The 70430-nt window shown below is 36.7% G+C and overlaps 8 protein-coding genes across 13 annotated transcripts; 1 reads left to right on the top strand and 7 right to left on the bottom strand.

Moving 5' to 3' along the window:
- The first annotated feature begins 12708 nt into the window (after positions 1-12708).
- On the top strand, positions 12709-16131 carry LOC141642229 (protein SINE1-like). Its single transcript, XM_074450954.1, has 3 exons — positions 12709-12963; positions 13658-15019; positions 15452-16131. Exons 2-3 carry the CDS (start codon positions 13667-13669, stop codon positions 15869-15871), a joined length of 1773 nt encoding a protein of 590 aa, XP_074307055.1. The 5' UTR covers positions 12709-12963; positions 13658-13666; the 3' UTR covers positions 15872-16131.
- A 284-nt stretch (positions 16132-16415) lies between these two features.
- On the bottom strand, positions 16416-18355 carry LOC141642230 (photosynthetic NDH subunit of subcomplex B 2, chloroplastic). The gene is made up of 3 exons (XM_074450955.1): positions 17883-18355; positions 16866-17306; positions 16416-16734 (listed from the first exon to the last, which is right to left on the bottom strand). Exons 1-3 carry the CDS (start codon positions 18306-18308, stop codon positions 16537-16539), a joined length of 1065 nt encoding a protein of 354 aa, XP_074307056.1. The 5' UTR covers positions 18309-18355; the 3' UTR covers positions 16416-16536.
- Positions 18356-19337: 982 nt separating this feature from the next.
- LOC141642228 (YTH domain-containing protein ECT4-like) lies at positions 19338-24487 on the bottom strand. 2 transcript variants are annotated; one of them, XM_074450953.1, is made up of 9 exons: positions 24282-24487; positions 23196-23252; positions 22723-22799; positions 22463-22595; positions 22039-22106; positions 20580-21155; positions 20261-20473; positions 19991-20137; positions 19338-19878 (listed from the first exon to the last, which is right to left on the bottom strand). In XM_074450953.1, the coding sequence occupies exons 2-9, from the start codon at positions 23221-23223 to the stop codon at positions 19663-19665; spliced, it is 1458 nt and encodes a 485-aa protein (XP_074307054.1). In that variant the 5' UTR covers positions 23224-23252; positions 24282-24487; the 3' UTR covers positions 19338-19662. The 2 variants fall into 2 exon arrangements, with proteins under 2 accessions (XP_074307054.1, XP_074307053.1); XM_074450952.1 differs by having other exon boundaries at positions 20580-21158; positions 24282-24426.
- A 2959-nt stretch (positions 24488-27446) lies between these two features.
- Positions 27447-30219, bottom strand: LOC141628315 (uncharacterized). The gene is made up of 2 exons (XM_074441474.1): positions 29100-30219; positions 27447-28908 (listed from the first exon to the last, which is right to left on the bottom strand). The coding sequence occupies exons 1-2, from the start codon at positions 30211-30213 to the stop codon at positions 27548-27550; spliced, it is 2475 nt and encodes an 824-aa protein (XP_074297575.1). The 5' UTR covers positions 30214-30219; the 3' UTR covers positions 27447-27547.
- A 6566-nt stretch (positions 30220-36785) lies between these two features.
- LOC141633546 (serine/threonine-protein phosphatase 7 long form homolog) lies at positions 36786-38427 on the bottom strand. The gene is made up of 3 exons (XM_074446003.1): positions 38010-38427; positions 37527-37926; positions 36786-37329 (listed from the first exon to the last, which is right to left on the bottom strand). Exons 1-3 carry the CDS (start codon positions 38425-38427, stop codon positions 36786-36788), a joined length of 1362 nt encoding a protein of 453 aa, XP_074302104.1.
- Positions 38428-40305: 1878 nt separating this feature from the next.
- LOC141642227 (glutamate dehydrogenase) lies at positions 40306-46234 on the bottom strand. Of its 3 annotated transcripts, none has more exons than XM_074450949.1 (10): positions 45982-46234; positions 44162-44291; positions 43277-43390; positions 42287-42508; positions 42110-42184; positions 41865-41981; positions 41254-41504; positions 41096-41171; positions 40924-41010; positions 40306-40766 (listed from the first exon to the last, which is right to left on the bottom strand). In XM_074450949.1, the coding sequence occupies exons 2-10, from the start codon at positions 44267-44269 to the stop codon at positions 40581-40583; spliced, it is 1236 nt and encodes a 411-aa protein (XP_074307050.1). In that variant the 5' UTR covers positions 44270-44291; positions 45982-46234; the 3' UTR covers positions 40306-40580. The 3 variants fall into 3 exon arrangements, with proteins under 3 accessions (XP_074307050.1, XP_074307052.1, XP_074307051.1); XM_074450951.1 differs by having other exon boundaries at positions 43277-43957; positions 44016-44291; positions 45982-46137; XM_074450950.1 differs by lacking the exon at positions 45982-46234 and adding an exon at positions 44856-44960.
- An 8555-nt stretch (positions 46235-54789) lies between these two features.
- On the bottom strand, positions 54790-61479 carry LOC141642226 (adenylyl-sulfate kinase 3). 3 transcript variants are annotated; one of them, XM_074450947.1, is made up of 8 exons: positions 61241-61369; positions 60755-60815; positions 59047-59194; positions 58116-58265; positions 57102-57220; positions 56937-57021; positions 56751-56797; positions 54790-55301 (listed from the first exon to the last, which is right to left on the bottom strand). In XM_074450947.1, the coding sequence occupies exons 3-8, from the start codon at positions 59180-59182 to the stop codon at positions 55200-55202; spliced, it is 639 nt and encodes a 212-aa protein (XP_074307048.1). In that variant the 5' UTR covers positions 59183-59194; positions 60755-60815; positions 61241-61369; the 3' UTR covers positions 54790-55199. The 3 variants fall into 3 exon arrangements, with proteins under 3 accessions (XP_074307048.1, XP_074307049.1, XP_074307047.1); XM_074450948.1 differs by lacking the exons at positions 60755-60815; positions 61241-61369 and adding an exon at positions 61411-61479; XM_074450946.1 differs by lacking the exon at positions 60755-60815 and having other exon boundaries at positions 61241-61434.
- Positions 61480-68230: 6751 nt separating this feature from the next.
- Positions 68231-69241, bottom strand: LOC141642225 (uncharacterized). Its single transcript, XM_074450945.1, has 2 exons — positions 68829-69241; positions 68231-68568 (listed from the first exon to the last, which is right to left on the bottom strand). The coding sequence occupies exons 1-2, from the start codon at positions 69006-69008 to the stop codon at positions 68458-68460; spliced, it is 291 nt and encodes a 96-aa protein (XP_074307046.1). The 5' UTR covers positions 69009-69241; the 3' UTR covers positions 68231-68457.
- Positions 69242-70430: the final 1189 nt, after the last annotated feature.

The following is a 70430-nucleotide window of genomic DNA, read 5'->3' as shown; positions in this document are numbered from 1 at the left end:
TCTCGGGTCGGGTTCGGGTCTAGGCGGACCCTACCCAGACCCTACCCATTGCCATCCCTACTCATATCACTCAATGAACACGGGTGAGTATATGTAAAAGATAGAAAGAAGTAATATTGTAATGACTCTCACCTAACTACGACCTATAAGAACATGTCTGCAATCTAATATGAAAATGATCTCTACAACCGTACATATGCATTCCAACCAAACAAATGACCATGACACATGCCGAGGTAAATATGGATATGTGAGGCTATGGGTAAGAAGGGCTAAGATAAATTTGTATATGAGGAGTTAAAGCCAAGCTAGTAACAACTAAACCAAATTATAACAACATCCACTTCCTTACTCAAAATTAAATCGATGAAACGGTGCTATAACTAGCACTAAACTCACAACCCAACAACAAGTCAACTCCCCAACAATTAGAAATAATACATGGGAGTACAAAATCACCAACTCATAACAATTGCAACATGTGATTTTTTCGAATTTCCTTTTTCTGCTGCAGTACTCAGTCGATCGACCAATGTAGCCGGTCGATAGACTGATCTTTTTTTTTTCGAATCTCTTTTTTTTTTCGTATTCTGTGTTTTTTTTTTTCTTTCTTTTCTCTTTCTTTCCTTCCCCTTCACCATTTCACCAACATCTCAATAAAGAGTAAAATAACCAAACCGCAATAAACACATTCCCAAAAACTAGGACTACTAGCTTGACAAAGGCAGGTTAAATATAGGATGTAGTTAAGGGACAAAAGGCTAAATTTGGCTATGAGGGGTTTATGGGTAAAATGAATAAAGGGAAACCTCTACCACATGTGTCAACAAACCACGAACCGAATGCATACAGGTATTAAGCAGATTTCGTTCATATTTATGCAAATTAATGTAACATGTCTCATAAGGAGTACTACTCACAATCCTAGATAAACTGGTCATGAATGACACCAGTTATAAGCTCTAAATCTCAGAAAATGATGTAGTTTGCCATAAATCCAAGTCAAGTCTAAAGTTCAGCAAGAAATTTAACGAAAACTCGTAGACTATGCATATATGATTCTACTAATAACATGTCAATTTAGCACGGCTTAGGCATAAATAGATGAAAATGCAATGTAATCATTGAAATACTACCGTTCCGACTCGACCTAAATGCTAAAATAAACGTGCAATTTTTTGGATTTTTCAATTTTTCAATTTTTTGAATTTTGATTTTTGTATATATAGGAGATAAAATAAACAATACAAACTGAAATGCAATAAACGTGAAACAGAAATGCAATAAAATATGTGAATCAATGCAAAACCCTTCCCCAAACCAAATCACACAATGTCCCCATTGTGCAAAATCATATAGTGAAATAAAAGGGAAACGGGAATTTGCGTTAAATTAACTAAATAAGACATGAAGTTAAACTCGGAAACTCACAAGACTTTAAGCGCAGCAAAAGGAAACCTCCCCAAACCAGCGTGAGCTAGGAGGTTTCAGTAGCCAGCAGTGCTACCATAAGTACCTGAAAAGACAGAATATACCGCGCATTATCCGATAAAACAAAAATGAAGCGGTAAATTACGTGCAAAGAATTAAATTGAAGAAAGAAGTACAGCAGCTACAGTGGTCGATCGACCGATGGTCCTCTGGTCGATCGACCAGTTAACGATGATCAGAGGGTACTCAGATCTTGAGGGGGCGATCGATCGACCGCCTAGGTCGGTCGATCGATCGACCTACCCGATTTAAAAGACTTCTTTCTCTTAATTAACTCAATGAATTGAGTTAACTTGGTCTAATAACCTGTAAATGCACATAAAAACGCGCCCAAAATTGCACTAAACCCAATTGTAACAGTCTAAAGACGAAAATTAAACTAAGCACACACTAAGAGTTTTTATTTTATTTTTTTTAAACAACTACGAATTTTATTCGCAAAACTAAACAAATCAGATCCGGGTTGCCTCCCGGCTAGCGCTGGTTTCAGACCGGTCCCGCTCGACCTCTTTTTCTTCAGCAGCTTACTCTAATGGAGCCCGATCAAAACAACTCAAGGCTCTCAAAGAACCTATCATACATCGCACATGTGCTACACAAAAAACGTAAGTAGCACCATAAGATAGAAATAACATAGGAAATCAAAATGTAAAAACATTTAAGCCTAACAAATTTCCTATGGTAGCTCCTAAAATCATCCACAAAATAATTCTGCCCTCCAGCTAAGGGCGGAATATAAAAGCTCAAATTATCCGCAGGTGGAAAATTAGAGAGCTCAGGAGCAATTGACTCAAAAATAACGCGAGTAGAATTAAGATGCTCAGACGGGTATGAACTGTGAGGTGGAGAAGTCTGGTCATCTAAAGGAGAAGGTGGATAATCATCCCAAATGCAAGGGGCGGTAAAGTCAAATGGGACAATCGGGTCCTCTATAATAGGTTCATCTATAATATCGTCATACACATCCCAATTAACCTCAAGACTGTCAAAATTTTACTTCTCACTCTCCTTATCGCTAGACTCGTCAAGTTGGAGGTTCTCAAAGAGATCCTCCAAATCGACCTCACTATCAGTGCAAGAATCATAAAGGTGTTCTAAACTATCCTCATAAAAAGGATTGTCAACCACGCTAATGGTCTCCTCTATGTCTCCGTCAGCATTTCCTAGATCGGTTTCTAAGGTCTCACCCACCCCCTCATCTGAGTCAACATGAAGAGAAAAGTTGGGTTTAAGAGATTCGGCAGCAAACCAATTCAAGAATTCTAATACCTCATATACGGGGATTCCTGTGAAATCCCACTTCCCAATAGAATTTAGGTATGCTCGCGTAGGATCAGTCATACCCTTGAAGAGAGTCAAGCATATTTGGAATTCAGAGAATGCATCTCGTCTGGGCTCGACTCACTCCAAAAGCCTGGCGAAATAAGTGCCAAAAATTTAGTCCTCTTCCTGTCGAAAAAGAAGAGCGAAAGACATAAGAACGGTCTCAAGGAACCGAAGTTCCTTGAGACAAGAAATAAACTAAACAAAAACAGATAAAACTACGCTGCATCCCCGGCAACGACGCCAAAATTTGATACCGTCGTCGAGTATCAAAAATAAAATTTATAAATTCCTATTTACTACTAACAGAAGTTAGCGGTAAGCAGGGTCGATCCGCAGGGAGGCATAATGAGATTTATCTGTTTCAATTCGGTCTATAGAGGAAGGGGGGTTCGAATTGGACTATATATAAATGCAAATAAACTATAGCTAAAGCAATAAAAAGGTGTAGATAATAATAAAAAGGAAACTAAGACGATCGGTTCACTGCAGCTACGACGGCGGTAATCCTAAGTAAGTCTTATAAAATCACGTAAGATGGGCAAATAAGAGGTCCTCTCGGTCCAACTTAACAAGTAGCGCCTTTCAGCCTATGCTACTGGTCCCTAGGTCTCACTAATACTAGCTCTCGCCCTGAAAAGTGATTTCTAATGCCTAAATTTTACCTATCTTTCAATCTTAGTATAATTTAGTCGTCTCAATTATTAGTCTATTGCCCTTCCCTATCTCTCGATCTTATTGGGTCGGTCAATTCCTAAGCATTTAACAAATATCCTCTCAGTCATTCATTAAATATTGCAGTTAAATCAATTGAAACGAATTTGATTCTTACGCGAAGCAATCGATCGACCAGATAGTCCAGTCGATCGACCACGGGCTCAGTCGGTCGACTATTGACATCAGTCGATCGACCAAGACCCGCAGATGGTATACCTAGTCTATGTCGTCTACGCTGCAGATCCCCTCACATCTTAGCACGGGGTAATTAGCTACTCATATCTAAACTAATAACAATAACGAATTTAACGATAGCAATTAAACAAGACAAAATCTAACTAATTAAACAACAAATTGCATAAAACGAATAAGGCTTGGGTTTCTAAATTAGCAATTCTAACTACGAAGAAAAATAAAGCAATAAACAAACTAAAATTAAGAAGATAAATACCGAAAACAGTAGCAAGAACAAAACCGAATGCAAGGAAAGATTTATTGAGAACTAAAACTAATCAAAAATTGAATTCTGAATTCCCTCTCGGGATATTCAGGTCTATCCCATCCCCTAAACTGAATGCCAAAGTCTTACTTAAATAGAATTCTCACGTAACAAGTTTTCCTAAACCTAATTACAATGGGCTTCTCGGGTTTCTTATTATAAATTTTGCGTCAGAGACTTGTGCAGTCGCGGTGTGGTCAATCGACTACTGGGACCAGTCGATCGACTGCAGGTGTTGTACAGTAATGCAGTCTGACGAATTCTACAGCACGCAACGATCTTAAAACAGCTGGCAATTCTTTGTTACTTGGTCAAATCAGGCGTTCTACGCGGCGTTGGAAAGCTAAGAGGATAAGCTTTCACCTCCAACTGGAATTACTCGATTATCAGCTCTAGAACTCGAGATATTGCCATCTGAAGCAGGCTGCAATATCGTGAAGTGCTTCTTTGCCTGTTAAACTCGTACGCACCCATGCTTTTGCTATCTTTAGGCCTTGAAACGCGCACCAAGCTCATTCCTCAAGTCAATACCTCATGTCAAATCCTATGCTAAATACTCGAGAACGGATTCGGCTCATTTTCCGTTGGATTCTTCACATTTCTGCAATATTACACAAAAACACAAAAGTAGACGGAAATAAGGAGAATAGTAGCATAAACTACATAATTGAGCTCAAAAATGCGTGTAAAATAGGGTGTAAAACATCATATAAATGACACGCATCACCAGGGTCTCAGAATGAAGTTCTATAGAAATCACACATAAAGTTCCTCGGGTAAGATAAAGCGGTCACACAAAATTTGAGGTGAAACGGAGAACATTTGGGGGTGCCGGTATACGATAAACCAGCATTCGTCGAACCTCCGATAATCGTGAAAAATGGATTAATACTCGTTATTTGAGGCTGTAAATCGAATAAGTTCAATCCTGAAATGAACTCGGACACGTGATAGAAGAACCGGGAGAAAAACAAATAGGGTCCGGTACGACCTCCCGAACGGCTCAATTTGTAGTGTATAATACACGGTATTTCGTGATTCCAGGTCTCGAAACTAAATTCTATAGAAATCACACAGATAGTTCCTCGGGTCAGATAAAGCGGCCACACAAAATTTGAGGCGCAACAGAGGACATTTGGTATTGCGGTATGCGATAAACCAGCATTCGTCAAACTAGCAGAAAAACAAACAGGGTCTGGTACGACCTCCAGAACGGCTCAATTTGAAGTGTATATTACACGGTTTTTCGGGATTCCAGGGTCTCAGAACAAAAATTTCTAGAAATCACAAAGAATGTTCTTGGGGTAAGATAAAGCGGTCACACAATATTTGAGGGGAAAAGGAGGACGTTTGGGGGTGCCGGTATGCGATAAACCAGCTTTCGTCGAACCTCCGATAATCGTGAAAAATGGATTAATACTCGTTATTTGATGCTGGAAATCGAATAAGTTCAATCCTGAAATGAACTCGGACACGTGATAAAAAAACCGGGAGAAAAACAAATAGGGTCTGGTACGACCTCCCAAACGGCTAAATTTGAAGTGTATAATGCACGGTATTTCGGGATTCCAGAGTCTCGGAACTAAATTCTCCATAAATCACACAGAAAGTTCCTCGGGTCAGATAAAGCGGCCACACAAAATTTAAGGCGAAACGTAGGATATTTAAGGGTGCCGGTCTACGATAAACCAGCATTCTTCGAACCTCCGATAATCGTGAAAAATGGATTAGTACTCGTTATTTGAGGCTGGTAATCGAATAAGTTCAATCCTAAAATGAACTCGGACACGTGATAGAAAAACCGGGAGAAAAACAAACAGGGTCCGGTACGACCTCCCGAACGACTCAATTTGAAGTGTAATACACGATTTTTCGTGATTCCAGGGTTTCGGAACAAAATTCTCTAGAAATCACAAAGAAAGTTCCACGGGTCAAATAAAGCGGCCACATAAAATTTGAGGTAAAACGGAGGACATTTGGGGGCGCCGGTATGTGATAAACCAGCATTCATCAAATTTCCGATAATCAAGAAAAATGGATTAATACTCGTTATTTCAGGTTGCAAATCGAATAAGTTCAATCCTGACATGTGATAGAAAAACCAGGAGAAAAACAAACAGGGTCCGGTACGACCTCCTGAACGACTCAATTTGAAGTGTATATTACACGGTTTTTCGGGATTCCAGGGTCTCGGAACAAAATTCTCGAGAAATTACACAGAAAGTTCCTCGGGTTAGATAAAGCGGCCACATAAAATTTGAGGCGAAACGGAGGATATTTGGCGATGCCGGTGTGCGATAAACCATCATTCGTCGAACCTCGAATAATCGTGAAAAAAGGATTAATACTCGTTATTTAAGGTTGCAAATCAAATAAGTTACGGTCTGAAATGACATCGGACACCTATTATAAAACCAGGAGAAAAACAAACAGTATCCGTACGACCTCCCGAACGGCTCAATTTGTAGGGGTATAATACACGGTTTTTCGGGATTTCAGGGTCTCGGAACAAAACTCTCCATAACTCACACGGAAAGTTCCTCGGGTCAGATAAAGCGGGTACACAAAATTTGAGGAGAAACGGAAGACATTTGTGGGTGCCGGTATGCGATAAACCAGCATTCGTCGAACCTCCGATAATCGTGAAAAATGGATTAGTACTCGTTATTTAAGGCTGGAAATCGAATAAGTTCAATCCTGAAATGAACTCGGACACGTGATAGAAAAACAGGGACAAAAACAAACAGGGTACGGTACGACCTCCCGAACGCATCAATTTGAAGTGTATAATACACGGTTTTTCGGGATTCAAGGGTCTCGGAACAAAATTCTCTAGAAATCATACAGAACATTCCTCGGGTCAGATAAAGCGGTCACACAAAATTTGAAGGGAAAAGGAGGACGTTTGGCGGTGCTGGTATGCGATAAACCAGCATTCGTCGAACATCCGATAATCGTGAAAATGGATTAATACTCGTTATTTGAAGCTGGAAATCGAATAAGTTAAATCCTGAAATGAACTCGGACACGTGATAGAAAAACCGGGAGAAAAACAAACAGGGTCCGGTACGACCTTCCGAACGGCTCAATTTGAAGTGTATAATACACGGTATTTCGGGATTCCAGGGTCTCAGAACGAAGTTCTATAGAAATCACACATAAAGTTACTCGAGTAAGATAAAGCGGTCACACAAAATTTGAGGTGAAACGGAGGACATTTGGGGGTGTCGGTATACGATAAACCAGCATTCGTCGAACCTCCGATAATCGTGAAAAATGGATTAATACTCGTTATTTGAGGCTGGAAATCGAATAAGTTCAATCCTAAAAAGAACTCGGACACGTGATAGAAAAAACGAGAGAAAAACAAACAGGGTCCGGTACGACTTCCTGAACGACTCAATTTGAAGTGTATAATACACGGTTTTTCGGAATTCCAGGGTTTCGGAACAAAATTCTCTAGAAATCACAAAAAAAGTTCCTCGGGTCAGATAAGGCAGCCACACAAAATTTGAGGTAAAACGGAGGACATTTGGGGGTGCCGGTATGCGATAAACCAGCATTCGTCGAATCTCTGATAATCGTGAAAAGTGGATTAATACTCGTTATTTCAGGTTGGAAATCATATAAGTTCAATCCTGAAATAAACTCGGACACGTGATAGAAAAACCAGGAGAAAAATAAACAGGGTCCGGTACGACCTCCCAAACGACTCAATTTGAAGTGTATATTAAACGGTTTTTCGGGATTCCAGGGTTTCGGAACAAAATTCTCGAGAAATCACATAGAAAGTTCCTCGGGTCAGATAAAGCGGCCACACAAAATTTGAGGCGAAACGGAGGACATTTGGGGGTGCCGCCGGTATGCGATAAAACAACAATTCGTCGAACCTCGGATAATCGTGATAAATGGATTAATACTCAGTATTTTAGGCTGAAAATCGAATACGTTAAATCCTAAAATGACCTGGGACACCTGGTATAAAAACCAGGAGAAAAGAAACATGGCCCGGTACGACCTCCTGAACGGCTCAATTTGAAGTGTATATTATACGGTTTTTCGGGATTCCGGATTTCGAAACAAAATTCTCGAGAAATTACACAGAATGTTCCTCAGGGCCAGATAAAGCGGCCACACAGAATTTGAGGCAAACGGAGCACATTTTGCGGTGCCGGTGTGCGATAAACAAGCATTCGTCGAACCTCGGATAATCGTGAAAAAAGGATTAATACTCGTTATTCGAGACTGGAAATCAAATAAGTTAAAGCCTGAAATGACCTCGGACACCTGATATAAAAACCAGGAGTAAAACAAACAGGGTCCGGTACGACCTCCCGAACGGCTCAATTTGTAGTGTATAATACACGGTTTTTCGGGATTTTAGGGTCTCGGAACAAAATTCTCCACAAATCACACAGAAAGTTCGTAGGATCAGATAAAGCGGCTACACAAAATTTGAGGAGAAACGGAGGACATTTGGGGGTGCCGGTATGCGATAAACCAGTATTCGTCGAACCTCCGATAATCGTGAAAAATGGATTAATACTCGTTATTTGAGGCTAGAAATCGAATAAGTTCAATCCTGAAATGAACACGGACACGTGATAGAAAAACCGGGAGAAAAACAAACAAGGTCCGGTAGGAACTCCCGAACGACTCAATTTGAAGTGTATAATACATGGTTTTTTGGGATTCTAGGGTCTCGGAACGAAATTCTATAGAAATCACACATAAAGTTCCTGGGGTTAGATAAAGCGGTCACACAAAATTGGACGCGAAACGGAGGACATTTGTGGGTGCCGGTATGCGATAAACCAGCATTCGTCGAACCTCGGATAATCGTGAAAAATGCATTAATAATCGTTATTTGAGGCTGGAAATTGAATAAGTTCAGTCTTGAAATGAACTTTGACACGTGATAGAAAAACAAGGAGAAAAACAAACAGGGTCCTGTACGACCTCCCGAACGGCTCAATTTGTAGTGTATATAATACACGGTTTTTCGGGATTTTAGGGTCTCGGAACAAAATTCTCCACAAATCACACAGAAAGTTCGTCGGATCAGATAAAGCGGCTACACAAAATTTGAGGAGAAACGGAGGACATTTGGGGGTGCCGTTATGCGATAAACCAGTATTCGTCGAACCTCCGATAATCGTGAAAAATGGATTAATACTCGTTAATAGAGGCTGGAAATCGAATAAGTTCAATCCTGAAATGAACTCGGACACGTGATAGAAAAACAAGGAGAAAGACAAACAGGGTCCGGTACGACCTATCGAACGGCTCAATTTGAAGTGTATAATACACGGTTTTTCGGGATTCCAGGGTCTCGGAACAAAATTCTCTATAAATCACACAGAAAATTCCTCGGGTCAGATAAAGCGACCACACGGAAGTTGAGGCAAAACGGAGGACATTTCGGGGTGTCGGTATGCGATAAACCAGCATTCGTCGAACGTCGGATAATCGTGAAAAATGGATTAATACTCGTTATTTGAGGCTGGTAATCGAATAAGTTCAGTCCTGAAATGAACTGGACACGTGATAGAAAACCAAGAGAAAAACAAACAGGGTCCGGTACGACCTCCCGAACGGCTCAATTTGAAGTGTATAATACACGGTTTTTCGGGATTCCAGGGTCTCGGAACAAAATTCTCTAGAAATCACACATAAAGTTCCTCGGGTCAGATAAAGCGGCCACACAAAATTTGAGGTGAAACGGAGGACATTTTGGGGTGCCGGTATGCGATAAACCAGCATTCGTCGAACCTCCGATAATCGTGAAAAATGGATTAATACTCGTTATTTGAGGCTGGAAATCAAATATGTTCAATCCTGAAATGAACTCGGACACGTGATAGAAAAACACAAACAAGGACCGGTAGGAACTCCCGAATGGCTCAATTTGAAGTGTATCATTTTCCCAATTACCGTCCTTTTTCCCTTCTTTATAAATAGTACTCCGTATTCTATTATCACTGGTTTTATACCCGTACAAAAAATGTACGGGTCGTATTAGCAGGCGCTATCATTAGATACATGAGTATATAATTTAGCGTGATTAAATGTTCAATATCGTGACAATATAACTAGTCAAATTTGGAGATTCGAATATTTTATAAATCTTAGATTTGAATATCAGATAATATACAACCGTATTTTATTAGAATTATATTTTAGGTATTTGACATAGTAGACCTGTTGAATGTATGTAAATTGCAACATCTTATGTAAATGGTGACATTTTAACTTATGTTTTAACATAAATAGCTAAAATAAGAATAGGAGATAGAAATAGGAGAAATTGAGTTGAAGAGAGAGGCTAAATAAATAGAATATAAAACATGAGGGGACTCACATTGAAACTCAACAACCAACAGGGCCGGCCCATAGAAGTGTTTGTTGGGTCAAGTGACAAGGGCCCAAGTCTACAAAGGGACCATGAAAACGGAATTAGAAATTCGCTATATAGGCTATAGCTTGAGGCCTTTTGTGAAATAAAATTTACTACATATAAAAAGTAGAATAAGAGAAGTGGTCTAGTGGTTTTACATCTTACCAAGTAATAAGAGATTTTGTGCATAGCTACTTTTTGAAAGAATTCCAATTTTTGCAAATTTTTTTACGATTAAAGGGTTGATTGATAGGGTACCTCATTCCAATTCTTCAAATTCAAAATCATTTTTTCTTCTGAATTTTTAAGAGTTTTCAAAAATCAACCTCATATTTTAAATTGGGTGAAAAAAATTAGTGTTCTTCAAAATAAAAAATTGTGTCTGTTATTTCGTTTATTGAATTTTATTAGTACTAGTATTTTAGAAAATCGGGGCCCCATTTTATAATTTTGCCTAGGGCCTCAATATGTTTAGGACCGGCCCTGATAACCAATGAGAAATCTTTAAAATATTCAGCTTTTATACTATGTAGATTATGTGAGACGATTTCAAGACGACATTTGTGTAAAAATGACTTCATGCATGAATAACTTGATGAGCGGTTTTTATCTCGAAAATACCGTCTTACGATGTAAAACCGTCTTATTATAGAATTTGTGATTTACAAAATTATTCAATCTTCAATGTTGACTCTCCACTTATGCGTTTAATTCTCTTCATTTGTAAGTATGAATTTTGCATTCTTTGCCTCCTTCCCTGTGTTTACATTCACTTTTCTAAAGCTTGCATACATGATACGTCAATGGAGTTTTTCTCTAATTTTACCTCTTTTGATCTACATTGACTACATATAATCCTCATAAATAAAAAGTGACAATTAAATTTACATCTTACAACCAGCAATTTACATTAAACTTAGAGCACATTTTGATAAATTTTCTGCTCTTCATACTTAAATAAGCGAAAATTCCGTACAGAATAAATAGATGAAAATAAATAAGAGCAAAAATTTCTACTTAGATTGAATATTTTTTTTCCCCATTATATCTTGCTCTGTGTAATAATATGTGACCAAGAGGAAGGAGCTTGGGTTAGTTGGGTAAAAAAGAAGGAAGAAATGTTAAGAGTTTGGTTAAAAAGTAACACAAATTCTTGTTTGTGACGACACATATCCGTTACTCTTGAGTGACGAATACCATTTTACCTCACAAAGTACCCACTTTTTCTCTCTCTGCAACACTATTCATGTGGTCCCCTTTCTCCACTAACTCATTTTGTTACCATTTTATCTCACAAAATATCCGCCACAAATGGTAACCCGTCACAAGGGAGAGCAATTGAAAAAGTAAAGTGCCAGCTTTTTAAGTGAAAAGGGAAAAGGCGTATTTTCGTTAGACTGCAGTAAAACCAGTCTCCCAAGTATTTTCACCATAATTGAGACAAAGATACTACTCCCTCCAAATAACAATGTTTGCCCCATTTTTCTAATAAATGTGAGAAGTATTTTATTGAAATGGGACAAACATAGGTGTTGGGACTTGGGAGGGAGTATATAATTCGGGTTTTGAAAAATGACGATTTTTGAAATTTGAACACCCATCCAATTTTACTGAGTTCTTGAGTCAATACGAGTACTCAATAATTTTTTTTATTTTTTTTAATTGTCAAGTGTGTGTTTGAACTTTGAAGTTGACGTAACTCAAGTTACTCAATAGTGGAATAGGAGAATGGATCATCCTCATTTCTTTCTCTCCATTTCCCCTCCATTTTCTCTCTTAAATTCATTTAATAATATTTTTCCTCCAAAACCTCATTATCCCTTTATTTTTAGCCATAAATTTTAAACCGTTCAATAATACCCGAATACGATCTGCACCATCGAAAGAAAATGGCCTCCCCATTTAATCAAAAGAAACGGAGAGAAACTCTCCTCGTGGAATACCAAGTGCAAGAGCGCGCAAATGAGGCTTACTTAACAAATTCAAACCACTACACTACAAAACTACTGTATTTGTCTATTTATCGACCGTCACTCTTAAAACGGATATATCGTCGTTAGATTAAAATAAGTCAAATATATATCATTTGCAATTTTGCATAGATAAAAACAAGTCTTTTGCTAATATCTAGATTTTTTATTTTGTCTTATCTATGAAAATAATAACTATTTAACTCGTCTTTTCCGTCTTAAATAAGAATTTTTGTTACCAAAAAAAATACAAATTCAAAATACTCGAGTAATTTTCTATTTGAAGCTCCTACCAATCTACCATACCAAACATTTAATAAAACCCTAAAATTAATAAAACCCTGTTTTTATTTTCTTTTATCCTTCACACTATACCACACCTGCTTCCTCTTCTTATTTTCAACCCAATTTCAAATTTGATTCACTTTCTTTTTTTGCATGGTAGATTTTCCAACATTTATTTTTCATTTTAATCTCTTTTTAAAAGTGAAATAAATAAAGCACAAATTCAAACTTCAATTCTTTTTTTTAAATTCATCTGAATTTGGAGATCTTGGATACCCCAGGTAATTTTTTTATTTTAATTTTATCTTCCATGTTTATTTAATTTTGTTAATTATTAAATCCTCAAAGGTTAAATCTTTTTATTTAAAACGGAGAATAGAAAGTTGGGTTTATATTTTTATGTAAAATAATTAAATGGGCAGCTGAAATTTCATAAATCTGAGTTACATTCACTTCAAAGTTGTGTTCTTGTTCATGTACATTGCTTCAAAGATTCAATTTTTGAATGTTTAATTAGGAAACTAAAACATGGGTTTTGTTGCTAATAATCAAATGTAAACTGGGTTGTTTGTATTTTGTTGGATGAGTTAAATTTATTTTGAATTTGATTTACTAAATGTGTATTTCCTCCGTCTCAATCATTTGTTTATGTTTAATTAAATTGCGATTGACCAAGAATATAAAAGGTAAACAAATGATTGAGACGGAGATATTAGAATTTTAGCCTTGTTTGATGAGTGAAGTTTTTGTTTTTTTTTTATTCTTGACTTTTTGTTTGACTGTTAATTTGAATTAAGCTTACAAATGTGTATTCCCTCCGTCCCAATCATTTGCTTACGTTTGATTTCAATAGCATTCTCAAAGAATGGTAAACAAATAATTGAGACGGAGATAGTAGAATTTAAGCCTTGTAGTGTTGGGAATATGAAGAATGCAAAAGTTCTGATTTTAATTTGGGTTTGAAATTTTGAACAGGTTTAGAAAATGGGTAGGAATTTAAGCCCTGCATTGAGTCAAGAACTAGCAAATCTAGGAAAAGGTGATGAATCTTCCAAGTCTGCAATGAAAGCATTGAAATCGTATGTGAAAGATTTGGATTCGAAAGCGATTCCACTGTTTCTTGCTAAAGTTTCGAAAACTAAGAATGCCGGTTCTTCTTATGGGGAATGCACTATTTCTCTTTATGAAGTTCTTGCTAGAGTACACGGTCCAAATATCGTGTCTCATTTAGATGATATAATGTCTACGATTATTAAGACATTAACGACGAGTGGAGGGTCATTTCCTCTACAACAAGCCTGTTCTAAGGTTGTTCCTGCCATTGCGCGGTATGGGATTGAGCCTACCACACCGGAAGATAAAAAAAGGCGTATTATTCACTCGCTTTGTAAGCCTCTTTCTGACTCACTTTTATGTGCTCAAGAGAGTCTTTCTTGTGGTGCTGCGCTTTGTTTGAAAGCGCTTGTTGATTGTGATAATTGGAGGTTTGCTTCTGATGAAATGGTGAATGAGGTTTGCTTAAAGCTTGCTAGTGCTCTGAAGGATACACCGACTCAAACAAATTCTCATATGGGTTTGGTCATATCGTTGGCTAAGAGAAATAGTTTTGTTGTTGAGCCATATGCGCGGTTGCTTGTTAAAGCTGGACTGCAGATTCTAAACTGTGGTGTGGCCGACAAGAACTCTCAAAAACGTTTGACTGCGATCCAAATGGTGCATTCCTTGATGAAATGCTTGGATATCAGGAGTATTATCTCAGAACTAGAATCGATTGTTGAGGAGATGGAGAAGTGTCAATCTGATCAAATACCATTTGTTAAGGGAGCTGCTTTTGAAGCATTGCAGACTGCTAGAAAGTTCCTAGCAGATAAAAGGTCGGAAATAACTGATTCCGATGTGATATCAGTGACTGGATCAAACTTGAGCCGTAGTCGTATCAGTAATGGCCGGAGGAGAAATTTGTCGAGTTCTGGTTCTCGATCTCCTTTATCTGGGACTGGATCAGCTTCTCCTTTATCAGGGTCACCCGAGTCACAGACACTTGACTCATTTGTTGTGTATGATTCTTACATGGGTTCTCCTATATCGACATGTCAGGCTTCGTGTAATGTGAATCATAGTAAAAAAAATGCCCACAGGAGGCTTTGGAGAGGAAATGGATGCGTGGACGTATCTCTCAAGGATGGACTTTTTTCAGAACTAGCTCGTGAAGGATCAAATTCTCATGCATCCACTGAGCATGATGGAAAATCTGGCACTTATGCTTATCGGTTTCCTGGGTTTGTGCCAGGAAATCAAGCAAATGGAGGACTGAGAAGCCGAACTCCTAGCCCTCAGGTAATATTATAAAATCGTTCTTGCTTATACTCATCATTGACATTTATCTGCAGTATAACGCATTACATTGTGTCGTAGCAGTGGCAGACAACATCCCTTTGCAATGTAGCAATAACATGGTTTGTAAAAAAATCTGTATTATATCTGTGATTGCTGGTTATCAAACAGTTGTATCTATTGCTGTTGAAGATCTCGGCTTATATTGAAGTATGGAATTTTACACGATTGGGTGTGTTCCTTATAAGCGAGATTCTTCATGTCATTCAGAAAGAGTCAACAGTTTATACATAATCGATTTTTTGTTTCGAGTCAAGTCAATACGCATATTTCACATGTGTACTGGAAATCGCGTCTTTGTGTTATAAACAAAGGGGTAAGGCTACTTGTTCTATGTTTGACATTCGCACTTTGACACTACTATGGTGATTTCAGAGAACAAACTCTCAACGAAATGTTGATAACATCAAAATATACACTACTCCAAGGAAGCTATTGCGCTCACTTCAAGACGATGATGAGAATTCCGACTATTTTCATTTTGAGAATGAAATTAGACAGTTTCGGAGCCCTGTAACAAAATACAGTGAATGTGACTCCTTCAACCAAGATGGGCTCAAAGACAGCAGTGATTCTGAATCAGTGTCATCGACAAAAGACGTGACTGTAAGACAGGTCCCTAATCATAAGCTTCAGGGGAATGAAAACCACTCACTTGAGGTTGTCAAGAACTCAGGGTGGAAGATTTCAAAAATGTTCGTTTTCTTGTTCATGTTGCTGGTACTTGCTGCGGCTTTTGGATTAGTCTTGTGGTCTGGTGGTCAAGATAGGAACCAGACTCTGGTCCCTACATAGTGTAACATATGAGTAGCATGATTCCTTATCATGAAAACACAGCCTTAGGGTTTAGTGGTCGGTAAATATACCGGCGGCCAGTCAAGTACTAGTCTGAATTCTGTTAAATTGTACTCTAGTTCGTATTTGTATCTGTCCGTAAATTTTTTCCCTGAACTCTGTTCAGCTCATAATGTATGTCTGTCTGACAGAGAACAATTTAGATTCGCTACTTCAGTTGGCATACATGATATGAAGTCGGAGGTTTATCCTTTTTCTCAGTTCTGCATACAATTAGGGTTGGTATGGTCGCAGACTTGCAGATATATGCAAGGTAAACGCACGGTTTCGTCATGTTTGTACACTGATAGTCTGATACTACCTGGTTTTTCAAAGACACCTACTTATGGCAGCCATTGACAGGTATCAAGAGTCCGATGTATGCAGTCTTACTCTTCTGAGTTATGATCGACAAAAAGACTCTTTCTTGTTAACCCGTAATGAAATTTTGTAAATAATTGCAAGGTTGCTCGTGAATTTGTCGTGTATGTAGCATGTATGTTGATTTCTACAAATGTGCTTAGCTTTGTATATAATATCCCAGATAAAGATTGAAACTGATAAGCTACAATGATATAAGATGGAAGATTTAGACTGTCATCTTTACAGAGACTGGTATTTATGAACTATGTAAGATTATCATGCTCGATAACCTGTGCGCCTCTCCACGTCTCCCCGGGATCTACTATTACTGGAACCAGCATGGAAGCAGGACCAGTGCAAATGAAGTAATCCCTCCCATACTTGTTGGAGTATGATCCTGGGCTTGATACTATGATGTCGTCGTAACCCATTCTTATCACTCTATAAAACAGCTCCTTCCCCTGAAAAACCGAAAACAAAATACAACTGAACAGGCAGAAAAACAATTCACACGAGTATTTGAGACGAACCTCTTGAAATGTTTCAGATAAAGTTTTTAGACAAATTTAAGGACAGTGATGAACTCAATTACCTGATCAATAATCTCATATTTAGAAGGCGGAGTTCTGTAGAATGGCTTGGATCTCTCAGACGGAGGAGCAGTATAAACCCTGCTCATCTTATCCTTCAGAACGGTAATAGGCTCGTCTTGTGTAGTCCATTGACCAGGTTTATTAGGAGGCTCGGAACCCATTGAGAAAAAGCCGGGATCATCAGCTTTCATGGCCTCAGACGGAGAGAGTAACTCGAAGGGCGAAGATAAAGGAGGTTGGGAACAATAAGAACATCCCTTAAGTCCTTGAATTCCTGAGCCTGATCGTCTTGTGAACTTGAAATGGCTAAGTATTGCACTGGTGAGCTTTACTGGTTTTTTCCCGTTGTTCTTTACTATTACCGCTGATGCCATGCTCTCGAGATATAGCGACACAATGTAGGTTATTTCGAGAGCTCCACTCTTGCAACTTAGTTCGACCTGGCAACAAAAAGAGAGGGAGAATGTAAGAAATACTCTCCTATGTATCAGGCAGAACTCAAAACTGGCTTACATTTGCGATATCTAGCTTCAGACGGGCCATTTTGGTTTGAAGCAGTAAATTGGGATTTTGTAACCATTTTACAGCCAAATGTGACCACTATTGAAAAGTAAGTTATCATAAGTTGTAACACTAGCTGTAACCATTGTGGTTTCATTCATAAATTGGTCACATATGCCCGTCTTAAGTTTCAGACGAAAAGAGGCCGTCTGAAACAAGAATTTGCGATAACTGAATACTGATGGTTCAGAATGTTTGCCTTTTACGGTTTTACCGATAGTAAATTTTGTCTATGCTCTGCAGTAATAGCATATTGTGTTTTTCTACTTTGCCTCGATCATTTCTCGTCAACCATTATTGTGTAAACTGTAAAGTCATAAGGACAGTTTTGATACTGACGGCTTTTAAACTCTGGGATATGACTACCAGTCTACCACAATTCACACATTTATTTTTACCAGCTAAGCTAAGCGACATCTACTCATTGCTACTTGGAAATCAAACTAGTATCAAACCTGAACAGCATCAAAAGAATCAGAATCAGCATCTTTGACAAACCATTCACATCCTGAAAGCACAGAGCTTGTCGTCGAAGAAGTAACATCATTAAGAAGCAATGCAACTCCTCCTTTAGAAGGTGCTGCAAGTGTATACAAAACCTCTTCAAAACCATCATCTTTCCAGTAGACTTTCGGCCTATACGAAGTAACATGTGCATTGGGTATTTGCAACTTCAGTGAGCTCCCATTTCTTACACTTAGCTCAACTGCAGGAGTAATTGTGCCTGTATCAGCTGAGTCTAAGAATTTGATGCCTTTTCTTCCGAACTGGTCGTTGAGAGACTCGAGTAGCAAAGACGGTGAAGTGGGTTGTGTTGAGGTTGAAGAGGCTTTGCAGAACGTCGTCGGTTTGAGGAGGGAGAATGGAAGTAGTGAGGCCATAGAGTGATGAATGGGGTGAGGTTCCTCATCCTTTGTTCTGTGTTTGTGACCTGTAACAAGTTTTAGGATGTGGGGCTGTTTCTGTTTTTGTTTTTTACATAAGTTGAAGTTGTGTGATTGTGTCTAGACCTTGCAAACAAGTTATTCAAGCCGGGCCAGTTGCTTCGTTTCATTTTTATTGGTGAGGTCCGATTAGGGGTATTAATGAGACGAGACAACTCGGTCAAAACTCGGCTCGTGCGAGCTTGACTCGGGCTCTGGCTCGACTCAAAAGCTTAACGAGTCAAGTCGAGCGAGCACTGGCTCGACTCGAAAAGCTCGCGAGCGGCTCGAACTTGTGTGATTAGATAAGAAATAGCTCATATGTTATAGTGGCAAATATTTTTAAACATATAACCTTCGGGCATTCTTATCGGAAGAAAAAAAAAATCAAAAACCTGGCCTCATATGTTATAGTGGCAAATATTTTTAAACATATAACCTTCAGGCATTCTTATCGGAAGAAAAAAAAAATCAAAAACCTGGCCATTATATGTAGGCTTGATTTGAGCTCGAGTTTGGCTCGAGCTCGCATTAAAGCTGGCAAGCTTGATAACGAGCACATTTTTTTCAAACTCGGGTAAGCTCGGGCTCAACTCGTTAACAACCCTAGGTCCGAGTCAAGTAATTTATATTAGAGATTTTTGTTTAATGTAATATAAATGCACAGTAATTCCAAATTGGTAATTTCATGTCTAGTGATTCTGAAGTAGTTGGTTAATGTTCATATTTACCGACATTGAATACCCATCAACACTCTAAAGCAATATCCTCCAAAAGAGCAGCACAGATTTCAGACGAAACGAGAGCATCAAGCTTCAAGTTTATCAACCATTCAACAGGAAATGACAATTCAATAATTTCTTTTGAGACGCAGAGAAATGTGAACGGGTATTTGTTAGGATGAGGTCGATTCCCTTTGAAGCGCACAAAAAATAAGACCATGAAAATTATTCAACTTGCCCTTAAATAAACCCCCACCAAGCACAATGAAGAAAACATTAATAGCCTCCGACTAACACAATCTTACGTTTCTCGTACTCAAGTTTACACAACACGATCTCTCAGAACCACAGTCCACAGAACTATAACCCGCAAAATAGAATCTGGGCTGGCAAAACCTAACACATTTATATAAGGGCCAAAATGAGAAAAATAAAAAATAAAAAACGAATCCACACCTAGCAATTGTCCCCAAATGGTAAGTAAACCTAAAGGTATAGCTAGATTAAGGATCAAAACTAGAAACTACACCGGCTCTCACTAAGCCATCAAAAACCTGTCGACTGCAAGCACAGGAACAAGTCTCGAGCAATCAGCAGGCTGAAGCAACTTCATCGGAAACACCACTCTTTTCTGCTTTGGTACCTTCGGTAACCTCAGCAGGAGAATCCACCAGAGTATTGGAGTGACCATTGGGTAGAGGTTCTGGAGCTGATCCCTCGATAAAGGCTGCAGCTGCAGCATCGGCGTCGTGAGATTTCATCATTTTGTCGTCTCCTGCGGCCTTGTCATTTTTCGCGAACTTTGACTGCATCATATAAGCATTGGAGAACTCAGAATAGGACGGAGTGAATAATAGACTCCAATAAACCCATGCATTAGATGGAGGTACATGAGTAACGAAAAAATGAAACTCGTACCTGTTTCTGATATTGCTGTTTTTTAGCCTTCTTCTCTAGCAAGGCTTTTTCTCTTGCCTCATAAAATTCGAAATCATCAAGAACACTAGTCTTGCTCAGATGAGACTTGAAAATTTTGACAACCTGGACTCCCTGCTCAAGCTTAACCTGCAGCACCAATAACAACACATCAGCATTGACTAAAACCACAACAGAAGCGATGTCTTGCCACAAAGTAAGGCCACAATGAAAGAGCGAGAAGCAAAACATATCTAGGGTATTGTGTTTTACCTCTTGTGTGTCTCTGCTATTTGTAACAGGCTTGTTATCATTATTTTCTAGAGTGATATGCTTTAACAAATTGTTCGGTACATCCTTGACTATGTGCCACTTAACAGGAAAGCAGCCGGACCATTTGTCTTGTTGCCAGAATTCCATGCTTTTGTTGAAATCAACAGGGCCAACCATTTCTGCCAAGCCAACAAATTGTCCACTAGCATTTACCTGAAACCATGAGACGAATATATGATGAAGTACCGAATTATTAAAAAAAATTAAAAGCAATGACGAGAGAACTCCCGGATAACCAAATTAAGACTAAAACACATACCGAAAATAGTAAGAACACAGGGCAGTCGTCAGGCTTTCCTTTGGCTTCCTGATATGCAGCATCCAGTTTCTTGTTTCCATTGGGAGTACTGGCCCAAACATTGTACTTGATGCTTTTGTGAATATCATCCTCGCTATAAGATTTAATGACAAAAAATCTTACATCTTTGAAGCTCTCAGGGAAGTCATCTTTGTTATATTGCTCCTTGTCAGGAATCAAAGATGGCTTCTCTTCTTTATTTTCCGTTTTGAGTGACAAATCCTGCCCCTTCACTGCCAATTTAACTGAACCAAAGCCTAACTGAGTCTTTACACCCCTTGCTCTAGGTCCCTTGCTCAATTCGTTTAGGGTGTCCTTGTTCTCATTCCCATAGGTAAAAAATCCATTGTTATAGCCTTTGGAAGGATATTTGTTGTCAACTGTCCTGTAATTGTTCCATGACTTTGGGTTGTAATAGTTTAACCCAAACCCTGAGCCACCCCGATAAGTATTTCCGTACTGAGCATATGTAGGATCAGTAAGCTGTGATCTCCCCATGAACCCGCCAGCTTGATTCATTCCATTGTTTAAATGTCGCTGCTGAAAAAACACGAAATTAGCACTTTAAACTGTGTAACGGCTGTTGCTTAACTACATCATACTTGAGTCCAATTTCAATTAAGTGGGTGCCCTTACAGAAACCAAAAAATATCCAAGACATGACAAAAGAAATAGCATGCAAAGTAACAAGAATCTACCATCTTCAAAAGGGATGAGTTCCCGCCATTTTCCAAGTTTTTGGATCTTTGAAAGGACGGTTAATAAGAGATAATAAAAATGTTCAAGTCTGCACTGACACAGCATTCACAAAGAAAGAATGAAGCACCAAAGCTTGAAACCAGGAACTTCACAAAGAAAGAATGAGGAAACAATCACTCACAATAACATTTATCTTGTGAACCATAGTTACTTATGGAGGAAATTAGCATGAACTTATTTTAGTAACACAGATTTTCTCGAGACAGTCTCAAGATAATACTATTATACGAGACTGAGCTAGATAACGATCAAAATTGAATAATTATCTTTTGATTTAGTTGGTTCATGGGTAACAATGGGATGGTCTGACATAATATTGACACGGGACAATCTGATAAGAGACTACTTGTTGAAGTAAAGAAAGTAATCATAAATGAGGATTAAAACACAATAATGGTATCCACTAAAATTTGCTCCAAAAATTTAAGTTTCTCTTTCACACAAAATAGAAAAAAAATATTCACAAATACAGAGCGACTAAATATCTCAGACACAACACACAAGTTGTACATGCCCCAACAACCAGTAACTGAGAATAAGTTCTAAAAGCAGCACAAGCAAATTTCCAGAGTACATTAGAGACCCAAACAGAAAAATAAACTTACATTGACAGCCTACGAGTTTGTGACTATTCAAACAAAATTAAGTAAGGTTCACTTACTGAGTGCAAATCAACTCCGTCATGATTAAGATATCTATAATCATTCCATAAGCTAAGCTCATCATAACCTGCACCAGAAACAAAGAAAAGGAAAACATAAATCAACCAACCGTGAAAACCACTAACAGATTCGATCCACTAAAAGTTTACAAGAGCTTGTATTTAACAATAACTTGTCATTGTCAATGTTGTCATTTACGTCACATCACTTGTGGTTTGGTTTGTAAACTAGGTAGAAGGGATTAAGAGAGGACAACAATGATGAAGCGGTCCATTAGCCCACTTTTGGGTAAATTAAAATCCCCCAACATAAGATAAAACTGGAAGGAACACTCCCGGTCTCTCGCCACTCCCCTTTTTAGTATCCAAAAAGAAAGTTCAAAACTTTCGGAATTAACAACAGTATTGTCACTGTAGCTCATACCTCCGTAATAGTACGGGTAACCGCCAGCTGGGTAGTACATGCTGAGACTGTTGTAATCCTGGAATGGTATTGCAGACCGCTCATATGGCTTAGCCAAGCTATTTATGGTGTTACGAGAAGCATATGAACCAAACTGCAAGCAGAAGAGTATTCAAGCATATGGAGTCAGTTTATCATCTCAAACCTCGCACGTTACTTTTAGTATAAAAACAATGTCAGAAGCTAGATTCCGACATCAACCAGCATCCATTAACACTCACCTTTTTTGGATTCTCATGTACGTCAAGCGATTTTGTATGTGAATCCAGAGTTAACTTCTGCAACAACTCAGCGGCATCTGTAACATCACAAATTAATTAATTGATTAAGCAGTTGGAAAGAACTTTGTGAGCAAAGAAAAAACAAATTAGAAGAAAAGCGTAAAGTCAAGTCAAGTCACACAGATGACCACTGCCACTCCAACTCTGTCGGAAGTGTTTGACACAAATGTGAAATGCCTGTCCAAGTGTCGCACTCACAGAGTGGACGACATAGTATGAAGAATCATAGTACAGTGATGAATAACAGTATAACACCTAGTTAGTGGAAAACTTAAATACGACAGGTTGACAAACATCGATACGCTGGGACAATTAAACTTTTTTACAGTGAACTCCACAAAGCAAGATGAAGAAAACACAACAAGAAAGGAAGAAAAGAATCGGAAGTGAAGGAAGAAAACAAAGGGCAATACCACTGGAAGGTGTACCCATAGCTGCCATGACGTGCTACCACTTCGCAATATATCAAGCTGTATAGATAAAAATTTAGTCATAAAAATTGTCAGAATTCTCAAGATAATATAATTTCAATACAAATCAAACATGGGAAACACAATCAAAAACACATGTCGAGTTATGACACCATGTTCAACCACCAAACCATGACTATCTAAAAAACATTTTCTTTTTTTTCGAATGGAATCAAACTCAAAAACCACACAATTCATTGTTTTCTCATTTGAATATCAAATAACAAACGAATCTACAAAACTCCAGTAACAACCCGACTAGTTACGACAACTAAGTATTACAAATGATATTTCAAATACATGTAACACAATAAAAACTTGATTTAATTCAAACCGACAAAATATCATCCTAAATTTCACACCAAAACTGCTAAAAACAAACAAATCCAACACAATTAACAGTCTAAAACCATGAAAGACACTTTCTTTCATTGATTAAAGCACAAATTAACAACTTAATTCCTAAATTAAACACCTTTTCATATCAAAATCAATGAAATCGTCTTGAAACAGTAAAAAAATGATGAACATAAGAATCATCAATTAGAAAAAAATCTGATAAATTCGACACAAACATTTAAAACCACAACAAAACTGCTAAAAACAAACAAATCCAAAACAATTAACAGTCTAAAGCCAAGAAAGACACTTTCTTTCATTGATTAAAGGACAAATTAACAACTTAACTCCCTAAATTAAACCTCTTTTCATACCAAAATCAACGAAATCCTATTAAAACAGTAAAAACTGATGAACATAAGAATTATCAATTAGAAAAAAGCTCACGAATTCGACCCAAATAACAAAAACCAAACAAAACCCACAACAAATCTGAAAAAATCCTTCCAAAAGATTAGATCTGAAACGAGTTAACCCTAAACCGAAAATTAAATCTAAACTTAAACCCTAGTTCATAATCATAAACCCTAATAAATTTAAAAAATCAGGGAAAAATAAAGGAAGGAATTAAGAAAATAGATCGGAATTAAGAGAGAAAAGTTGAGGAGGGAATTTGTGAGGAGGAATTACCTGAGGAGGATCTGAGAGTCAAATTAGGGTTTTGGCGGCAGGAAAAATTGGGGAGAACAATTGAAGAGAGAGAAAGGCTTAAAGTGAAGAAGGGAGATTTGTGGAAAAGGAGGCGCCGTGTGGGTTTTGGACCCCAACATATACCTCTTTCCATGGGTTTTGGACCATCCCCTATTTATTATTTTTACAATTAATTTTGAATATTTGAGTTTTAATTTTTACTTTAATTTGATTTTATTCAGTTTAGGTAAGGTTTAGAAATGCGATATTGATTCGTTTAATAGGCATGACTCATGAGTATAGCGGTATAAATTAGGATATCAAATTTTAGGTTAATGTAATTATTTTGACTCTTTTTAATAGGGTTGGTAAAATTGATTTGACCCGACACCTGAATTGGAGATTCGAACTTTACCAGATCCAGTATAATTCGGTTCGAATGTTTATTGTTGCAAGCTGATTATGATCCATAAGTAACTTGATAATAGTTAACCCGAAAAAGACCCCGTACCCGACTAGCTCGAATACTCGAATCCAAATTGACTCGATCCATAAATAACTTGATAATAAACTTGTACATGTAACTACGACACAAACCACTAAAAATTAGCCTAAACTTCATAAATATAGGTGCTGTTTGGCCAAGCTTAAAAAGTGTTTTTACAATTGAAAAAGTAGTAGTTTGGCCAAACACGATAAATTAAAGGGTTTTAAAAGTGCTTTTGAAAAGTCAAAAACTGATTTTTCACCCCCAAAAGGAGAAGTAGATAATTTCTACTTCTACTTTTCACATAAAGAACCAAATAAGCAAACAAAAGTTGTATTAAAGTAGTTAGGCCAAACATATAAATTTTGTGAGAAACCACTTTTACAAAAGTATGGCCAAACAACTAAAACTTTTCCGAAAAGTAACTTATGAATAAACTCCTTTTGAAAAGGAAAAACCATTTTCCATAATCAAGGCCAAACATCACCATAGTTGCGCCTTACAAATACAAGTCGACACTTCTTGTACATTGTACACGACCTCCACACTCTACAAGTTGCGCATGCCTCTTCCGCAGACCATATACGCATACTCTCCTACTTTCCTACGGCGAATTTAAATCAAGGATACAATAAAGATTGCGCCCAAAATTTCTGACATTACAAAAATCAAATGACCCTGTCAATCTGTCATTTTGTATTTCATTTATTTTATGATACAAATTTTGTTGTAATAGCGGTAATTCAATCACAAATTCAATTTCATAACTTGTTTGGAGACGGGCTAACTTTAAACTCGAATTCTTAATGATTTTTGAGAAAAATTCATGTAATTGGAATTGAGCAAGGGTCTCGATCGTTTTCAAACCATTAGACCCAAATCTGACCCGTATTCAACATGTCCAAAAAAGTTAGGATCCATATTCACCCCAATGGTCGGGTTTTCTGGACATGGGTCGGATCTAGGATGCTTTGTCATCCCTATTTGCGTTGTATTCTTGGTAAAGTCGTTTGTTGAGTTCCTTAAATCTGCTACTTTGAGATAAGTTGCTGCGTTTACTGTGATTCAAGTTCAACATAGACACGTTTGCGGTTAATAAGTACATAAACTAAATAAGTGTGAGTGATGTTAATTAAATTAGAAATAGGGTGGTAGTTAGTAGTAGAGGACATATTAGGTGGAAATTTGTAAAATATGAAACATAAATAGATGACAAATAGCAAATTTTTCTGTTTGCTTTTACTTAGATCTATGTGGATAGCTATTAAAATTTCCTTATGATATGCTCGGCTATATGAAAAACTCTTAGTCATACCACGCGAGCTAAATTTATGTACAACTGTATATCATAACCAAATTCTGTTACCTAGATTTTACTTTGTTATTGATTTTAAGTATTGATATTCCAATCATTTTGTTGGTATAGGTGTATGATGACATGGTTGTGTTAAGGATTTCAGAACTATTAAGCCAAAACTAATTCGGAGGCCTACTTATTATTATAACTAGTTAATAACTAGTCAGTACTTATTTTTCTAGCTTTTTGGGATACAAAGTCAATTATTAAGGTTTTGGAGCCTAACATTCTAACATTTAAATCTCCTATAATTAGTGTGCTTAAATGCATTTCATAGTTTTCTCAATTTTTTTTTTGTAATTTCAAATAAGGATTTCGATTTCCTATTTGACTTCTTAGTATAATCTTTAATACTGTATAATGTAGGATCAAAATATTAGAAATTCAAAAGAACTAGAACTAACGAAACAACGAGTAATATAAGTAATATGAAAAAAAAAATCAAGATTTGAAGGAAAAAAGGATGATGGAATGATATAACCTCAAAATACGAAAATATCAACCAGAACTAAGAACTAACCGTAGTTGATTTGATAAATTTCATTATTAATCCATACTCTAGTGTGTTATTCCACAAGGAAAAAAACAAACTCCGTATTTGATAATGGTTTTGGAAGTGTGACTAAGTAGTTTTTAGAAAATGTAAAAAAAAATTATATAACTAGATTATTTTCTTCGGGGACCTAAGTGGAAGATTTTATTCGGGGTCTAAGGAGATTGTCTAAAATGTTTATAGGTTTTTATAACCACGATAATGACATGACACACCCCTCGTGCACCTAAAAAAAATTATTCGTCTACAGTTTGGATAGAATAAAAACTACATTGACGTAATTAGATCAAAGGGACGATGTCTTGGTTTGCAAGGGACTAAGGTCGTGTCCATGTAATCGGATCTAAACAAGTTAGAGAGTGTGGTGCCGTGTACTAGTGCACTTAACTACTTAAGTTAACCATAGTGCGCACCGAGGGAGCTAGCCTTGTCGCAAAGGGACTCGGGGATAAAGCGTGATGCCTCATTAAAGTGGTCATGTGCGACTGCGCGAGGATATACAATCAGGACAATCAGTTTGAACAATCAGCTTAGACCTCATGCTATCTGCAAGTCATAGTACATTATACTCGTTTAGAAGTATCCGACACGAATGCGTGTCCATGTGTCGGACTCGGCTATTTTTTTAAAAAATATGCATTTTTGGGTCTAAAATGAGGTGTCCAAGTGTCATACCCATGTCCGAGTGTCGAGTGTTCGACACGGGTACTCGAGGAAACTAGAAGAGTCGGAGTAACATAGATCACAATTAGTCGACACAGCATCGTTATTAGAACAGGTCTCTCACTAATATTAATGAGAGACCGTTTCTCTTTAAGAATTTGTGATTTACTACACATACATCATAATTCAAAACCATTCTCAAAATCTTAAAATGAAAACCAGCTTTTAGACTTCCTAAGGCTAGACTGTTTTTTAGGAGTAACTTCTTTGAAACTTAAAAACCCAGACATATAAACAGTAGCAAGTACCACCACAAACCCTGCAGGAAATCCTATCTGTGCAGCCATCCAAGAGAACCATTCCTGTGCCTTGTAAACCGGCTGAGGCGGTGGCGGTGGCGATGGTGATGCATCTTCAGGACAGGCCACTTGAATTGAGAACCCACACAACCCTTCATTATTCGCGTAAATTCTTGGATCATTCAAAGTATCTAACTGAGGACTATCAGGGATTTTTCCTGCAAGCCTGTTATTGCTCAAATCTAAATTGTTCAACTCACTTAAATTAGAAAATGTCGCCGGGATTTTACCAGAAAGTGAATTATATGACAAATCTAAAGTTTCCATACTTTCGAGACTCCCTAATGTTGCTGGTATATTACCAATGAGATGATTATGTGACAGATTCAGTAGTTTCAGACTTTTAAGCATGCCTAATGAGCCAGGAATCCGACCTGAAAATTTATTGTTTGACAGGTCGAGTATTGAGTAGAAATCAATATTGTATTTTGATAAACCTTGTTTGGAATTCTTCCAATTTACTGTTAAGTCTTGGAATGGAATATCAAAGCTGAATAATGCTGACGAAAGCGAGGATATGTGAGGAGGATTAATCATACCAGGTAAATTTCCAAGATTTGAAGGGATGTTTCCTACAAGTTTATTTTCTGAAAGATCGAGAATTTGGAGATGGGTTAGGTTTGAAAGATTGCCAGGGACTGATCCTGTCAAAGAATTGTTTCTAAGACTTAAGGTTTGCAGTGAAGAAAGTTCGGATAGAAACGGTGGGATTTCACCCGAAATTCTGTTATTTTGAAGATCAAGGTGTTTCAGCTGACTAAAGTTTGTCAAATCCTTAGGTAAATGACCAGAAAACTCATTATCACCCAAGGACAGTATGACTACGCCAGGGCCGAATCCTGTGGGAACCTCACCGGAGAATTTATTGGACGACAGGTCGATGAAAGCGAGGAAAGACAGTGGGGAAAAGGTTGGAAATTTGTCACCAGAGAAATTGTTTTTAGATAAATCTAGTAGTAAAAGTCGGTAAATGTTAGGCAGTGTCTCAGGAAATGGCCCGGAAAAGTTGTTATCAGATAACATTAGTATCATAAGATCAGATTCTCCTATAGTATCAGGTAGTTCTCCTGAGAAGTTGTTCCTGGACAAGCCTAGGACTGACAGACTTTGGGATCGGAATAACGTTGGTGGGAGAGAACCCGATAGCTTGTTGTCTGACAGTATAATTGTTCCGATTTCCATTTCAGCTAGCCAAATTGGGAAGTTACCTGCATTTGTCAGTTAGATTAGTCGTAAATAATAGGAATAAATATAATAGTTGGGCTTCAACCATCACCACATGGTATCAGAGCCAGTGTGACCGAAGGTCACGGGTTCAAATCCTGGCAGCCTCCAATAACTCACGAAGAGAATTTCAGCACATGGTATGAAAACTCGTAAATGGCAAAAGGTAAGTTACCTTCGAGATCATTCTCACTGAGGTCTAAGAAATCCAAGCTGGTTTGATTAGATATCCAATGAGGAATTTCCCCGGAAAGCGAGCATGATCTGAAAACCAGCTTAGACAGCTGAAATTTCGGAAAAACTGTAACTGAAGTATCCCAGAATAGTGCATTTGATCCAAGATCCAATATTTTAAGCATTTCTAAATCAAATAACCATGCAGGAATTTTTCCTGAAAACCTGTTGTTATTAAGCTGAAGGACTGTCAGACTCGAAAGCTTAAAAATCGATCTTGGTATTCCTCCTGTAAGCAAATTCCTGCTTAAGACGAGTGTTGACAGATTCGACAAAACACCAATATCAGCAGGAATTTTTCCTGATAATGTATTGTTACTCAAATCCAGAACCTCTAAATTGATCAAATCCAATATCCTTACAGGAATTTCACCAGACAGTCGATTCTGTCTAAGCGACAGGTTTCGCAATTCAGTAACTTCTGCAATCTGATTCGGGATTTCCCCGACTAAAAAATTCTCATCTAAGCAAAGAAACTGAAGTTTCTTTAGCCCACCAACAGCAGAACTCAATGTACCAGTAAAAGAGTTACTGCTCATATCAAGATACTCTAAATTCTTCAAAACAAACAATTCTCGCGGAATAAATCCGCTAAAACTATTCATTTTCATATCTAAATGAACAAGTTCACTCAAATTTGCTAACCCTTTTGGAAACCCACCACCAAAAACATAATTATAAGATATATCAAGTGAAATCAAACTTGTTACGTCGAAAAGTGGTGTTAGTACATTTGATGAAACAGTACTTAAAGATGTTATATCCATAACAAGTGAAGGGATTAGATTGTATAAATCAAGACTAATAACTTTTTTAGATGATTTTGAAATGTGACATTTTACAAGATCCCATGAACAACAATCTAAGCTTGAATTTTTCCATGTTTCTAAGCCTGCAAGAGGGATGTTAGATGACTGGTTTAGGTTTAGTTGTGTGATTAGTGAATGCTTAAATTGAAGAAGGGATTGTTTTTGGTTTAATGGACAGCTTAAGGAAGGGATTATGGAAAGATATAATGTAATGATGATGATGGTTAGTGAGGTTAACCATGACATTTTTTCTTGTATTATGATTATGATGGAAATAATATAAAACACAAATGTGAGAAGCTTTTATATTGTTTTATATTAGATGTAAAGGAGTGACAGCACTAATATTTAATAATCGACCATTGAACCACAGGAGGTGGATAATAATTTAACCAGTAAGTTTCCCTTGTGACGGGTATTTCCGATAAAACAAAAATAGAGTGCCTAAGGAGTTACAAATCACTTGTATTCCCTCTATTCCGGATTTCCGGTCACTTCTTGTTATTTTCCATTTTGGAGTGTCTTAGTCAACTATTGTCCTTTCTATTTTAAGAATGAATTTGATGAGCAATTTGGGTCATTCAAACTCCGAAAAGGCTACACATACACATTGTGTACAAATTTTTTGTACACAAACCACTAGCTATGTACCACGTGGCAAACCATAGTTACTACTCCGTATGTTAGATTAATTTAGGGTTAGGTTAGTCATTTTGCATATATAGTTAATTAATTTATGATTAGTTTTATTTCTTTATTTGATTTATTTTGTTTCCATTTAAATTTAGTCAATTACTTAAAAATAGAATTATTATCATAATTTATTTTCGCAGTACAAATTTTACTCATTATAATATTTGTTGCACAAATATTTCCATTAGTATACCCTCAAGACAAAAAAAAAAAAAAAAAAAAAAAAAAAACTAATCTAATTCTCTCAATTTTTTGACCATACAGCCTCTCAACTTAATCAAACAAAATAAACCACAAAGAAAATGTAAGATTAGATTGTCTTGTAACAAGTTTTTAATTCATCATTAGAAAATATTGATTAAACATTCGTTATTAAAAGTTGCAATAGAATGAAACCCAATTGATATTCAACTAATTAGCCCCAATTTTTAGGGTTCACGAAATTCAATTTCTAGTTGTAGCACTATTCGACATGGGTTCTTCATATACAACTTATTGCTATCTACAAGCGTAATCTATAAAATTATACTAAAAGGGTGACCTTAAATAGCCACGTAGACAAAGCCACATAGGCGAAGAAAAAGCCACGCGTGCATTACGAATGTCACATCTATAAATCTATATAATCTATACTATATAGTTAAAAGGCAACTTAATACATTTAAGTTTTTGCCATGTAGGATTATCATAATTAAATTATATTAATTTATATTGTTAATATTAAGGCTAATTTAATAAATATATTAACTCATTATAAGGTTTAGTAATATTTTTTTTGTGTGGAAACCATAAGATCATGATTTAAATTATAAAAATAAATTAAGAATTTAGTCTCATCATTTAAATCATTCAATTTGTTCATCTAACTCCCCTTAACCACAAAGATAGTAGCTAAAAGGTCTGATATGTAGTAAATAAAAAATCTAATAATTTGGATTATAAAGCTACTAATATCTACAAATTTATAAATATAATTAAAAGGAAAACCAAAATATCTATCATCATCAATATGTCATATTTTAATTACATATACAAGATAACTTTTTAAACGACTTTCATGCAAAGTGGAGTTTGTAAGAAACAAAAATTAATAATAATAATAATGCAAACCTTTTACATACCATTTCTCATTTTCCCATATTTATGTTTATATTAAATTTCATAATAATGAAAAATGGATGCTCAAAAGTCATGAACTTGATCTTTATTTATACCTATATTAAATTTGATAATAATGAAAAAATAATATTTAATAGCCATAAAACGCATCCTCAATTGTTTATATATTTTTTATGGAAGGCAAAATTTGTAAGCAAAAAATTTCTTATCTCTATCGTTAGTAGAATGGTATGTGTCACCGATATTATTAACTAATTTTTTTTTTTATTTTTTTATGGAAGTTTCATTGGGTTATGAAGTGTTCATCACATTTTCAATTTTGCGTATGTGATTGTTTTGTTCTCATTTAGGTGTTATCAAGATTATTTATTGTGTTAAGCTCTTCCAAGGTAAATATAATTACATCTCTACGATTTGATTATCATTCCCTCTTTTTTTCATTACTTAAGGTGAAACTAAGTTAATAACGATAATATTGCATAAAACAAATTCCACTATTATTGTGTTACTTTTTTTTAATAGGTATGATTTATTGAAGAAAGAAGATTATACGGAGAAGTGAAATACTAAGATTGCTTAAACAACTATATTTTACATACTAACTAAAATTTTTTAGTTCCGCAATTTATTATTGTATTAGCTTCAATTTTATGGGGGTATGAAATGTTAGTTTTGTCATAACATTTCTAATTGTGTGTTTTATGTTATTTTCAGAATTGTTGATGAAATTTTGATATCTAATTTGTGAGGGTGCTCTATCTTTGGGGATCTTTGTTTGATAATATAATTTTGTTTAATTTGATTATATGAATACTTATATTATTAATTCATTTTAGCTTGCATTGAGTTACTTTAATTTTGATAGGGGTATCTTAGTATATCTAATGTATGACATTTTAATTTATGATAAACTGTTGTATAAAAGACTAATTGAATTTATACAACCCTTACAACATGAAAACCATAAATTAAATTGATCGTAGTATGTTATTGTATTAAATCACTAAAGTATTAGTACACTAGAAACAGAGCAGCCCGTGAATTTCACGGGTCACAAAACTAGTTCTTTAATTAAAATGCACAATTACTAGGTTTGATTGAAAATTGTGCAATAAATAATGGACTTATAAGATGAAACGTATGGCACTTGGATAAGTGTTGCCATTTGACTATGATTAACCAGGCAAATCATTGAAATTTTAGATTATGTTACAACTTTACAATGTTGTAATTGCAGAGAGGAAATGACAATTTGAATGTGTAATTTAGATGAGAAGGAGAGAGATGCGGATTTAACAAAAAAAAAGATAGAGGAAATGAGAGGGGTAAATTAGGCCTCTATTGACGAATTTGGGTTCATCATTAATTATGATTAAAAAAACCGAATTAAATACTAGATCAAACCAATTTCAGGAATTGAATTAGGGTTCATCATCAATTGATTAAACGATTTGTTGATTAATTGAATTAGGGTTCATCAATTTTACTAATAGCATTCAATTAGGAATTGATTATTTGTATAAGGATTCATCAATTTAATTATTTGTATAAGGATTCATCAATTCTGGCTTACTCTCTGTTGAACGGTTTGATTATTTGTATAAGGATTCATCAATTTTATTAATAGAATTTAATTAGGAATTGATTATTCGAATAAAATTAGGGTTCAAATAATTACGTTTTTTTCGAAAAATAAACCAGTTATAAAAAAAAAATTACTAAACCAGAAAATACAAAGTAATTCCTAAATTCCTTTAATCAATCCCTAAAATCGTTGAATCTAAATTGGGAATTTAGAAAAATAAATAAATATAAAAAAAAAACTAATCATAAAAAAAACTAACCATAAAAAAAACTATCCATAAAAAAAACTAACCATATATTAGTTAACTACATTTGCAAAATGACTAATCTAACCCTAAATTAATCTAACCTAACTAACTATGGTTTACCACGTGTCAAGTAGCTATTGGTTTGTGTATAAAAATTTTATACACAATGTGTATGTGTATCATCTTCCTTCAAACTCAATTTGTTCCAGTTGTCATTTATTAATTAGCCCCCTCTTATTTCCTTAGTCTTTGTGCCAAAACCAAAAGGATAACAATTGACCGGGACGAAAGAAGTATTTATCTAACCATGTGGGTATATCTAACCCGTCACAAGCTTGTGAGAGATACTGTCCATTATAAATGAGAATTCGTATAATTTTCACACAAATAAGGAGTATGAAAATTATTGAGAATTGAACCCCTCTCAATATAAGTACACAAATTCTCATTTGTGACGACGATATCCGTCACAAACTTGTGACGAATACGTTTCCTTTCATAAATGACCCATAAAAGGTAAGTGGGGAATCATATGGAGGGTGTCCCACCTTGTCCCTTCTCCCTTTTTGTGAGAGGTCACAAGCTTGTGAATTGTGACGGGATTAACCCGTCATAAGCAAGACTAGCTATAAGAAGTATATAACTAAAAGGTCTTCCGCTGACTGAGAGTCAACTCCTAGGGTAAAGTAAAGTCATTTAGTAGCCATTTGACTAATGGGGAGATTGACTTGTTTGGTAGTGGTGTGGTGAAACTAAATTGTGTGTTGTCAAAAATGGCTGCTATATGTGCCTCACAATTTCAATCTCAAGATACTCCGTACTCAATTACACCAGACTTTGGAAGACAAAAACAAATTCAAGTCGGCACACTGACATACCAAAAATAACACTTGTTTTTTTAGCATTATTTATGGTCGTCGGAAATCTTTGATATTATTTTTAATCAATAAGACAAAATATGGTCATGTGAGATCTTGTTTATTTATCGTCATGAATGCTATGAGAATATCAAATTTTTATAATTTTTAATGATGTGTAATTAAAGATATTCACGTTGGAAAACGTGTCTCGGCAAGTGTGATAAAACAACTGTTACCTTTGGTTTGGATCAGGTACGGCCCAAGCATTGTTCAATTCGGTTCACCGCACCGGGGCCCAATAGAATTGGGGGCCTCATCTGAAAGAGTCATTATAAAAGTATTTAAAAGGGTCCTGCTATACGTCGTCGACAAATTACTAAATATCGTCGACAATTAACGTAAATTTTCAAGTTTGCCCTCCATATCATAACTCCATATCCGTGTCACTAAAAAGCAAATTCCGTCTCAAAACAGAAATGCAATTTCCGTCTCACTAAAACACAAGTCACCGTCTCACTAAAATATTTCAAACAAAAAAAAAGGTCGGGTTTTGTAATTAACAACATGAACGGGAACGATTTTAACAACGATTCCAACAATGAAGCTAGTAACGAGGTTAGTTTACGATTTAGTTTTGTTAAAAAGTTATGTTTTATTATCGTTTGAATCCCGAATTAGGATAGATGCCATGAATGTAGACGGAATTATGATAGAATTTGTGACGGATTTATTTGAAAATGCAATTGAAAAAAAAAAAAGTAAAAAAAAATAAACGAACTGGGCCTGGACGAAGAACTTTTTCGTCCAGACCTGGTTTTGGACGAAAAAACCCTTCGTCCATAATGGGCCTTGGACGAAGGATTTTTTCGTCCAAAACCAGGCCTGGACGAAAAAAATCCTTCGTCCAAGGCCCATTATGGACGAAGGGTTTTTTCGTCCAGGCCTGGTTTTGGACGAAAAAATCCTTCGTCCAGGCCCATTTTTTTTTTTTTTTTTTTTTTTTTGTTTCCGACTCGTTTTGTATAAAACATTTAAAATAATTTATTTCCGTCTTTTTTTGTATAAAACATTTAAAATAATTAAATACCGTCTTTTTTTGTATAAAACATTTAAAATAATTAAATACCGTCTTTATATTATAAAACAATTTATCTTTAATATTTCCGACTTGTTTTGTTTAAAATAACTAATTACCGTCTTTGTATTATTTTTATATTATTTTTTATTTACTCCGACTCGTTCCGTAGCTAATAATTAATTAATAACTAATTTATTGAAATGCGTGCGCAGGTGATTAACGATGGAGACGGTATTGATTACTCAGATCATTTTAAGACTAGCTTGTTCTTTGCATCAAGTATTGAAGCGTTTAATTGGGCATATGAGATCGGGCTCCGACTCGGGTTTGGTATAAAAAGAGCAAGCAACAAGAAAGTTGGTCGTAACACGAATTTGAGACAACGTTATTTTGTTTGTCGGATGGGTGGAAAAGGTCCCGTAAATAAGGATGCCGATTCTTTAATGAGGGGTAACACCGCTACCGCGTGGTGCAATTGCAAATTTTCAATGAAAGTTGTTGAATTAGAAGAGAATAAGTGGCAGCTTGTGATGAGATCCGGGTTTCATAATCATGCTTTAACGTTGTATTGTGACGGCGACAGATACTTTGCAAAGTTTGATGACGAGGAGTTGGCTTATATCGATGCCCAAGTTAGAGCTCACGTTAGACCGGCAATTATTAGTGTGGGTTTGCATCGCGGAATCCGGAAAAGTCAAGACCTAATCGGCGACAAATCTACAACCGTTCTCATAAAGTAAGGGCCGAGGAAAGAGATGGGAGAAACCCAAGACAACAGATGTTAGCACTTGCGGTTCAAAGATAAGTACGTTCATTATTGGGTCACCGATCGAGAGACCGACGAGCTAACCCACGTGTTCATGTCTCATCCCGAAGCCGTTAAGATGTTTCGATCATACTATTATGTGGTACAGATCGATTCCACGTACAAGACAAATGAATACCGTCTTCCGCTTGTTGAGATGGTTGGAGTCACACCCGTCGGGAAGAGCTTTGTCATCGCGTATGCTCTTGTGACGCATGAGTCCGAGGAGAAATATCTGTGGGTCCTACGGAAACTGAAGGCCCTGCTCAATGATGCCGTTCAACCTAATGTTATTGTTACTGATTGCGAGGGAGGTTTGTTGAACGCGATTCCCATTGTTTTTCCGGATTCGTCTCACTTGCTATGTCTTTGGCATATATATTCTAACGTGGAGACGAAAGCACTTGATATCACGAAACAAGATAGTTGGGCTAAGCAGGAATATCAAAATCATCATGTGGCGCGGGGGCATCATGGTGGCCGGGATCAATGATGAACGGGTGAGAATTCCCATTATACCAAGCCTCATAATCTGGCCCCGTCTCACCCGGGAAACTAACTGGTCTCGATTTACGAGAAAGCTGAACCACGTGATCCTGCCAGCAATCCCAAAGATGATCAGTCTCCGCAACCCCAACCCTAACCTCGTACCCTATCCCCGAAGCAGGACGATGCGCTGTCAATCTCATAATGGGATTGGGTATGATCTGCACATACCCAAACTGTCGTAAACACCGATCAGGCTGGTACGGCTCCGCTATGTCCATGAAACGAATACAACCGGCATACAAAGTACGAGGATGATACTCCTCCTGACGCGGCCCGTACGGATCCCACCTAATGGAAGCACAAGTAAGCCTATCTAACAACCTCCGATACTCCAACAATTTCTCCGCATTTTGAGCGAAGGGACCAACGGATCTCCAAGAACACGACCGAGGCTGAGTAGGGTCAATTGCCGAAGGTGGACCGGGTCTGAACATAGGAAAATACTCATAGATCCACGATTGCAACAAGGTCAAGCAACCACCAATAGTCTTCACACCAAAGACGTGAAGTCACCCCAACCGTCTGTCGGTACATGAAGGCAAGTACACCGGCCCCCAAGCGTAGTCGTGTACACCATCAAGCATCATACACTAAAGGAAACAACCGAGGACGTAACCTATCACCCGATTTGTCGACAAAAAGTGTCGACCCCAACACCACTGACCAAAAACCCCCGAGCAAAAACAACATCACAATTAGCTCTCGCCGTTTCACAAACTGCATCTACCAATATACCCCCACTCTTGTAAATAGGGACCTTCTTCTTAGAGTTTAACGGCAACCTCAACTGCTCTGATGAAATCCCAAAAAAGCCACAAACATACATAAGGGGATCCGCCAACGTCCCGTCATTACTCTCCACCTTACAACAGTTACCATCAACCCGAACGCCTAAGATCTGCGCAACATCGTGAAGGAGTATGGACATCTCCCCAAAAGGCATGTGAAAACTGTTGGTGTCGGGTTGCCATCTCTCAACAAAAGCAGAAATAAGGGGCATGTTATAATTCTCGGCCATGGAATCTAAAAGTGAGAAAAACCAGTACCGTCATAAATAGTCTTAACGGCCGGAGGGAGTTGCCAACAACTCAACAACCTCGTCTTACCAAACCGGTGGTAACCCATCAAAACTGGTCGACCGACCTCATTAGGAGTCGACCATAAGGTGTTGGCAATGTGGCCCCCAAAGCTAGGAATCACGTGGGGAAAGTCAGGACCACCAGGAACACGACGATCGATCAACCAAGAGACATCCTTACCCGACTTCTTCTTCGGAGCCACCACACTACTAGAACTATCATCCGACCTCCGCTGGAAACGCCCCTCCTCATTCCGTCTACGTGGCACCCTACGCACTCGCTCAATACCCGCCTCCTCCTCCTCACCTATCACATCACCAGACCGAACCAGCTCCTCCTCCACCCGCTCACCAGTCCACGAATCGGTACTACCATTTCCAACCTCAGACTCAAACTGGAGCCCCTTTCGAGCTCGAACGTGACGGTCATTTCCTCCACCGGCCATCTATTCAAAAAATAAAACAAAGAATTTATAAATATAAGTTTAAGTAAATTAAAAATTAAAAAAAAAAACAAAATAACCCGGAACGGGGTTTATTAATAATAATTAATTAATATTTTACGTAAACTAAACGAGACGCAACAAAAATATATTTACAACAACTTGATTACTTAAATTAATAAAACAAAGAATTTATAAATATAAGTTTATGTAAATTAAAAAATAAATAAAAAAACAAAATATCCCCAAAAGAAGTTTATTAGTAATAATTAATTTATATTTTACATCGACAAAACGAGACGGAAAAAATATATATTTACAACGACTTCGCCACGAACGACAATTATTATTAATAATTTATTACTTTATAACGATAACAAAACAAGACGGAAAAAAATTTATTTAAAAAAAAAAAAAAAAAAAAGTAACGAGAAATTCTAAAACAAAAAGAAAAAAAAAAAAAAAAAACAGAGTAATGGGCCAGACGAAGAATTCCTTCGTCCAACACCAAGCCCAGACGAAGGAATCCTTCGTCCAAAGGCCATATGAGACGAACAGATCCTTCGTCTGGCCTGGGTCTGGGACGAAGAAACCCATCGTCTCAGCCCAGATTCGCTTCTTCCTTTTTTTTTTTTTTTTTTTTTTTTTTTTTTTTTTTGCGATTAATTGTTTCGATTATTCCGTTTGATTTTGGCGTAACACGACTAAATCCGATTGAAATCAAAGCATCTATCCTAATTCCGTCACTAATTTGGCATCTATCCTAATTCCGTCACACATTTACAAACTAAGCAAAATACTACCAAAAAATTTTAATCTCGAATCACATACCTTGTTGAATGTTTGAATTCGTGACGGAAATGATGCGGTCGATACGTTTGTGTCGGGTTTTTTTTCTTCAAAATCTGAGTCGGGTTTTTTTTTTTCAAAATTTGGAATGTGATAGGTAGTTTTTGAATAAAAAGGAAAATATTAGGGAGAGTGTGAGGGAGGGGCAAATTTGGAAGTTCATTAAAATTGTCGACGATATTTGGTAATTTGTCGACGACCTTTAGCAGCCAGGATTTAAAAACGTTTAATAATGTCAATAATCCTTCCTTTGGCATATTGGTATTGGGCCTAATGGCAAACTACCATGAAGGTTTTGTGAGGTCTTTCCTGGACTCGAATCTTTGTGTTGACATTTTAACATCAATTATTTTGGGTTCTTTTGCCTTCCATTTCCATCTCCTTTTTTTCAATAGTTAGCTTTAATTAATTATTTTAGTTTCATTTTTTTAATCTATTGTTTTGCATTCGTAAATTTTAAAAATTCATTCGTATGAAGTATCTCCTTCAATATTTAAATGCAAATCCCCCATTTTAGTGCAAGTGACTTGATAACTTTGTAACTTTTTAAAAAAAAAACTATTGGTCTTACTTAAGACCGTCTTAACTTACATCTCTAACACACTCTTCTACTACTACTTCTAGCTTTATTTTAATCGGGTGTGAAAACTTTTTTATGGTAAGACGCTCTTAAATAAGAATGGTATTAAAAAACGATCTCATTTTTTTTATGACTATAAAAAATACGAGGCGAGCATCATAAGGGTCTCCACCTAATACTTAGAACAGGGCCTCCAAATTTCATGGGCCGCCCCTGGTTTGGATGAGAGGGAGTACATAGATGGAGAGAACTTCAAATTTAGAAACTTTGTAAATCAACTCAAAAACTTTGTAAATCAACTCAATCAACCGCTTAAGACGAATAATGTCGTCTTAAATAGTCACTGGCTATAATATACTTCGTAATCAATTGTATTGTACAGACAAAGTTATCCAAATGTAGCTTAAATGGAATTGTGGCGGGAATGACTTTTCATAGCAACAGTAAAAGAATAAAAATATAAAGTACTTTTCTTTTCTCATTCAAACATAAAGTTACAGTCCGGTAAAAAGCCGGGTAAATCACACAAATATAAGAGAAAATTCTACATTGCCTTTAAAATAATTAAAAAAGGGAAAGGTTTTCTGATAAAAGGCAATATTAATAACCTAAATTTCAGGCAAACATAAACTATGCCTGCTGTTGATACTTGATAATGGTTATCTGTAAGCAGCAAAGAGCAAAGAGACCGGCTTTTATTAATGAAACGAATTGGAAAGCCTACGACTTAGGCTTCCCAACCTCTGAGAAGGGTTGCTCGAGCAACACGATTCACTCCAAGCGTGAATGCTCCCATACGAAGATCACAATTGTGCGTCTTGCACATTTCTTTCACGTCCTTCAGCCCTCTCGTCATGTATGTCTTTAGTTCCGCGTTCACTCTTGGTTCATCCCACATAAACCCTTGAATGTTCTACAAACGAGAAGAAAATGCAACTGTAAGTAACTAAAACACGAGTTCTTCTTCCAACAGTCAGATAATGTGTTAATGGACCCATATCATTATATGGAGTATGGATTCATGTACGCTATTGCAGAAACAGAATGTCGAGAAGTATAGAATCTGGTACCTGAACCCACTCAAAGTAGCTGACTGTAACTCCACCGGAGTTCGCATATATATCAGGAAGGATGACGACACCTTTCTTTTTCAATATCTGAAGAACAATACCGATTAGATGTTAGAATTTCGAACTTGTCACGTGTAATATTAATCAATGGTTAATACAAACTGCAAATAACCTCATCAGCATCTGGGTCAGTAGGGTGGTTAGCTGCCTCAACGATGAACTTTGCTTTGATTTCGTTAGCATTCTCCCTTCAATGCAACGAAATAGCAATGTTATAAATTATACAAGGAAACATATTAATTAAAGCGCATTTCAAAGGTTGAAACTTACTTGCTAATAACACCACCAAGAGCTGCAGGTATTAGTACATCACAGTCTTCAACCAGTACTGAGTCGGCATCAATGGCATCAGCGTCATGAAAACCTTTAACTCCGCGGTTTTCTTGGACATGGTTCATTAAGCTGTCAATATCAAGGCCATTTTTGTTCTTAATGGCACCAGTAACATCGCTTACAGCCACAACCTTCCCACCCAACTCATGGATAAGGCGTGCTGCCCAGGAACCTACATTTCCAAATCCCTGTAACAAGCAGCAACCAACAGCCGTGTTACTCCTCATATTCCGGCTATTCATATTACTTCAAGTATGTGCGCGACACTAGACACTTCATTCTAAAACAAAAATATGTAAATTTTTTTATAAGATAGTCGAGTTTGACACTTGGGCACGTACCCACACCAGATACTTCTAATCATGTTTAAGTAACGTAAAACAATTGTCACAGACTCACGGCTCACCAGCTGTCGCTACTACAACTACGTATTGAACATGTTAGGCTTTTACATACGGTGACTTAACAATATGGCGACAAAAGCTGATACCGATAAAATTTGTACTAGAGATGCATACAAACATGATCATTATCATTGAAATTTATACCTGAATCACAAAGCGCTGACCGGATATAGTCTTTCCATATTCATTTAGCAGCGCTTCTGTAGCAAAGAGAACTCCTCTTCCTGTTGCTGCATCTCTACCCAAAGATCCACCAAGGTCCTATATTCATATAAGAGCAAATTGTAAGTCTATTTTACTTGAAGCGAAAAAACAAGACAGCCTCAGCATTTAAAGCATACGTCACCAATCATGAAATTTGATAATCGTCTATATAACCTCGTACTTACAATAGGCTTCCCAGTAACAACTGCAGGTGAATGGCCATGAAACTTTGAGTACTCATCCAATATCCACGCCATTGTCTACAAACAAAAGAAGAGATGAATAAATCGGTCACTCGAAATTTTCAGGATTCATTTACAAACATTGCAGCTTGTTCAACAACAAAATTATTATCTACGCACCTGCGCATTTGTCCCCATATCAGGTGCGGGAACATCGGTATGAATACCGATGAGGTCATGAATTCTTTGGGTAAAAACTCTTGTTAAGCGTTCAAGTTCAGAAATGCTGAGCTCTGATGGGTTACAACCTATGCCACCCTTAGCGCCACCATAAGGAATATTAGCTACCGCTGTCTTCCATGTCATTAGTTGTGCCAATGCATTGACTTCATCAGGATCAACCTACAGTGCAAATTGATACTCTTAAAACAGTTGCAAAAAACGGCTCAAATAATCATGACTGGCTTAGATTAATTAACAGTTTCACTCTTAAAAGGGTTGATAACCGTTTGCATTTTAATTGGATTATTAGAATCGTTTTAATAGATATAAACTTCAAATTTATCGTATTAGATAACTTGGCCTTCACCTCTACATTTAGAACAAGACCTCTCAAATCCATGAGATGGCGTTTGGATATGACACTCAATAGTATATACTCTCAACAACAACAACATCAGAGCCTTAATCCCAAAATGGTTTGGGGTCGGCTGACATGAATCATCCTTTAGAACCGCCCATGGGTGAACGCACACCTCAAAAATGCGAAAAAAAAGAAAAGAAAAAGTGAAAAACAAAAGGGGAGTGAAACATAATACGAAAGCCAAGTAAATTTATAGGTTTTAAAATCGAAGTCCGGATTTCTTTTCTAAAAACTTGGAATTTAAATCGAGAATAAAGATTAAAACGATTTTGAAAACCGAAATCAATAGTATATACTCCGTATACAACAAAATACACTTGTGAATGAAAAACAATAGGAAATCCCAAAGAAATTGCTCTAGATTCTCCACCAACCATAGTGAATAACTTAGGACACTAGGAATAATTTGCCATGCTTTCATGTCCATTTTTATCCCTTGATTTAATCAAGAAATGCATAAACTGCACCATTTTAATGGCGGTTATTAAAAGAGGGAGACTGAAGTAGCAGAAGAAAAGTTAACCAACCTCTGGGTGGTATCTGATTCCACCCTTCATAGGACCTCTCGCGTTGTCATGCTGAACCCTAAATCCGACAAAAGATGCTAAAGTGCCATCATCTTTTGGTATAGTGCATTCAACCTGCAAACCTTTATCGAGTTAGTTCAAGAGGCATTACTGATAATAGTGCTAACATTTTATGCATGTGCACGTAAAGTGACTGAAAATGATGGCGAATCAGAATTTGTGACAAAATCACTTAACTATAGACCAAAGATATCAACTTTACCAAAACTGACAAACAAAATTTGCTTGCTTTTTATGAGCAAACTATGCCCGCTAACATTTTCCTGACTTTGAACATCCAACATTTCACAAAAATAATCACAAATTGCAGAATTCATTAATGCCACAAGTAACAATTATATGGGCATGGCCAATAATACTTCAGAAGCCTTGGTCAATTTTGAAATAGATGAGGATTAACTCACGCTATCCAAATCCCCCCTTTATTTCGAAAAACGTATTGGAGGGAGTGCAATGAGACAGTCCCGTAAAAGAACAGTAAAAGTACAATGCAATGTACAGTAAGCAAAAACCAGTATTTGAAAGTGAATTTACATATTACTCATAGCTGCAAAGACAATAACAAAGAACAGTCAGCGGAGGGAACTACAGAACGAAACTAGAAATTAGAGGAAAGGTTCTCTATCTTTAATCCTCCTAGGATGCATGCAGCATGCACCTCGTTTCTACGGGCCTTAGCTATGCTATATTTAACATAATTCAGAGCCAAAGAAATAGCGAATCTTTGAATTCATTGGGAAAAAAACATATGTTCTCTACCAATATCACAAAATTTGTGTCAAATAGTAATAAGAATCAGTATTTAGAAGAAAATGAAATCGTTACCTTAATTTCCCTGAAAGGAATGAGCAGACTTCTTTGAAGTTTCGCATCTAATCCCAAAAGTTTGGAAGCACGCGTAAAATTTCGGTTAGTTGCTGCAAGAGCGTTCATGGTTCTACTGTCTTACAAGAATCTGAAACAAATAACAACATTATGAATCAGCATCTTCGCAATCAATATCACTATATAACAAAGATGAAAACCCTTTCTCTTTGAGAGAGACAGGGCAACAACTACCTAATTACTCTTAATGTGGGATACTCACAGAACAGATAACAGTCATTGTCGCATCGATCATGCACATAATAGGCAAGCTTAACCCCCAATAAACAGTCATTAAAGTAAACTGATCTAACCATTAACAAGCATTATGTACTCGAATTGACCAGATCACATGGAGTCTCTACCAATTGATAAATCTGTATAAGCGACAAAGCGTATAACACCAGTAACAAGCAAAACTTATTTACTACTTCCTCCGTCTGAATCATTTGTTTACCTTTGATTAAAATACCCCTTATAAAGAATATAAAATGTAAACAAATGAACGGGACGGAGGGAGTAATTGTGTATAATTAAGCTACAGGCAAGCATGTGGAAACATTAAACTACAACTACAACTTGATAGTAACTAAATGTACTAATCACTAATTAAGCATCAATCTTTTCTCAAATAAACTAATTAATACTCCGTAACTTGACGAGTTATTAGAACCGGATTATTCAGTCAACTATGATAACACCAGCAGTAAGCCAGGAAGATACTAATTATGTTTACTCTTTTCTTACTTCATATCTCCCTATTTCATTTTAAGTTAGCCTAAACCTTTAAAGCAACAAAATTTGACATTACTGTAGAAAGGGGACCAAAAAAAATCCAGCCTTTTGTGAAAAGGAGGATTAAAGCCTTAAAGGGACCTTAAAACACACATGTAAAACACCTGGCTAGTTAAATCTGAACTACACTGTCAACAAATGACAGACAAATGATTTTGGTCTTATCCATTCTTGTGACACCCAGTCTCCTGTGAGGCCGTTTTACGCTGTTTTACAATAATATAGTGTAAAACGGATTCATAAACACAAAAGACGAGACGAAGTGCCTATATTAGCATAAATGAAAAACTAAAACTGATGGCCTTACACAAGAATTTGTGAAATACCAAAAATCCAAAACCAGTGAAAAGCACTGATCTTTTTGGCTTTAAGAAACTTTAAATTGGGATTATTGTTTTGTGATTATTAAATAAACAAGCAATTAAAATTGAAAAAGAACAGACATTGAAAAGAGGAAGCAATTCAAAAATATTCATCAAAGATTAAAAAAAGTTGGAAATTTTGATCTGTTGCATACACCATGTTACTATGTGACATGAAATTTGATCCAATAATTCAATACAAAAATGTATTAACAGTATTAAAATGAGAATCATACACAAACAAGTGACAATGGTCCATGTTTATAGTAAAGTTGTCACTTGTTGTCTGTCACACCATATGAAAACAAAAATGCCACACAAAACCAATCAATCCAAACAATATAATGCAAAACTAAGACAAACCCAATTCATAAAAACAAAAACCCATCTCAAAAATAAATTAAAAGCAACAATTCAACGCAAATTACAAAATAAGACCGTCTTAGAGCATAAGAGGATACTTTGATTGATTAAATGCTCATTTTATTACTATCGATAAATTAGGTATTAAACATACAAAACTAGGACAAACCCAATTCATAAAATCAAAAACCCATCTCAAAAATCAATAAAACAACAAAATCAAAGCATAAAAAGAAGGTGGGTTTAGGGGATCATACTAACCAAGGAAGGTTGAAACTGAGGGAAGAACAATTTATGAAGAGAGAGGAATAATAAGTAAGAAATGAGAGCAAATGTAGATGAGATTATATAGGAGAAAGGGGGGATGGAATTGGAGATGTGGAAAATCGTCCAACATTTTTCTATAGAAAGTGGATTAAGCCTACACGTCATTGTTACATGGGAAATAATCATATTTGGCATGTTATTAGTTGTTAGGAAAATTTTAGTTTGAGAAGATCACAAAATGACACCCAAATTGTGACAGTGATTTTATTTTATCTATCTAGTTCATGCAGATCACTATAAATCAGGAATTAAATTATCATTGTCCGTTTTAGATCTTAATAAGAGTTAAATATAATCATATAATAATGGTAATAAAGACAAAAATTTTGGTATTTACAATGAGTTTAACATGTGATTTGACATATATTTAACTTGTTTCTCTTACCTTAATTATGAAGTTGGGAGTTCGATTCTCACTTAGGACATAGTGCTTCCATTTGAACAAAAAAAAATGTCTTGAGCTCAAGGTTGATAGTAACCGTTTAAAAATGATAATTTGTAATGTGCATGATCCCCTACTGTGATTTTTTACAATTTTGATAGGCAAACTCGATCTTATATGTTTAATTCAGTTTAAATCACATTAGACATGGTAAATGAGTGATTTGGACCGGGTTAGGGTGTGATCACTTAGGGTCAGGTCATTTCAGGTTAGGTTATTCTAGCTCATTTGAGACATTTTGGGTCAGGATTTTGCAATAAGTCGTTTCGATCACTTCAAGTCAGATCATTTTGGGTCGAATAACTTTCAGATCAAGTCTATCAGTTCACACTTTTCGGGTCTCGGACCAGCCTTATTGGATCGGGTAGTTTTGTTAAGTTTGGATCACCTCAATTAATTTTATTAGTTTGGTTTAAAAGATTTTGGTCATAGATGTCGACCATTGATTGGTTGAACAAAAAGAAAAAGAAAAAAAAAAGTAGAAGAGCTGGTTTGGTCGGATAGAAAATGTAGGAAACGATTGGGTAGTTTAAATTTTGGGAAAGTGGAAAGTCATAGGATTGGTGACCTATGTCACTAGGCTGTGACTTTCTGAAAGGAGGGGTCAAGATAAATAAAATGAAATTAAGAATTAAAACATCGATGACTCAGTTGTTTTTCTGGATAGGAATGGTAAACAATGGAGTTGATAAAGCTGACTTGATCCAAATTTGTTATTTGTTACAAATTCGATTTGATTGAATATGAAAATTTGGAGAACTAGTGAAACTTGACTTATGTTCGGTCAAACCGATCTGAGATGATATGCGAGATGTTGTTGATGACTAGATGATAGCAATATTAGTCGAAATAAAATATTTTCGGTAAAACTCTGTATATGTAAATGATATGATACTATATCCCTCCATTTTGATGATTAATTTCTTGAGTATCTATAATGATATATTGCAATGTATCATTTTTTATTTATGAACACCAATTACTCATTATTAGCATTTTCAGAAAAGATTACAAGTGCAACACATTATTATAAACTTAATTAAAGTCAACAGAATAGTCCATTAACATAAAAAAAAAAAAAAAAAAAAAAAAACAATATAAATGCTTGAGCAAAGAACTTGGACAATTTTATGGAAATTACAAGCCGTGCAACCAATAAGAATGGTGTCCAATTGATTTAGTGAGAGACCATCTCTAAAGAGATCTACTGCCGAATAAAACTTAGAAAAAATTCGCAAACGTTTCAAGTTCAAGTCTCACCAGGTCAAGAGGAATTTTATAGAGATTGTATGGCCAAAATTATTAAACTTGTAAGATAAGAATGTGTAGAAATTTTTTATGCTCATTCCTGAATTTTTAAATCTTTTAGTTAAACTTCATTTTAGTCTCCGCTACAACTTTTTTCACCTCTATATAAGTTAATGGTAAAACATAGAGTTTACAGATAAAATTAGCCAAAATTTTAAGAGATACCAAAATGAAATTTATTCCTTATTCTTTTGGGCTGAGTGAAGTTAAACAGAAATGAATTGAGTTGAACTGTAAGTGAGTTAAACTGAATTAAAATTTGCTGAAATAAATAAAGATGAAATAAATTAAGCTAAATTAAAATCAGCTGATTTAAGCTAAGCTAAGTTGAATTGAGCTCAATAAAAACTAATATTCAATAAAAAAAAAACAGGATTTTATTATGCTAGAAGGTATAGTCCGATATACACAATAAACTTGTCACCAATTCTCACCTCATTTGTTACTCCGTACTTGGCCTCCTCAATACGTGAGGTAAGTGACCTCACATTTGTAGGGGGCATGCAGCCTCCACTCCCACTAATTAAGCACTAACACCCTTTAGGAAACCATAAGCCAATACAACAAACCTACACTATGTTATCTTGCAATTGTCATTTGTCATAAACTAAAAATAAAACTTCTGTCTTTATTGCAATGCATATGACGCCACAAATTAAATTATTGATCAACTACAAGTACTTTTCTACAAGTGATTGAATCTGTACAGTCTCATCATAAACTTATCGTAATATCTTAAAGTGATTACTCCTATAAGTCCTATTCCATTATTGTATTCCATACTTTTTTTTTTTTTTTTTTAGCTTCTAGCATATTGCGCACATGTTGTTTGTCGTGTTACTTTACAAATATTTTTGTACAAGTAAGTCCTACAACAGTTATTTATTACTCCCATGTTTGATAGCTTACAAATCATGATGACTTGATTAACCACTTTTCCTTATTTATTTGTTTGCTTTTGATTAAAATATTTCTCACATTATAAAAAAAAGGTAAATAAATAAATGAAACAAAAAAAAGTAAAGCAATAGAGTACATTTTAGCTCAGGTAATGCATAGCTCAAGATAAACTGCTTCAGTTAAATATTGATCTTAGTTAAAATCGATAAAAGTTAACCAATCTTATAGCTCACTGGATGCCTAGTACAAATTGAAAAGTCATGTTACTACACTGCTAAGTCTTTCGTCGATGCCTACTACAAATTGAAGTATAGCTCACCGGATTAAAGGATTTGGTTCAACCAAGTTTGGAAGGGACTCGCACCACCAAGGTATAAAATACTTTTATGGGCAATAATGTGGAAAGGGTAAACACAAGAGATAGGATACTGAAGGAAAGTAATGAATTGGGATGACGGTAAATGTATTTTTTGTGGTGAGTGCTTGGAGACTGTCTGTCACCTATTCTTGCATTGTAAATTCTCATGGCAACTATGGACTGATACTTGTGATGTGTGGGGGGTGACTTGGATTTGTCCCTTGGAGATTGATGATGCTTTTCTTGTATGGAATAACTCTCATTTTGTTGGTTTTGAGAAACGACTTTGGGAAGCATTTTTCATTGCTATAGTGACGATTATATGGGAGGTGAGAAATGAAGCTATTTTTGAGAACAAGACGCCTTGCTGGCCCTCCATGATGGATAAATTGCTTTTAAGGGTTAGTGTGTGGTGCAAATCATGGAAGGAAAATATACCTTATATGTTGGAGGAATGGTTGAACAATTGGAAATCGTTGCGATCATGGAAGGAACAAATGATTATGGAAAGAAGCTAGGGCTCCGAGCAATTCATGGACTATACAACCAGTTATATATGTTGTACGGTGTAGAATTTGAGCTTTGTGATAAAGTATCTGAGCTTTATGTTAAAAAATATGAGCTTTATTAGAAAGTATTGAATTCATCCATTTACACATTAAAAACATGAACTTTGAATTAGCTCAGAAAGAATACATATAAGTCGAATTCTTATAACTTGGTTGTACCATGCTTATGGTACAACTGAATGTATAATCCTATTTGTGGGCTCCGAGGGTTGGTGCTTGAACCAAATATGCAAGGCTTCTGTTTTTTTGGAAATGATTCATTGTTTTAATTGTCTTGTTTTTTTTTTCCGGTTTTCTTGTGAACTTTTATTTGAGACTCTACTCGTTGTAGGTCGCCGGGTTTTACCCATTCTTAATCAAAAAAAAAAAAAAAAAAAAAGTTAACCAATCTTATAATCAACTAAGAAAACTTATACCGACAATCATTAGTCAACTTTTACTATTTTATCAATTTGATCAAATAAATATTAATCTCAACTAACAATTTCACATTATCCATGCTAACATAATAATTATGTTTATCCATGGTTGGAAGTCGATGCGACGTCGCTTAATATATGATTCTTGACATCATCTTTTATACGTACGAATATATTTTTTAAATATCTATATTCCAAGCATGATTAGACAATAAACATGTTATCCTTATTCAAAGTTTAATCGGTGGTTCTATAATCATCATGATTAGCTCTTATGACTTATTATAAGTAGAGCATGATATATTCCCTACTTAGTTAATGCAATAACGTCACTTTAGTTATATTATCTTAGAGAACAGAGAATAAAATCTTCACTTGCATAAAAAAGATTGTGCAAGTGAATCATGCGTGTTGAACTATAATACACGCAAATGTGCAATGGAATCCTCTCCTCCTCCTCATCTCTTCATTTCGATTTAACATTTTATATACTTTTCTAAAGCGGTTTAACAGTCATAGTTTCAAGCAATGCATAATGTACGAAGTTATATTAGAAGAAATGGATAGGAAATGAAGAGAACCTTGACTTATATACAAATTCTCATTTATAACGCGTCATAAACTTGTGATGTTTCATAATTGAATAAAATAATGTTAAAAATGAGAGGTAGCTGTGCAATGTCACTTTTTTGTCACCAACAAGAATAGTTGTGGGCACTGGCGGAGCCAGGATTTGAAGGCAGCGGAAGCGAAGTGATTATACTATAAAACAACCTCGATTTTTTTTTCAAAATTTTAACTAATAATTTCGAAAATTTCGAATGTCAGCAGGGGCGACCGCCCCTGCTAGCCCCCTCGCTCCACCACTAGTTGTGGCTCATTTTATACATCTAGTCAAGATAGTATTTTGTCATCTAAAAGTACGATAGTCCAAAGTAATGGTTGGGCACTCGTATACGATAGTCCGACTCATAATTACATTAATCCGATACTTTTTGTGTGTGATCTAATAAGCCCACTAAAGACTACCAGACACGTAAACTATTTAAGTGTGGAATAATCGACATCGGATTCTAGCAAGACATATCGACTACGTGGACTACTTCAGCGGGTAATTTTTTTTTTTTTTTTTTTTTGACAACTGTGAAAAAAGAGTTTTACATTATAGTGGTACGGCTCACTAAACCATACCTATAAACTACAACATAAAACACAAGAATAACATAAATTAAAACAAGGTAATAATTGCATCGGTTAATAACTTCGTGTTGATGGCGTACGACGAAAGTCTGAACACACTCCTCATAATCAATATCTACCCCAATCTCTAAAGGATGCACAGCGCTGGCCCAAGGAAAACACCCATCTTTGCTTTTCTTGATTGATGTAGCTTCGGAAAAATACCTGCAACAAGATCCAAGAAAGGGTCTCGGAGATTCATCTCCTTAGCTTGGCTGTGAAAATCTTCCTCGGAAAACCAACGAGCCTCCACAAACTCATTTTTACTCATCTTAACCGATACAGTTTCAGAGAAATACCTGCAACAAGGCCCAATAGAGCGTCTCGGAGATTCATCTCCTTCGTTGTAAAACACCTCATCTGAAAACCAACGAGCCCCTTGACCCAACGAGAGCGAACAAAGTGCACTTACGCCCCAAGGACGTAGAAAGAAAAGGAGGAAAGCAGACCACAAAAATCTGTTTCCAGAGGAGAGCAAACTCCTACACTTTTGAACATAACCCCCGTTGACCAGAACCTCATAGCCAAGAAAAGCGAGTAAAAAGGTAGACAACAAAGGGGGGAACCACTTGAACATTCCCCTTACCAACACCAAATCTGAGAATCGCAGTGAGTTGGACCCAACACAGACCCGATGCAAAGTAACCTTCATCCTAATTAACCCGAGGATAAGGGGACAGGACACCCCAAACCAACAGGAACTTATTATTTGAATTAACAAAAGACACAAAAAGATGGAAAAACACATTAGTCAGAGGTGAAACCACCGCATCCGGCCAACTAACGACAATAAACATAACTCGCTCGGTAAAATCGCCTAGAAACCCGTGACAAAGAAAATCATGCCAAGTATATGACAAATTGTTTGCTGAGATATGATTTATAAAGCATAAAATTAAACTTGCATTATTAAGGTTTCCTTGGGTAGGAGAGGCACCATAGTTAGTGGGATGAGGCCTCAATTAGCATCTTTTGGAATCCAACAACACAAATATCCAATTAGGATATGATGGCATAGAACAAGCAAACAAATGAGATACTAGTAAACAAGGGAATCTTAAGATGGAAGTCTATCTCAGATTCTACATTGTCTAGACATTTAGACATTGCACAATTATTGCACATACATGCACAATGCACTTCACTTTGCATTGCTGATGAAACAATCCAACTTCAATTTCCTTGTCATTTTAGGACAACCACCAATCTCCTTAATTAGTGGAGCTCATTGTTCCCAATTGCAAGGCACATGCCGTACACAGATTCTCATTTAACACGACATTAAATTATCCGACTTAAACTTAAGACAAATTATGTAAATACCGTTTTAAGAAAGATTTACTGCATATCATAAACTAAGTTCTAAACCATGGCCTCAACTCACCTTAACAATGTCGCTGAAGATGTAATAAGAGATTTTCGAGTTTGAATGCTTTGTTTTCGTTGATACACATTAAAAAGTAAAGTGGCGAACATAGCGTCCTTAGAAAATATTACAAATAAAAAAATGTCATTATTTTTTTTTTGAAAAATATTCTCTCTTTCCTGGTCATTTGTTTACCTTTGGTTTAGGTACAAACATCAAGGAAATAGGAAGAGACTAATTATTGGATGACAACCTACAAGTGGACCAAATTAAGTGCGATAAATTGCTCATAAAAAAACATTACACAAATTCTCATTATAGACGGACACTATCCGTCTATACGTAAAGACGGATACCACTTCCCCTCACAAAATATCCATTTGTCATATAGTGGGAAGCACATGGGGGTGCCCCACCTTGTCCCCCCTACCCATTTTATTAGAGGTCTTTACCCGTCTGTTCGCCCCACCCGTCTATACCAAGACCTATTGAATATAAAAAGGTAAACAATTGACCGAGACATAAAAAAATAGAATAAGTAAGCAAATGTTCGAGACGGAGGGAGTATACACCAATGTCATTAAAAGTCTAAGAGGCATATAAAAATATCGCTTAAAGTTCTCCCTACAACATAAAAAAAATCGGCAAGAAAAAAAAGGAGGATACATAGCCACTAAAAAAAAAAAAAAAAAAAAAAAAAAAAAAACTCCCGAAATTTGTAAACATACAATTTTCCAAAATTTGGAAGGATTTCCAAAAATTCGAAAAGTCCATAGTGTGAACACGTTTTTTTATTTAATTATGGGTTTGAACATGGTAAATTGTAAGAGTTCAAATATTACCGTTAAATTAGTTGTTAAACTTAAACATAAAACACACCCAGCCAAAAAATTACCAAATTTAAGAAATATTTTCCTCGTATCAAGAAAAACAAATCAAACACTAGATCTTCTCTGACACATGATTTATTTTTTGGAATGTTTTTTCACTCTTAAACATTATTGATTATTATAAATTAATTGTACTCCGTAGTAATAATCATTAACCTACGTACACTCTTATATATATATAGTAAAAATACTTGTAAAAGACGGTCTTGTAAAACAAACACTTTCATAAATTGTAAGTATACTTGTTATATTTCGTCAATGGAGGAGCTTGGGTTAAGTACATTGATGGCGAAACCGAGGAAAACATCAGAAGGGAAGAAAAAGATAGATGTAACAAAGAAAGTAATGAAGAAAACAAGTCGTCAAGTAATGTTTTCGAAACGACGTAAAGGGTTATTTAAAAAGTGTGATGAATTGTGTTCTAAATATGGTGCTGAAATTGGTCTAATTACTTTCTCTGAAGTTGGTAATATGTTTCCTTATGGTAATCCTAATCTCGATTACATTGTCGACCGTTTTCTTAATTGTTCTGGTTCTAATTTGGTTAGAAACACTAATGACGGTGTTAATTATGGCGGGTTTTGGTGGGATGACGTGGAAGTTGATAAACTCGGGTTAGGCGAGCTTGAAGAGTTTAAGGCCGCGTTGGAGAGGTTAAAGAATGAAGTTGTTTCGAGGGTTGATAATTCATTGGAAAGGTCGAGAAACGAAGTTGTTTCAAGTGTTGATGAAATTAAACTTGATTTTTCGATGAGCAATGAAGGAATTGGATTAGATGATTTCGAGTTTGATGACAACCTTGGTGGAAGCTTCAATGACGAATTTGGTTCTGATTTTGATTTTGATTTTGATTTTAGTGATTTGATTAATAATGGTTTGGGGCCAGAAGTTCATGATCCTGCTGCAAGCTTGTTGCAGCAACACTTGCAAGTGAATTAGCAAAGTAAACTTGGAATAATGAAGAAAATCGGTCGTACTTGGAATCGAACTTGTGAAGAGATGATGTAGGAAGTGGAAAAAAGTTGATTATTTTTGTAGAGACGAAATTATTTAGTTGCTTATTACGAGCTAATGTTATAATATCCTCTATTATGAATTATACGAGAAAATAACACGATTTACAGTTATTAATTACTTTCCGCTACATTATCTCAAAACTGTTAGCATCGATTGTTATAGTAGATTTCAAACTCGAAAGCTATAATTTACGTCTAAGACGATTTTGAAGGCACTGTTTCAAAATCACTAAACTTTGGGGGAAATAAGCTCCTTGAAGCTCACACGACACCAAAATAATCATTATCATCGTAATACCATAATTTCAACACGGAAAACAGCAGGAAATTATAACCAGCCGTATAAGACGGATTCTCATAAGCCAAACGATAGAACAGACGAGGCTAGGTTTAGTAGCATCTCTACAAAGATGGGCTGCAGCAAGAACAAAACAACCACGAAAATTATAAGGATATATAGATACGGTCCTACTATAGTCGGAAACCTATAGAGCATTGTGTCGATCAAATATCAGCATCTATAGGCACCTTCTAACAAACGCCATCAAACTCAGATCAACAAGACCGAGGTCACGAGTCTTTAGTTAGGTCAGTGATCAACCGGATTAATCATCTATGAATAAGTTCGAGAGTGAAGTTGATTGATCATTCATGATGCAAGAAACCCTTTTCATCCAAATAAGATGCCACTTGCCCTGCCATTTCTGATGGTGTTGGACAAATTCCATTCACCATTTTCAGTTCTATCTGTGGATAACATAGCATATAGTTCAGAATGCAAATATTGCAGCAACCGATTTCAAAATCAGTGTTACGAAGAAAACATGTTTGTAAGATAATACGTTAATAAGACAAGATTAGCCCTATTCAAGAAAATTCAGTAAATCAGGCCATGACCGAAATTTCATGGCTGATGTGTAAAACCAAACTCTAAAAGTCGGTACATTTGCAAAATCTCAAGCAATAGAGTACTCCTGGCATTTTATTCACTCCATTCATGCAAACTCTATTTACTCGTACTTTACCCTCGCTCTTCTTATTACCTCATTTAGCCTTGTCTGACAGTTGACTCTCAAACATCGGCGTGAAATTTACACACTTAAATTTACGCCAAAACAAGTGACCTTTTTTTTTATAATTGAGCCGACCCCATAACTTGGACCAGCATCCATATTGCGTACATATAACGGGTTCTTAGTAGCATACGACAACATACTACATTTGCTGTTGCACCAACATTTTAGGAGATGAACATATCTGAGCTGGTATAGGGCCCAAACTCACATGGGTGTTACTTAGCTCAAATTATATGGTTCTCCAAGACTCCCACATTGAATATGATGGTACGAGTAGGTGAAAATGACAATGTTCGTCCGTGGATAATTGGACATGTCTTGATTTTGTTATATGTTGGCCTTTTCTAATTATATCCATTGTTGGTGAATATGTTGTTTCGTGGATGTTTGTTGCAGGTTTACCTAATTCGCTCGTCCCCCTCCGAATTGCGAATTAATTCGAACGAATTAATTCGCAATTCATTTTCATCTTAATTCGTCCCAATTCGCGAACTATTCGCTGAGATGAGCGAATTATATGATTATGCTAAAAACCAAAAAAAATCAGGAAAAATTGAAGTATATACAAGATACCTGGTTATTTTTAAGTTTGAACTTTGAAGCCAAGCACAATGATTTGATTCACTATTGTAGATTTGTAAATTTAGCTTTAATTTGATTTTGATTTCTGACAAGAAGATGATTTTTTTTTAGCTTTGTTGATGTAAAAGGATAATCCTTTTGCGAATTGGATTCGACGAATTACCGAATTTTAAAATAATGTAATTCGCCAGCGAATTGAATTCGCTAAATTGAGCGAATCGCGAATTAGAATTAAGAAAGCGAATTGAACGAATTGCGAATCCGGTAACCCTGGTTTGTTGTATCGCTGATAGGAATTATGATGTGTAACGTAATGCGTGAGCATGACTTACATGAATATGAAAAAACTCATCTTGATTATTGAATATGAAGAATGGAGAATGGAGTAGCATACTCCTGGCCTCCCGGGAGGACAATAACAGGTGTTAATTTTTACCCATAAAAAAACTGTAATAAATTGATCGATTGCCTCAAAGAAGGAAAAACCAGTAAATAGAGAGAGGAGCAAAATCAAAAACACGGTTCAGTGTGAACATACCTCAGAATGCAATGGTGGTTCATAAGGATCATCGATTCCAGTAAAACCTACAAGTCATTCAGCATTTAGACTCCAGTACAAGATAATATCCAGCATGATCAGCAGTCAGCATCGTGATACCGTGGGGAAAAGAACATTTGAAGTACTCTATCAGAAATTGACAAAAAGAAAAAGAAGGAATGTAACCTTTGATCTTCCCCGCACGCGCGAGTTTGTACAACCCTTTGACATCTCTTTCTTCACAGACTTCCAAGGGTATGTTCATGAAAACCTGCCAATGAATCAAAATATTAGCATCTTGATCCTGAGGAAATCAAGACACAAACAAAAGATGGTCAATGAAAGCCTTGCCTCGATGAAACTTCCATCAGGGAGCATTGCACGACAAGCATCACGGTCTTTTCGGTAAGGAGATATCAAACTTGCTATACAAATCAAGCCAGCATCTGCAAATAAATTCCCTACTTCCCCTGCGACACAAACTCAACATCAGGGCCAATACAGTTGTTTGATTAGCTTAATTACTGCAACTGTCGGCTTAGTTCAGTACTCATGACTTGGGTACAAAACTCGCTACATAAAGACTGATTATAGGAAAACAGGCCCTGGAGGATTGAACTCGTGTTGCTCAATACATCGCATAGGTCAATAGGCTACTAGCAGTAAATTCATCTTCCTCAAACACTCTACAACTGTCCCCAATGCTCGCTCATTCATAAAGCAATCATTCTCACAACTTAACTTTATACAATGTCAGAATTAGTGGTTTAAATCCTCAGAACAGGTAAAGCTCCCTACAGAAAGAAACAACAAACTAACAAAGTGTGCACATACTCTACATCTCTACACCCAAAATAGTTATCTGACTTATCCGCATAAGCATATTGTTTTAGAGGGCCGCTTTAGCAGAAAAATCGGAGAGAACATGACATCTTGTATCATAACAGTATGCTTAGCAAAACAGAGAACAACCGCGTTCTTATTTGGATTTTGTCCTAGTTTTCTTTTTGCTGTCTCAGTTTCTTTTTTATGTTTTCGCTTTCTCATGATGCAACGCTTGGGCGTGCTGTTTTTACTTTGTTCAATATTCAGGAATCTAAATGCGTCCATTTTGACAAATCCAAAAATAGAAAATAATTCCACTTTCCCATCAGCTCATTTCAAAAATGAAAAAGCAGATGAGGTAAGACCTCCTGCTGTTACCATCACTTCATTTCTACCGTATCATGTAGTTTTAATTAATCAGGCAGTATAACTGTAGAAGAAAAAATGTATCATGGAAGTGAATCTACTGAAGTTACAGAGGTGTTTGAAATTTACACATACTCTTCAAATGTCAGAGGTTTGCTATCAAAGTGAACTTACCAACCCTACGTATATTTTCAGCACGGTCCTCTGCACTAAATCCTAGGTTCTTATTTAAACCATGTCGAAGATTGTCTCCATCAAGAATATAGGATAGTTTCCCCTTTGAATGCAATTCTCTACCTAATGAGCAAGCTAGTGTGCTTTTTCCTGCAAATGAAATAGAGAAAATGATTAAAAATCTCATAATATACTAAATATGTTAGATGCAAATAGTATGCTACTAATCAACTTTGCTACAAGGTAGCCTTATTTACGAGGCATGGCGTCCCTTAAATGACGTTAGTTCATCAGTTGGATCAATTTCTTGGTGATTTTTGCCTTCAGTAATATATCTTGATATAACTGTGTACGTTTTCCATTTGGTATCGAAAGATGCATTATTCTTTGACATTGTAATATGATGGAACGGAATGTCATAAACTACTTCACTACTTATATACTAGTAAATTAGCAAGATTGATGCAATTCTGGATAGTATGGGTTATATATAGAAAAATCTCTTGTTGATTTTTAGGATATCATGCTTTAGGTACGGTTTTATACTTATATACTCCAATATGTTTTCCAAACCCTTTTCTCGTGGCACTGCATGGCCAAGCACTTATATACCTTTTTTTAATTACAGCTCCCAGTATTTCACCAAATTTTGCGGTAAGAAATGTGAATTTGTGTAAAAAATTTATCCACTTTATTACAGAAGATCCCACTAATTTTTATTGATTGTTCGTGAATTTACACTTAAGACCCCACACCTGAAACTGTCTAACTAAGCCACTGGGAGTACCCAAAGAAAAACATAAAAAGGCTAATTATTACCTAAGCAATAAATAATTATTACCATGTGTTAGGAATCATGATTTCGATTAATGCATGCTAGGAGCTGGGAGGTATACTGATTTGAAGACAAAAGTGATAGTTGACATATTACCTGATCCACTGAGACCAGTGATCCACACTAGACAACCTTTTTGATTAAGTAGCTTTTGCCTATCAGTATTTCCAACTGCACACTCATGCCAGAAAATATTGGTAGAATTGCCGACAGATGACATGAGGGAATTCATGACTTCACCGGCCTGTTTCATGTCCAAAAACATATGAGTGTTATAAATAATTAGAACTTGGACGTGGACAATCCGAAATACAGAATTTCATAAAAACAAGATAAGGAATGACACTGGATTCTAAAAAGGTGAATGAAAGCTGGAAAGGAACGGCAACTTTTTTACAGCAATATTGACTACCATCCTAGCTATATATAAACAAGTTACTACATCGCAGGCGGAGTATATATAAAGCTATACAAGCCCTTCTCCCAGACCTTGATAGATCATTAGGGTGCCACCATTACTAACACTGGCATTCCAGAAAGAACAAGTCTGTCGGCTGCTTCCAAATTAATGCGAAGGCTCTCTCTCAACTATTAACTCGGTCAAGTCAGTAAATTGAAGTGAATTTTTGTTACACAAGTCTCCAGACATGGCAATCCAACACCAAGTGTAACATAGAAAAGAGTCATGAGACACGGTCAGTGGAAACCAGCAACAGCCATGCAATATGGTACGAGAACAAACAACTCACATCATTAACATAGCCATGCAATATGGTACGAGAACAAACAACTCACATTCATATTTCATAACAATGCAGGCTTGGTTACCCCATTTTATATAGATTTTAAAAAGAGCCAAAAGTTTAAATTTTGAAGACGGAATTCAGATGTAGGTCTAAATTCAGATTTTGTCACAATTGTTCTAGTTGCTCTTTTAAATTCACCATTGCAAAACCCCCCTTCTCTTGGGTTCGATCCCTTTGCCTGCTACTTTACTAGTTTAGAATTAGTATTAATTAGTACGTATTGTGGTATATAAATTGTTAAATTGGCCGTCTTAAATAGCGACGTTTTAGGCGTGTCACCCTGCTAAGAGACTGAGGGTACAAAATAAAACTTCATATTTGCAATAATGAAAATATTCATATTTCATAACAATGCAGGCTTGGTTACCCCATTTTATATAGATTTTAAAAAGAGCCAAAAGTTTAAATTTTGAAGACGGAATTTAGATGTAGGTCTAAACTTCTGTTCAACAAATTCGACATCACCTAAGTTTGAAAGGTTTTTCTTTTCTGCTTAGCTAAGAAGAATGCAGGCTACTAAATTACATAACACTGAATGCAGGCTACTCACAAATACTTAATTGGGTGGTTTTGCGAATGTAAGACAAAAACAACCCAGACAGGACAATCACGTATCCATTCACAAGCCAAATTTGAACAGCTCACTGAAAATTAAGCGGAAAATGCAACTCACTCATTTTCTCACGCGACAAAGTGTGCCGCCATTGATAAGAAATGCTTCGCCAAAACACAAATAAATTAAGTTTGAGATTGTACATCTAAACCTACCCTATTACCAATCCACCCTACACAAAGCTCCTCAAATGTGTATAGACATTGAGACAATGCTATTGAACAAAGTAACCTCTCATCCCTTTTATGAATTTCCAAAGGTCGAATCCGTGTCTCAAGCCCTTAGATACTTCACCACCTATTACTCCCCAACATTATCAATCTTTTTATTTTTTGTTTTGGGGATGACCCTAGTGGCAGAATTTTTTGCAAATTTTCGAATTTACCTTATTGTATTACTCATTCGCGCCCCCAGACTACAAATCCCAACTCCGCCACTAGATGAGCCTACAAGAAACCACACAACTAATACACCTTAATTGGGGGTATAGATAGATTATGCAGGATACAACTATTTCCTACCATCTCTCCAAAAAATCATCATTAATCCCCTAAAATAAGAACCCATTGATCAACTAATACAAATCATATCAATGTTTAATCTAAGCATGTCAAATTTGCATTAAATCCCACAAAAGAATCAATTTTTAATATTAGAAAAACCCACTTAAACATGCTAATTAACACCAATTTCTACAATAAAACAACAACATTACCCCAGTGTCTCAACGACTCCCGCAAATTGCGAATCAATTAAGATAACAAGCAATGCCATGAATAAAACAAATCATGCATGAAAGTTTAATTAATAAATCATATAGAATAACAAACAAATGATTAAATGATAACAAAACAGGATGAAAAAAATTTACCCAGAATTAAAATTTGAAGGAATGAAAATGGGAGATCTCAGGGTGAAAGAAAGAAAGAAAGAAAATTTAGATTGTTACTGTATGTAATTATAGTAAATGAAGGAGAGAGATTTATAGACATGTATGTATGGAAACATTATGAGCATTAAATTGTGAACAAATAAATATACGAGAGATTTATGGACATGTATTTGATCTTGTACGTATCTTGGTCAGAAATTAGAATGGTAGCCTGGTTGGTAGGTACGTGACTTTCATTTCCAAGGTGCTGGGAACCGCGCCACTATCATGGGTTTTAAATAGACCTGCCACGGGTCAACTCGGTCGGATGCGGGTCGGATGCGGGTCGGATTAGTTTAGGTCTATGGGTTAGCTATAGACGAATATATCCGTATATAGCTAAAGACGGGTCAAGTCGCTTGAAAGTGGTAACATTTTTTGCCTCCACCACTCACTTATTGCGTGTCCTATTAGGAATGTGATATTGTATTTGACCCGTCTTTAGTTATTGACGGATATGTGCCGTCTATAATGAGATTTTGTGATGGGTTATTTGTGTTTGAGCATCCTTGTTAAATCAAATTGAATGGAGTCAATTCGTGTTTAGGACGGTTTCAGAGGTAGTATTATCAAATTATTAAGGAATAATGGTTAGTTTGCGGCAATAAAGTTCGTATCAGATCGAATAAGATTAGGACAATTCGAGTTGAGAGTCACATTGGGATCGTCTATTCGAGTGAATAACAGGTCAGTTCGGATCAAGTCAGTCAAGTTAATTTAGTTTTGGTTGGTCTAATTTTGTACTACCTTTCTAGACATTAGTTCGATTCTATATGAGAAACTCGATCTAAATAGTCTAATATCTGATTTGATAGCACTCAGAAAATTAGCGGAAGAACGGATTTACTCGTGTGTATGTTGTAACGTACATAGTTAAAGAAAAATATAAGAAGATTATGAAAGATTTTATTGAGAAATTGAGAAAATCATTCTAAAACTTTGGAGAAACGATTTCTTACTAAGACATCATCATAGTTGACTACAAAACTTCTTTATAGATGCTCTTGTCTAGAATGTATCATGTATGGACAGTACGAGTTCGTATCCATTTTTTTTTTTTGGCAACTGTAAAGAAAACCTGTCTTACATAATCATGGCCTTTTTAGTTAGTTTGTATCCGTTTCGAAACGTATGGCATGACTTTAATATCGGGTACCTAATATCATCGGAAACTTGCGAGCTAAAAGTTTGTATGTGTGACAATAAACTGGACTCTAAAGAAGCGCATTTCAAAGATTGAACAGAATATATCCTGCATGGTTGAATGTAGACTCATTTATAGGCCTTATGCAACCTATATGTATATAATAAGAGTAATTTCGATGACTATTAAGAGTGGAATTAGTGTTTGATGATCAACCATATTCAGTCAAGTTTAACATTTACTGAAGTTTAGGATGATTAGTGGCCACAAGGCTAGCCACCCCCCACTTCTAATTGAGACTTTTCTCATCTTTAATGTAATTAGATCGACAATTAGTCTCATTGTAGACGAGTATATCCGTCTAAAAATGTAGACGAGTCAAATATGTCACCACTTTCATAATAAGACAACCCCACCATCCCACTTGTTGTTTTTCTACAACTTTAGACGGATAGTGTTTGTCTAAAGTGAGATTTTATGTTAGATCAATAAGATCGTTGTTTGGAGTAATTATTAAATGAGGCGTATAAGCTATTATACGGTTGTGAATCAATATCTCAACATAAGCCAAGAGACAGATCTTATGAAACCGGCATGCATCCTGGCTTCCGACAGTCTCGAGACTCTTTCATAGAATTCCAACAATTTCTCTCGCTCCTCAAACACGCCCACATGAACGAAGAGGCTGATCCCAAATTTATCCCAATATCATTACAAGATTAAGCAAAGATACACTACACGCCATCAGAACTTATTGAGCATGAAATCTGTATATCTACCTCTTCCTACTCTTCCTTTCCCATCAGATTCGTTCAACATATCCAACCACAACAAACCGACTGACTGTATGGGTCAATTCAACAAATCCAACCACAACAACCCGACTGAACGGGTCCTCATTCATGTCGGTTGTAACCAAAACAATATTGAGCTCCACTTTCCACAGGGGTACTCTTCTCGCGCGTCTGCAGGTGTCTATTAACCTGCATTCTAAAGTTCAAAGCTCGAACCAATCTTTATTTGTAATTGCAGGTGACATTCTGCAATGGTGATTTGTTATCGAATTTTGTTACTGATTGACTTACTGTGATTTAAAAACATATTGTACATTGAACACAATGTGTCATAAACCGAGAAGGGCTTAGCCTAGTGGTTAAGACGGAGGTATCATAACAGAATATATCCGTACCCAATGTCATCAGAAATTTGCAAGTTAAATGTTCGACTTTGTGACAATAAACTGGACTCTAAAAACCCGCATTTCTAAGATTAAGCACTTAAAAATCAGTAGGTCTCATGAGAGACCGTCTCCCGCTAATTTAGTGGGAGACATAATAGGGAAAAAAGAAATCTAGTGGGTCCCTTACCCACCATGTAAGAGGACTCTCAATGAGAGACCGTCTCTCTGCAGTTTTTGTGAATAAACAAATACAAAGTTGAAGTGGTGTTTGATGATCAAGCAAATTTAGTCAAGTTTAGCATTTACTGAAAATCAGGATGACTAGTGGCGGCCACAAGGCTAGCCACCCCCACTTCCAAATGTGACTTTTCTTCTTTAATTTAGTTAGATTATGTTTTCTGTTCAATTGATTCATTTGCACTCAACTCCAATGTGCAGTATTACAGATTACAGTTGATGGAGCATATTCTGCACCGCTGACCAAGTCAACACATTGAGCAAGGTCAAAGATATCCACAGCAAAGTCAACGACTTAGACAGTCTAGCCGATGCAACCCACCGGCATGTCACCTGGGTCTCGGCCGGGCATCTAGCCAGCCGGGGCACATATCCGCGTACTCATATCCGAGACCCCTCGGTCGGCCTGCCATAGGTCCATCGGCCGAGGGTAGAACGGTCTTTTCACCTACTAGCCACTTGACCACTTGGCCACTACGTGACAAAAGGTGAAAGTCTATAAATACTCCTCAACCTTCATTGAGGAAAGGATCCATAATTTAACCTAAGAATCACTATTCATCTGGTAATATCTTCCTTATCTCTCTACAATACATACACTAAGCCAAGTAACACAACTTAATCCTTTGAGTTAACTGACTTGAGCGTCGGAGTGAGTACGCTTGGCACAAAGCCAAGCCCTCAGTTCGTTCATTGTTGCAGGAGAGGCCGAGAGGAACGATGGAGACCGCAAGGAGGATTCAAGCAAAGACGTCATTCTACAAGCCACGGGTGGTAACAATACTTGCTCTGGAATTACACCCGGAACAATTGGCGCCGTCTGTGGGGAAAGATACTAAAAGCTAGTCACATTCATTCCCAAACAAAAAAAAAAACAAAAAAAAAACCCACCCAAAAAGCTAAAAAGATGTCGAAACAACAAGAGGTATTCGTAACTGACGAAACCGAATTCTACCAAGATGATACCATCCACAAATCTGGAGTTGTGCAACCCTCCGCCGGCCAAGTAATTCAACCGGAGTACGGGATGCCAATAATACGCACACACCGTCGTCGACTGTGTCACCATCATGGGGCATGTGGTTGATGCAAAGAAAATCGAAGATGCTCCTGGACCTAATTGGTAGTACGCCGGCTCACACTGTCACGCCGACAAGAGCGGCGGAAACCGTCCAGGAGACCAGGGCCCAAAATGTGACTCCGAGAAATTTGAACGGAGCGCTAGAAGAAACGCTATCGAGCCGTAACCCCGATTACCTCGGCTAAAGCCGAGAGCGACGGGGACACAACGACCGATACGCTAGAAGAAACGCTATCGAGCCGTAACCCCGATTACCTCGGCTAAAGCCGAGAGCGACGGGGACACAACGACCGATACGCTAGAAGAAACGCTATCGAGCCGTAACCCCGATTACCTCGGCTAAAGCCGAGAGCGACGGGGACACAACGACCGATACGCTAGAAGAAACGCCATCGAGTCGTAACCCCGATTACCTCGGCTAAAGCCGAGAGCGACGGGGACACAACGACCGATACGCTAGAAGAAACGCTATCGAGCCAAAACCTCGATCACCTCGGCCAAAGCCGGGAGTGACGGGGGAACGAGCCGAAAGATACAATCGAGCCAAAACCTCGATCACCTCGGCCAAAGCCGGGAGTGACGGGGGAACGAGCCGAAAGATACAATCGAGCCAAAACCTCGATCACCTCGGCCAAAGCCGGGAGTGACGGGGGAACGAGCCGAAAGATGCAATCGAGCCAAAACCTCGATCACCTCGCCAAAGCCGGAGTGACGGGGAACGAGCCGAAAGATGCAATCGAGCCAAAACCTCGATCACCTCGGCCAAAGCCGGGAGTGACGGGGGAACGAGCCGAAAGATACAATCAATCGAGCCAAAACCTCGATCACCTCGGCCAAAGCCGGGAGTGACGGGGGAACGAGCCGAAAGATGCAATCGAGCCAAAACCTCGATCACCTCGGCCAAAGCCGGGAGTGACGGGGGAACGAGCCGATATGCCTAGATATTTACAACGGCAGTCAGAACGTAAACTCGATCACCTCGGCTAACTAAGACCGAGAGTGACGATGGAACCACGACTTGCCCTCGGCTAATTAAGACCGAGCTTAAGAATGTATAAGTACCGTTGAGACGCAAATCTGACACCTCGGCGAATTAAGACCGAGCGTGAACGAGGACGCAATCAATAATGGTCTATAGATACGAACGTCGCGCCAGAACCCCGACTCCCTCGGCCAAGGCCGGAACGTGCGGGGCCACAACGACCGATACGCTAACATGTTTACGGCGGCGTGTGGGACACGCTCCTTGACTGTAATGCCAATCGACGTATCTTCTTCAACAGCTCCTTGGTATCTACTTGCCAAACGGTCCACTCTCAACCCTGGTCTCGGCCAACGTCTCTCTCTTTTCTACATCGGATGTCCATTACACATCCATGTGGAGGGGGGATATGGTACGGCCTAATCAGAACCAGGCCGAGGTAGAAGAAGCCGTGCGCAAAGAGAAGAAGCCGATCTGTAAAATTTTTGCAAATTACTTACGCAGAATATACGCTCAACACACATCGGAGCCCATACCACGGCAAGAGACTACGCCGGGGGCAAATTGATGGGGCATATTCTCGCACCACCGACAAGTCAACACATTGAGCAAGGTCAAAGATATCCACAGCAAAGTCAACGACTTAGACAGTCTAGCCGATGCAACCCACCGGCATGTCACCTGGGTCTCGGCCGGGCATCTAGCCAGCCGGGGCACATATCCGCGTACTCATATCCGAGACCCCTCGGTCGGCCTGCCATAGGTCCATCGGCCGAGGGTAGAACGGTCTTTTCACCTACTAGCCACTTGACCACTTGGCCACTACGTGACAAAAGGTGAAAGTCTATAAATACTCCTCAACCTTCATTGAGGAAAGGATCCATAATTTAACCTAAGAATCACTATTCATCTGGTAATATCTTCCTTATCTCTCTACAATACATACACTAAGCCAAGTAACACAACTTAATCCTTTGAGTTAACTGACTTGAGCGTCGGAGTGAGTACGCTTGGCACAAAGCCAAGCCCTCAGTTCGTTCATTGTTGCAGGAGAGGCCGAGAGGAACGATGGAGACCGCAAGGAGGATTCAAGCAAAGACGTCATTCTACAAGCCACGGGTGGTAACAATACTTGCTCTGGAATTACACCCGGAACAACAGTATCTTTTAAGATTGTCGAATTCGTTTGATCAGTAAATGAGGCGTAGAAGGTATTGTAGGACTGGTGCGGGTAATTTTCTCACAATAGCTCAAATAAAACCGCTGGATAAATTATACTTTGGAATTTCTTTAGTTTGATGGAGTTGTATGTCTTTAATTAAGCTCGGTGCAGTCCTCATTCTGTCATTCATGCCGGCTGTAGCGAAAACTATTGAGTTCCGCTTTTCACAGGGTATTCTTATCGCCATTTTTGAACATGTCTACTAAACTGCATTCTAAAAGTTCAAAGCATAAACTAATCTTTCTTTGTAGTTTCAGACAACATTCTGCAATGGTGACATACTGCAATTTGTGACTTGTAACTTGTGTTCAAGCAAACATCATAAAAACGCAACATTCTGCTGTATCGACAGGATGCATACCAGGAAAAAAACCAGTGGAGCTAGAAAATCCATTATAATGTACTCAGTATTCAAGAAAAGACTCCTTTGCTTAACATTGCTGATAACTTTACCTGATTTAGGAACCAGCAATTCAGACAACCGGAGATCGGATAATTTGATCAATATTGCTTAATATTGTACTATTACCAATTGTTGATGCTGTGAGTTGTGACTTGTAACTTGTTTTATAGCAATCATCATAAAAATGCAACATTCTGCTGTATCGAGCTCTAAACCTCTAACAGGCGCGTGCTGCAGTTCCAGCCAGGATGATTGGGACACGATTCATACGGAAAAAAAACCAGTGGAATTAGAAAATCCAATATAATGAATTCAAGTCAAGTCCCCCTTTGCTTAATACTGCTGATAACTTTCCCTGATTTATGAACCAGCAATTCAGACACTAGGAGTACCTTACACTCAGCTTCTTTGATTAAAAGGATGAACAATCAAGCTAAAATAAAGGCTCTTCCCATAAACATGGACAAATTGTCGACTCGTATTACAAGTAATGTTATCGACTTTCTCTTTTCACGCTCGTACTTTACATTCACACATTTTAGTTCGAAACAGGCTGAGAAAATCGAAAGGAGAAGGTAACAACAACAACAAAGCCTTAGTCCCAAAAAGGTTTGGGGTCAGCTAACATGAATCATCATACGGAATCCGTTTTAGGTTTGAATCCGTCAATACAGTCAAAGGTAAACAAACACCCACAGCATTTCTCTCAACACAAAATCCCATTCATCAGGAAGTTACAAAATGTCATCATATTCAATTGGATGAATGTAATTTCTGACACAAAATTTACAATCTTGTAACTTTGCAATTACCAAAGTAACCTAAAACATTGGACTTAGACAACATCACAACAAGAAGAAATTACAAAGATTATAACATCAGAACAAGGTAAAAAACAAGAAGAATTACTACAAGTTTTTAACTTTTTCTTCTGTTTTCATGTTCATCTCTTTCAAATTCCTCCACAAATATTTCCCACTTGCCATATCAACAAATACCCAAAAACCATCTTGTATTATCTGCAATATTTCAACAAAATAATCCTATTTTAGAAACCATAATCATATACTTTTTCCGTCTCAATCATTTGTTTAGCTTTTGTATTCTTTGCGAGGACTGGGGAGTATTTTAATCAAAGGTAAACAAATGATTGGTATGGAGGGAGTAATAATATAATCCCCAGAATCCCGCTTTCGTGTCCCATCTTGTATCCCACCGCGTTTTCATCAAATTAATATGATTGAAAAAAAAAAAATAGAAATAATTTAATTAAATTTACCATTTTAAAGCTTCTGCCTTGTTGATCACCCTTAGAAGATGCAGTCTTTTCTGCTGTAAAATCTTCAGGAAAAATTGAATTATTGAGCTCATCATCATCTGAACAACTATAAGATCTCCAGGCAAAATAACCTGCTAAAATTGCTGAAAAAAATACCAAGATGAATCTTAAAGGACACATAATTAACCTAAATTTTCTGGGTTATTGTAAGAATTTTGGTGTATTAATTTGTGTAACTTGTGGGGGATTTAATTCTCCTTTGTTGGTTTTTCTTTGTTGAAACAAGATTAAAGAAAATGTGAAGAAATCAAAAGAAAAACCTTGGTAGGAGAATTAACAAGAGAGAGAAAGAAGAGAGATGTTTATGTTTATGATTTTTGTTGCTTTATACAACTAATCCGATTAAATATGATAAGATTGATGGAATTATTATTATGAGTGTTTTATAAGCCTAATCAACAAGACAATAATTAATGAAATGAAAATAGTTTAAGTCAATTAGACATGGTAAGGGTGTTTAGGTATGGGGTTTGGAATCAGGAATCATACCAGGGTGGTATGAGTTTGGAACTTCATTCATCATATCATGTGTTTGTTTCAATTTTGGGTGGAATGAGATCGAACTTCATCAAAGTTAAAAAATCTAAAATACAACATTAAAAATAATTATTTTTGATACAAAAAAAATCATGAAAATGAAGAGTTGATCAAATAAATGTAAAAAAATTTCATTTAAAATGTTCCATCTAAGTTTTTCTCATGTTTTTTGGTTTTATTACTTGATACCCATGGGTATCAATCTCATACCCACCTTCCCCTTGGGTATGAGAAACCCATACCTCATGGGTTTGAGGTATGGGTATGAAACCTCTATTTTTGCCAAACAAACACTTGGTATGAGTTTGACTCATTCCAAACTCATACCTCATACCTTTATGAGTTGAACCAAACACCCCCTAAATGGCTTCTTCGGGTTAAGTTACTTCGAGTCGGATTATTTTTGGGTTAACAATTTATCCGGTTATTTTATGGTCGGATCATTTTCGGAATGGATTATTTTAAGTCGGGTTATTATGAGTCGTTTGGGTCATTTCAAGTAAAGATTTTGCCTAAATTAAGTCACTTTGAGTCAATCGGGTCACTGCGGTTCTTTCGGGTCTCGAATTAGCCTTATCGGATCAGGTTATTCGATTTAGGGCAATTTTGCCTGGTGACTCTGCACCATTGGTAAAACACTTGTTGCTCTGTATAATCCTATTTAGTATGAGGTCGGATTTCGAAATATAAATGGTATAAAAAGTAATAATCGATACGAATACAAAACAATTTACTAATACTAAAGATAACAGTGTAGGATAGAAGGGTACGTTTATTATGAAAACAGGTATCAAATGAAATAATTACTTTATAGATACGCATACGAGTAAAAAATATATTAACAGCAGCTTGTCTCATCCTCTCATCTAACATGTTTGACCCGTTTTAAACTCAAAACGAGAGCCACGTGAATGATTATAGTGCTAAAATAGTTGAACTCCGGTAATGACTAATGAATATCACTCTTTAACTCGGTACCAATTAAATTAGGGAACACATAAAAGC

This window comes from Silene latifolia, chromosome 2 (genome assembly GCF_048544455.1).
Source record: "Silene latifolia isolate original U9 population chromosome 2, ASM4854445v1, whole genome shotgun sequence".
In the NCBI taxonomy this organism is placed as follows: Eukaryota; Viridiplantae; Streptophyta; class Magnoliopsida; order Caryophyllales; family Caryophyllaceae; genus Silene; species Silene latifolia.
The sequence above is the reverse complement of the archived record's forward strand: the minus strand, read 5'-3'. Positions and strand labels throughout refer to the sequence as shown.

Bases quoted from the DNA above. Each gene is read 5' to 3' on its own strand.
- LOC141642226 (XM_074450948.1), bottom strand. From the start codon at position 59,182: ATGAATTCCCTCATGTCATCTGTCGGCAATTCTACCAATATTTTCTGG. The intron at 58,266-59,046 runs GTAATATGTCAA...TTTCATTTGCAG, and splicing joins CACTGGTCTCAGTGGATCAG to GAAAAAGCACACTAGCTTGC. The intron at 55,302-56,750 runs GTATGTTCACAC...TGTTATCCACAG, and splicing joins AACCACCATTGCATTCTGAG to ATAGAACTGAAAATGGTGAA.
- LOC141642228 (XM_074450952.1), bottom strand. From the start codon at position 23,223: ATGGCAGCTATGGGTACACCTTCCAGTG. The intron at 22,107-22,462 runs GTATGAGCTACA...TTTCTGGTGCAG, and splicing joins TTACCCGTACTATTACGGAG to GTTATGATGAGCTTAGCTTA. The intron at 20,474-20,579 runs GTATGTGTTTTA...TCATGGTTTCAG, and splicing joins CTGTGTTCTTACTATTTTCG to GTAAATGCTAGTGGACAATT.
- LOC141633546 (XM_074446003.1), bottom strand. From the start codon at position 38,427: ATGGCCGGTGGAGGAAATGACCGTCACGTTCGAGCTCGAAAGGGGCTC. The intron at 37,927-38,009 runs GTAAGACGAGGT...TCTCACTTTTAG, and splicing joins GATGGGTTACCACCGGTTTG to ATTCCATGGCCGAGAATTAT. The intron at 37,330-37,526 runs GTGATAGGTTAC...TCCTATGTTCAG, and splicing joins ACTTTTTGTCGACAAATCGG to ACCCGGTCCACCTTCGGCAA.
- LOC141642225 (XM_074450945.1), bottom strand. From the start codon at position 69,008: ATGTGTCCTTTAAGATTCATCTTGGTATTTTTTTCAGCAATTTTAGCA. The intron at 68,569-68,828 runs GTAAATTTAATT...GAAATATTGCAG, and splicing joins AAGGCAGAAGCTTTAAAATG to ATAATACAAGATGGTTTTTG.
- LOC141642229 (XM_074450954.1), top strand. From the start codon at position 13,667: ATGGGTAGGAATTTAAGCCCTGCATTGAGTCAAGAACTAGCAAATCTA. The intron at 15,020-15,451 runs GTAATATTATAA...TGGTGATTTCAG, and splicing joins GCCGAACTCCTAGCCCTCAG to AGAACAAACTCTCAACGAAA.
- LOC141628315 (XM_074441474.1), bottom strand. From the start codon at position 30,213: ATGTCATGGTTAACCTCACTAACCATCATCATCATTACATTATATCTT. The intron at 28,909-29,099 runs GTAACTTACCTT...TGACAAATGCAG, and splicing joins CAGTGAGAATGATCTCGAAG to GTAACTTCCCAATTTGGCTA.
- LOC141642230 (XM_074450955.1), bottom strand. From the start codon at position 18,308: ATGGCCTCACTACTTCCATTCTCCCTCCTCAAACCGACGACGTTCTGC. The intron at 17,307-17,882 runs GTTTGATACTAG...TTTTGTTGCCAG, and splicing joins ATTCTTTTGATGCTGTTCAG to GTCGAACTAAGTTGCAAGAG. The intron at 16,735-16,865 runs GTAATTGAGTTC...TCGGTTTTTCAG, and splicing joins AATATGAGATTATTGATCAG to GGGAAGGAGCTGTTTTATAG.
- LOC141642227 (XM_074450949.1), bottom strand. From the start codon at position 44,269: ATGAACGCTCTTGCAGCAACTAACCGAAATTTTACGCGTGCTTCCAAA. The intron at 41,505-41,864 runs GTATAAATTTCA...TGCTTGTTACAG, and splicing joins GTCAGCGCTTTGTGATTCAG to GGATTTGGAAATGTAGGTTC. The intron at 41,172-41,253 runs GTAAGTTTCAAC...GTTGCATTGAAG, and splicing joins CTTGGTGGTGTTATTAGCAA to GGAGAATGCTAACGAAATCA.